We start from the raw sequence: 72,089 nt of genomic DNA on the forward strand, positions 1-72,089 counted from the left end.
ATTATTTCACTGGTATTATGACAAATTCTCACCACTGGTTTTAAATTCTATGTTGTATCATTTTTAATATGTTATTTTCTTTTTGTATAAATTTTACTGGGAAAAGAACAAGTAAGAATTAAAAACTCTACCTTTTATGTTGTGATGCATGCTTTATATATGTTTGCAACATCTTTGATAAATATCCTAAGTAGTTTTTTTCTTGCAGGAAGTATTTTTGGACTAGTTGGCTTTTTCTGTAGTTTTGGGGGATAGCCATGTTGGAGTCATAGACTGTGAGGCTAGTCAGATCACAAGGTATTAGAAATGAAAGGAGCCTCCAGCATTTTCTAGTTATGTTTCCTTATTTATAGGGGAGGAAACTGAGACCTATGAGTCCATAAGTTGGGTAATATTAAAATGGGTTTGTGACTTTCTAATCCAGATCTTCTCCTAACCTATGCTGTTGTTCTCTGAACCAAATGCAAGACCATACTTGGACATTCAAGCGCTACATCCCACTACCCAGTAAGAGCCAATAGGATAGACGTCTTTTACACTACATTTATTTTTATCAGTTGTTGTTTGCTGGTTTCTTTGCTTGGCAGTTGTGATGTGTGTGGGTCTTACTTGATTTCCAGGTTCTCGGTTGTAGCCATAGACCTTGGCATCTCCGCCCATGAGTATCATTCCCTCTTCCAGATCAGTGGTGCTGCCTGCTGAATAACTTTGTTTTTCAGGCAACCAAAGCTGTGCCCTAGATTTCACAGTCATATGGATGAGAATAAAAGAGATTTAGTTTACCAGGAAGATGCCACTGAAACTAAAATCAGTCCTACAGATGATCCTTCTGCCCTCATGACTGATTCCCAGAATATCAGACACACAGTAAGGGAGGAGACCCACTGGTTGTACACCATTTTCTTTCTGTGTAGGTGCCCACGCTTTGCTGTCCTACACTTGCTGCCTATGCTGTACTGAGGAGAAAGGACATTTTCTGCGTTAATTTATGAGTCAAAGGTGAGTTTTAAATGACGACACAGAAAGCTGTGATCTTGTTGCCAAAATATTGGGACATTTTGTATTTTGAGGCTCTATGGGGGAAATGAGATAAAATATTTGAAACGGGACTATTCAGGAAAATACACTGTACTTAGACACTGAGTGTACACGAAGTCCACTGATTTTCTCCATCATTCGTCACTCAAGTTCTGTTTTTAGGAGTTCCCAGTAAGCTTTAGAGGGTATCACTAGCTTAGTCTGTGACACAGATAAATATCTGAGAATGGTCTTTTTCTCTATATGAGATTAGGTGTCAGATGAAACTAGAGAGTCAAGGAGTTTGAAAGGTTGAGGAAATGGGCTATCACTTAAGCAGTTCCTTTGAGGGCAGTTTACTTAACTGCTTTATTAATGAAAATCCTGGCAATGGAGTCTATTGTGGACCTACAGTGTTTGACTCTTGATTCTGGACTAAGCCCTCAAAATAACGTAGGTTTCCAGAGCACTTTCCCGAAGGGGATAATGGACCTCATGCTTCTTAGTGTGATTTTCAACTTTCTATCTTTCCATTTCTCTATCCCATAATTGTCTCTCTTGATTTCTGAACATTCCTCCCTATACAGATCTGTACCTGACTCACTCTGTCTGGCTCTTCCTCAATCAAGAAACTGAAAGATTCCAACTTGGCCCTGCCCTCAGGCTTCTACCTTCTCAACTGATTGTTCCTCAGGTAACCCCAGCTTTGGAGAGAGGATGGAGTTTGCTACTCTGCCATATTGGAGTGAAGACTAGATGAGGCCTGGGTTCCTGAGGATATGAAGGGTGGCTTTCAGGGGAAAGACCTCGGTGAAATACCTGAAGGTGGTCTTCTTCATTGATTGTTGGATTAGGGTCTAGGATCGCAAGCTGACTGATCAGAGGGCTGTCCTTTCAGGTTTGGGGCCTGGATCCCTGATGGCTGCTCTCCAGTGCCTGGCAGCAGTCTTCCCAACTTTGGGGTCGTTGCAGCATCTGAAGTCTTGGTGCTTCTGTACCAAATAAGAGGAGGCTGTGACTGTATGAGGGAGAGAGATCCCATCCCTGCGGGCCCCTCCTTAAGGATTTATTTTGTTGTCAGACTTCACCAGGAATGGGCATCACCAGCTCTAGGAATTGCAATTCCCTGCTGATCTTATGTCCTATAAGAGAGTACCCTTAATGGGATTAGGAGATCTGTCTTATCAGAGCCTGTGTTTTCATCAGGAAATTCAGGTAAATTCCTCATGGTTGCCTCAGAGAGGAATACTGAAATAAAGTAAAATCATTGATCCAATATGGTTTTGACCAATCAAAAGTGCTCCTCATATGTAAAGGTTTATAATAATTATATTTAAAATTTATGCAAATATGAGATCTCCAGTCCATTATTCCTTTCATGGTTTCAGCAATGATCAATTTACACTATAGTGATATATATTTTTAAGAGGAATGCTTTTTTACTTCACTAGGGTCAGCTCTCTAGAATAGGATCAAATTGGGTTGAAACAGGGATCTAGGAAGTTCACCTTATCCATTTCCTGGTTCAGGTGGAACCGTATCTGAAACAGGTGAAAGTGATTTTTAAAAGTATTTCTGAAGTCCTCTGCAGAATATGCTGCTGCTCTCTCACCACCCAGTACTGTTTTTCAGTTTTCACTCTCATAAAGTGTTTCCTAGTGTCTAAATTCACTGGAGAAGGAAATGGCAACCCACTCCAGTGTTCTTGCCTGGAGAATCCCAGGGACGGGGGAGCCTGGTGGGCTGCCGTCTCTGGGGTTGCACAGAGTTGGACACAACTGAAGCTACTTAGCAGCAGTGTCTAAATTAAATCTCTGGTGGTATAGCCTGATCTTTTTTCTCCTAGTCTTTTTTTTGGATTGAAAATAAATGGATATCTCCCAATGTTGAGGCATTGGACTTTCAAGTTTTAAAAACTGTCTTTTTCCAAGTCCTTCTCTTTCTAAGTTCCTCATTTTACTCTTTGTGAGTGTGCGTGTGTGTGTGGCTTTTCTTTCTTATCATTCTTTCTGCGTCTCCTTTTTTCTCTTAAATTGAGTGAATAGAATCCCCCAAAATCTGTATTGTGAGGTGCAGACTGATCCTGAAATTCCAGAGATTTCTGGTGGGGCTGAGGATGAAGGAGGAAGCCCTGGCTCTGTAGTTTACCATTAATTGAGAGTGGTAGAGGACCGTCTCCTGAGAGATATGTTGGAAGTACAGTGTTCTGAAGACTCAAGGCTCAGAGATGGCAGTATTCCTAGTCACTACCCCCATATCCAGGTGGATTCTATCTCCCTTAGGGACTCTCAAAAGACGGTCACTTACCCAGTCTTGGATGCAGATGATGTGGGTGTCACGGAGCTCATCCCTGAGTAGGACACAGGAAGGAGTCATTCCATTGCAGGGGTCTGAAAGTATCTCCTTAGGAGCCTTGAGCCCTGCTCACATCCTTAGTTTGGAGTATGGCCAGTCAAAGTGGGAGATACCAGAACTTGTGGAGAAGTTAAAGAACTATAGGCCTGTCAGAGGTAGTTGCAGAACGTGACACTGGACATCTGGTCACTTACAAAGTATATATCGAATTGTGGCCACCAGATCCCTGCTTAACCAGCTCTGGGCATTTGGAGTTAGTCAGATTCCTCAGTCCCAGGGCACTGACCCTAGATTAGGTCCTTGTCTCCTTTTCTAGTATGGAAAATACAATGAGATGAGTTCTTCTCGTCTTATTCTGAATTCCCCCACCCACCCACCTTTTAGGAAGCAGAAAACAACAACAACAACGATCAAGATCCTAAATCCATGTTTTTTGCATTGGGTCATCAAGCAGGTATTCCAGGGCCTGTAGTGACCTATTTGGAAAACAGCCTTCCTTGAGTAAAGAACATCTTTCAGGCATAGATAAACTTAACCCTTTTGACCTGTTGACCCTTAGGGCTCGGCAGCCAAGAAAAGTTTTCCTTGTACCTCAAGATGGATTCTGGTTGGCCATATTTCCATATTTTTGGTCCTGTCTGCTGCCCTGCATGGGCCCGAGGAATGGAAACTGATATTCAGAATTCAGCAAAGATTCCTGGGTGGTAACTTATGGATACTTCCAGTACACCACTCACTGAATGCTATTAATCTTATGTGCACCTCCAAAGATAAGATCACCTCCAAACCATACAGAGACAGCATATGCTACAGAATGATAACAAAATAGCTTACATCACTGAGCAAGTCCTGTTTGGAGAACACTTCAAAAGACAAAACTGAGTAGTGATACTTTTGGGCTTCCCAGGTGTCACTAGTGGTAAAGAATCCACCAGCCAGTGCAGCAGACATAAGAGACATGGGTTTGATCTCTGGACCAGGAAGATCTCTTGGAGTAGGCAATGGCACCCCACTCAAGTATTCTTGCCTGGAGAATGTCATGAGCAGAGGAGCCTGGTGGGCTATAGTCCATGAGATCACAAAGAGTCAGACACGACTAACGAACTAAGCACAGCGATACATTTAACCCAAATTAGATGATCAGTTATAAATGTTCTTATGGACAAATAATAAAATAATATACGTTGAATTAAAAATGAAAAAAGTAGCTGATTTCCAATGTTGTGTCAGTTTCAGGTGTACAGCAAAGTGATTCAGTTATACGTATACACATATTCATTCTTTTCCAGATTCTTTCCCCATACGGGTTATTACAGAATGTTGAGTGGAGTTCCCTGTGCTATACAGTAAGTTCTTGTTGGTTATCTGTTTTATATTTAGTAGGGTGTGTTTGTGACATTAGAGGATATTTCAGTGAACTCATTTATATCCTTGGTATTCAAAATCTGATTCATGAACCACAGGTCCCAGCATCACATGACATGACAGCTTCTTAGAAACAAAGGAACTGAGTCTCAGGCCTACTGAATTAAGTACCGAGGTAATTTGTATACATTCAAATGTTTGAAAAGCCCTGATTTATAAGTTCCTTTTTGGAAAGGAAGGAACTCCAACTATGCCTAAACTTATGCTATAATTCTAGGCCCCTGGAGGAGGGCATGGCAACCCCCTCCAGTATTCTTGCCTGGAAAATCCCCATGGATAGAGGAGCCTGGTGCGCTGCAGTCATGGGGTTGCAAAGTGTTGGACATGACTGAGCAACTAGCACAGCTACTGCATGTTTTAATTTGAAACTTAAAATCTGCATATGATCATTTGAGTACTGTAATTTGACCCCCCTAAATAATCATTCCATTTTGGCTTCCCCACTCTTAAGTGCCTCCTAAACCCTAAACACAGAGCTGGGAAGCTTCCCTCCGATTGTTGTCTCTCCTCTCCTGACAAGTGCCATGTCTGACAGGGCTGAGAGTGTCCTCTGGCCCTCAACAGCCATTCCAAGGGAGAAAGGGATCCTGCTATCCCTGTCCAGATAACTGGACCAGAAAGAGGAGAGACTAGCAGAGCCCAGTCTCCAGCTTTCAGCCAAATAGAAGCTCCCACATTGAGACTTTGATATGAACTCGTTCTTATTCCCTCCCCTCACCCTTGGTTTACCCAAACCTTGAAATATTGCTTTTACCTCGAGTCCGAGCATCTTCTTGCAGCTGAAAAAAAATGAGAGAAATTCAGAGTGAGGGGCCACTCTCCTCTTCAGTGTACCAGCTAGACTTGGTAAGATTATAGGGATGTCTGTGTGAGACATGTGGGCTTCTTGGGAATGTAATGAAATTCCAAGTTTCCTGAAAGAGTGTGTGTTGTTTTTTTATACCTCACATCAAACACAATGCACTGCATATCGTATATTCAATAAATGTTTGCTGAATAATAAATAGGACAAACTCTGGCCTTATTAGGGGTGGGAGATACACAGTTCATTACCTACAGTCATAATGATTCATGCAATGACCTCTCCTCTTTTATTTTTTCTGGCTTTTCTGTGCTGTTTTCTGGCCTCTTTCATTCTCTTCAGGCTTCCCTAGTGGCTCAGATGGTAAAGAACGCACCTGCAATGCAGGAGACCTAGGTTTGATCCCTGGGTTGGGATGATGCCCTGGGGAATAGAATGGCAACCCACTTCAGTATTCTTGCCTGGAGAATCCCATGGACAGAGGGGCCTAGCAGGCTACAGTCCATGGGATCACAAAGAGTAGGACATGACTGAGTGACATTCACTTTTCTTTTCACTTTCACTCTTCTCATTCAAGAAAAGACTCTACACCTTGACATCGCCAGATGGTCAATAATGAAATCAGATTGATTATATTCTTTGCAGCTGAAGATGGAAAAGCTCTATACAGTCAGCAAACACAAGAACAGGAGCTGACTGTGGCTCAGATCATGAACTCCTTATTGCTAAATTCAGGCTTAAATTGAAGAAAGTAGGGAAGACCACTAGATCATTCAGGTGTGACCTGAATCAAATTCCTTATCATTATACAGTGGAAGTGACAGATAGATTCAAGGGATTAGATCTGATAGAGTCCCTGAAGAACTATGGATGGAGGTTCATGACATTGTACAGGAGGCAATGATCAAGACCACCCCCAAGAAAAAGAAATACAAAAAGGCAAAATGGTTGTCTGAGGAGGCCTTACAAATAGCTGAGAAAAGAAAAGAAGAGACGCTAAAGGCAAAGGAGAAAAGGAAAGATATAACCATTTGATTGAAGAGTTCCAAAGCATAGCAAGGAGAGAGAGATAAGAAAGGCTTCCTTAGTGATCAATGCAAAGAAATAGAGAAAAACAATAGAACGAGAAAGACTATAGATCTCTTCAAGAAAACTAGACATACCAAAGGAATATTTCATGCAAAGATGGGCTCAATAAAGGACAGAAATTGTATAGACCTAACAGAAGCAGAAGATATTAAGAAGAACTATACAAAAAAGATCTTCATGACCCGGATAACCATGATGGTGTGATCACTCACCTAGAGCCAGACATCCTGGAATGTGAAGTCAAGTGGACCTTAGGAGGCATCACTATGAACAAAGCTAGTGGAGGTGATGATATTCCAGTTGAGCTATTCCAAATTCTAAAAGATGATGCTGTGAAAGTGCTGCACTCAATGTGTCAGCCAATTTGGAAAACTCAACCGTGGCCACAGGACTGGAAAAGGTAAGTTTTCATTTCAGTCCCAAAGAAAGGCAATGCTAAAGAATGCTCAGACTACCGCACAATTGCACTCATCTCACACACTAGCAAAGTAATGCTCAAAATTCTCCGAGCCAGGCTTCAACAGTATGTGAACCATGAACTTCCAGATGTTCAAGTTGGATTTAGAAAAGGCAGAGGAACCAGAGATCAAATTGGCAACATCCATTGGATCATCGAACAACCAAGATAGTTCCAGAAAAACATCCATTTCTGCTTTATTGACTACATCAAAGCCTTTGACTGTGTGGATCACAACAAACTGGGAAATTCTTTAAGAGATGGGAAAACCAGACCACCTGACCTGACTCCTGAGATATCTGTATGCAGGTCAGGAAGCAACAGTTAGAACTGGACATGGAACAACAGATGTTCCAAATCGGTAAAGGATTACATCAAGGCTGTGTATTGTCACTCTGCTTATTTAACTTATATGCAGAGTATATCATGAGAAATGATGGGCTGGATGAAGCACAAGCTGGAATCAAGAGTACCAGGAAAAATACCAATAACCTCAGATATGCACATGGCACCACCCTTATGGCAGAAAGTGAAGAAGAACTAGAGCCTCTTGATGAAAGTGGAAGAGGAGAGTGAAAAAGTTGGCTTAAAACTCAACATTCAGAAAATGAAGATCATGGCATTCAGTCTCATCACTTCAAGCAAATAGATGGGGAAACAATGGAAATAGTGAAAAACTTTATTTTGGGGGGCTCCAAATCAGTGCAGATGGTGACTGCAGCCGTGAAATAAAGAGACCTGGCTCCTTGGAAGAAAAGCTATGATCAATCTAGACAGCATATTAAAAAGCAGAGACATTACTTTGCCAACAAAGGTCCATCTAGTCAAAGCTATGGTTTTTCTAGTAGTCATGTATGGATGTGAGAGTTGACTATGAAGAAAGCTGAGCATCAAAGAATTGATGCTTTTGAACTGTGGTTTGGATAAGACTCTTGCAAGTCCCTTGGACAGCAAGAAGATCCTACCAGTCCATCCTAAAGGAAGTCAGTCCTGAATATTCATTGGAAAGACCGATGCTAAAGCTGAAACTCTAATACTTTGGCCACCTGATGTGAAGAACTGACTCATTTGAAAAGACCCTGTTGCTGGGAAAGATTGAAGGCGGGAGGAGAAGCGGACAACAGAGGATGAGATGGTTGGATGCCATCATCAACTCAATGGACATGAGTTTGAGCAAGCTCAGGGAGATGGTGATGGACAGGGAAGGCTGGCATGCTAAAGTCTATGGGGTTGCAAAGAGTCGGACACGACTGAACCACTGAACTGAACTGACTCCTCACTGTGTACACGTTGGTTCTCTGAGATGAACCTTTAAGTATCTGTTATTTTAAAAACTCCATCTTACTCACCCCAGAGTAAATAGCTGCTGATGCTATGTACTTTGGGGCCCCTGAGCTCCTAGGAGCTGGCTAGATGGTGTTTCTACGTAACAGTACTCTGGGGCAAGGAAGTGCTTTCTAGTTCTGTCTCTCCCAGATATATTTTGCTTGACTTTGTTCTCTCAGTGTGCCTATATGTTTGAAAGTGTTTGTCAGATTGACATAACAGTCTGCACCAGCACAGGTGTTCCATCAGACTGTGTCTGATGAACCCCATGAAGAACCACTAGACCTAGAATAGAGCTTCAGCACAGAAGATGTCAGGTGGGACATTTAACTTTGCTTATGGGCCTTGTGAGGACGAAATCAACACATGTGAGTCCCACTTATGGACAGACCTCCTCCTCTCACTAACTCAAGTCCTGCTTGGAGGACACTTAGGAAGGACTCAGGGGACTAAAATTCTGGGTAACCTGGAGGTGCCCTGAGGCCGAGGAATGCTTTGTGAAAATACCAAGCTTTTGATCTCTTCTCCCTTTTACCTCCAGCCAGACAGAGGCAGAGGCTGCTGTAGTTTATTCCTAGAGCAAGTTCCAGACACAGTAGCAGGATACAATGGCATGGCTTCTTGGTCTATAGAAAAAGTCTTAGTTCAAAGGCTAAGAGTGATCCAGTTAGCGAAGTAGAGGAAATTTCTTTCAGATCCTTTTGGTCCAACCTTGGTAGGACTGAGACATATCAACACCTTGAGCATACAAATGTAGTAACTGAATGTCTGGGGTAGGCCAATAATATACTCCATTTTTGGACTATAGTTTTAGATATTTAATTAGTGTTTGTATAGAAAAAAATACTAGGACCTGCATGAAAGAGCAGAAGAGGAGGATTGTTGCAGAGCGAAGTTTAGCTCCGACTCTAATTTGAACTACCCTGCAATTAATAAGCATACGATCCTAGTAATTTACCATGTCATTTGGATCCTCCCAACTCAGTCACCTGTTTCACATAACTGCATAGTATTCTTGCTGAGAGTAGTTCTGATAGATAGGATTTTCTCTCTGTATTATCATATTTTCATAAGGGAATTGTTAGGCATCTTCTGGTCTTACTTACTAGACTGACAAATGAGTGCTAGTCTTTTAAGGGAGAAATCCCTAGATAAAGAAATGAAATTAAAAGCTTGATCAAAGTCAACAGCACAGAAGAGTATAGGAAAATCAGAAGCAAGAGAAGTGATATGGTCAGGGAATTTAGAGAATAGAAATTTAATCTCACCTCCTTTTGTATATCCCTAAAGGCCATTAGCACCTGACAGAAGACAAAAAATTATGGAAAAATTAATGTTACAGACTTTATTACAAAGGGATTTTATATATAGAATCTCTCAGTCATTATTAGGCTATCGAGTATGAATGCCAACAGACTATGGCTTCCTAGCTCAAAGAAATAAATCCCATTGAATTCCACTCTCATTCATATTTCTGGGCTACCATTTCTCACATGGTAGGTGGGTAAAATACAGGAAGTTATTGAAAGAAGGCCAAGTTGTGAAAGGAATGTCAATGAAAGCCACTATTGTACTTCATTTTATTGGTGTTTGTTCTGAAGCTAAACATAGCTGTGGAAATCAACACATTTGCATTTAGGTTATAACACACCAGTAGACCAAGACCATGTGTTGGTGAGAACATAGAGAAGCTCAAACTCTCATATATTGTTGGAAGAAGTACAGAAGTGTACGATTACTGTGGGAAAAGCTCTGGCAGATTCTAAAACTAAACGTACCTATATTCTTCATCCAGACATAGATGGATACAGTGACTATTGGTAGTCTGAGTTCTCATTGTGAGGAAAGGATGAGGACTTTAAGACAGATAGGTATATCTTATTCAGTTAAAATATAGAATTGTTTTTGTTGATATTCAGGAATTTTAACATGCTTTGTTGTTCATTCACTAAGTTATGTCCGACTCTTTGCAATTCCTTGGACTGCAGCACCCCAGGCTCCTCTGTCCTCTGGAGTCTCCTCGGATTCATGTGCTTTAAGTCAGTGATGCCATCTAACCATCTCATCCTCTACCATCCCCATATCCTTTTGTTGTCAGTCTTTCCCAGCATCACAGGCTTTCAGGTGAGTCAGCTCTTCGTATCAGGTTGCCAAAGTATTAAAGCTTCAGCGTCAGTCCTTCCAGTGAATATTCAGGGTTGATTTCCTTTAGGACTGACTAGTTTGATCTTGCAGTCCAGGGGACTCTCAGGAGTCTTCTCCAGCACCACAATTTGAAAGCATCAATTCTTTGGCACTCAAGTTTTCTTTATGGTCCAACTCTCACATCTGTATATGACTACTGAAAAAACCACAGTTTTGCCTATATGGACTTTTGTTGGCAAAGTGATGTCTTTGGTTTTTAATATGCTGTCTAGGTTTGTCATGGTTTTCCTTCCAAAGAGCAAGTGTCTTTTAGTTCCATGGCTGCAGTCACTGTCCACAGTGATTTTGGAGCCCAGGAAAATAAAATCTGTCACTGTTTCCACTTTTTCATCATCTATTTGCCATGAAGTGATGGGATCGTGTGCCATGATCTTACTAGTTTTTTGAATGTTGAGTTTTGAGTCAGCTTTTTCACTCTCTTCTTTTGCCCTCTCATAAAGAGGCTCTTCACTTTCTGCTGTTAAAGTGATATCATCTGCATATCTCAGGTTATTGATATTTCTCCTGGCAATCTTGATTCCAAGTTGTGATTTACCCAGCCTGACATTTTGCATGATACACTCTGCATAGAAAATTAAATAAGCAGTGTGACAATATAGAGCCTTTCCCAGTTTTGAACCAGTCTGTTGTTCCATGTCTGGTTCTAACTATTGCTTCTTGACTGGCATACAGGTTTTTTAGGAGACAGGTGAGGTGGTCTGGTACTCCCGTTTCTTTATCTGCATAGTTTGTTGCGATCCACACAGTCAAAGGCTTTAACATAGTCAATGAAGCAAATGTAGATGTTTTTCTGTAACTTGCTTGCTTTCTCTATGATCCAGCGAATGTTGGCAATTTGACCTCTGGTTCCTCTGCCTCTTTGAAATCCAGCTTGTATGTCTGGAAGTTCTCAGTTCATGTACTGCTAAACCTAGCTTGAAGGCTGTTGAGCATTACTTTGCTAACTTGTGAAATGAGCGCAATTGTATGGTAGCTTGAACATTCTTTGGCATTGCCCTTCTTTGGGATTGGAATAAAAACTGATCTTTTCCAGTCTTGTGGCCACTGCCGAGTTTTCCAAATTTGCTGACATTTTGAGTGCAGCACTTTAAGAGCATCATCTTTTAGTATTTTAAATAGCTCAGCTGGTATTCAATCACCTCCACTAGCCTTGTTGGTAGTAATGCTTCCTAAGGCCCACTTGACTTCACATGCCAGGATGTCTGGCTCTAGGTGAGTGACCACACCATTATGGTTATCTGGGTCATTAAGACCTTTTTTGTGCAATTCTTCTGTGTATTCTTGCCACCTCTTCTAATCTCTACCTCTGTTAGGTCCTTTATCATGCCATCCTTGCTTGAAGTGTTCCCTTGATATCTCCAGTTTTCTTGAAGAGACCTCTAGTCATTTCCATTCTATTGTTTTCCTCTATTTCTTTGCATTGTTAGTTTAAGAAGGCTTTCTTATCTCTCCTTGCTTTTTTCTGGAACTCTGCATTCAGTTGGGTATATCTTTCCCTTTCTCCCCTGCTTTTTGCTTCTTTTCTTTCCTCAAATATTAGTAAAGCCTCCTTAAACAACCACTTTGGTAAAAAGGTGAAATTCATTGTTTTGGGGTGAAATGTCCTATAGATATCAATTAGGTCTAACTGGTCTATTGTATCATTTAAAGTTTGTGTTTCTTTGATAATTTTCTGTTTAGTTGATCTATCCATAGGTGTGAGTAGGGTATTAAAGTCTCCAACTATTATTGTGTTGTTAATTTCCCCTTTCATACTTGTTAGCAATTGTCATATATATGGAATTTAGAAAGATGGTAATGATAACCCTGTATGTGAGACAGCAAAAGAGACACAGATGTATAGAACAGTCTTTTGGATTCTGTGGGAGAGGGAGAAGGTGGCATGATTTGGGAGAATGGCATTAAAACATGTATAATATATAAGAAATGAATTGCCAGTCTAAGTACGATGCAGGATACAGGATGCTTGGGGCTGGTGCACTGGGATGACCCAGAGGGATGGTTACAGGGAGGGAGGTGGGAGGGAGGTTCAGGATTGGGAACATGTGTACACCCGTGGTGGATTCATGTTGATGTACGGCAAAATTAATACAATATTGTAAAGTAATTAGCCTCCAATTAAAATAAATAAATTTAAATTAAAAAAACAACCACCACTTTGCTTTCTTGCATTTCTTTTTCTTTGAAATGGTTTTGGTCACTGTGTCCTGTATAATGTTACAAACCTCTGTCCATAGTTCTTCTGGCACTCCGTCTACCAGATCTAATCCCTTGAATCTATTTGTAATCTCCACTGTATAATCATAAGGGATTTGATATAGGTCATACCTGAATGGTCTAGTGGACTTTCCTACTTTCACATGCTTATAAGGGAGCATATAGAATCTGAATAGTCAGTGGGATGGGCTGTGCCAATTATCAGCTTATTGCTTCTCATCAACCCTATGTTCATTCTTTGTTTTATCAGTTCAATGCTCAGTTGTCGCCGATTTTTGCAACCCCATGGACTGCAGCATGCTAGGCTTCCCTGTCCATCACCAACTCCCAGAGTTTACTCAAACGCATGTCCATTGAGTTGGTGATGCCATCCAACCATATCATCTTCTGTCGTCCCCTTTTCCTCCTGCCTTCAGTCTTTCCCAGCATCAGGGTCTTTTCAAAAGAGTCAGTTCTTCACATCAGGTGGCCAAAATATTGGAGTTTCAGCTTTAGCATCAGTCCTTCCAATGAATAGTCAGGACTGATTTCTTTTAGGATGGACTGGTTGGATCTCCTTGCAGTCCAAGGGACTCTCAAGAGTAAGCTGTGGTACATATACACAATGGAGTATTACTCAGCCGTTAAAAAGAATTCATTTGAATCAGTTCTGATGAGATGGATGAAACTGGAGCCGATTATACAGAGTGAAGTAAGCCAGAAAGAAAAACACTAATACAGTATACTAACACATATATATGGAATTTAGAAAGATGGCAATGACAACCCTGTATGCAAGACAGCAAAAAAGACACAGATGTGTATAATGGACTTTTGGACTCAGAGGGAGAGGGAGAGGGTGGGATGATTTGGGAGAATGGCATTCTAACATGTATACTATCATGTAAGAATTGAATTGCCAGTCTATGTCTGATGCAGGATACAGCATGCTTGGGGCTGGTGCATGGGGATGACCCAGAGAGATGTTATGGGGAGGGAGGTGGGAGGGGGATTCAGGATTGGGAACTCATGTACACCCGTGGCAGATTCATGTCAATGTATGGCAAAACCAATACAGTATTGTAAAGTAAAAAAATAAAAAAATAAAATAAATAAAATTAACCACATGTTACCTTAAAATAAATAAAAATCAGGCGGTAAAAAAAAAATACTCTAAAGAAAATCAGTAACAAAGCAGTTTCAGTTCAGTCGCTCAGTCATGTCCGACTCTTTGCGACTCCATGAATCGCAGCACGCCAGGCCTCCCTGTCCATCACCAACTCCCGGAGTTCACTCAGACTCACGTCCATTGAGTCCATGATGCCATCCAGCCATCTCATCCTCGGTCGTCCCCTTCTCCTCCTGCCCCCAATCCCTCCCAGCATCAGAGTCTTTTCCAATGAGTCATCTCTTCACATGAGGTGGCCAAAGTACTGGAGTTTCAGCTTTAGCATCATTTCTTCCAAAGAAATCCCAGGGGGTTCATGTTTGGGAACGCATGTAAGAATTAAAGATTTTAAAATTAAAAAAATAAAAAACTAAAAAAAAAAAAAAGAGTCTTCTCCAACACCACAGTTCAAAAGCATCAATTCTTTGCCACTCAGCTTTCTTTATAGTCCAACTCTCATATCCATACATGACTACTGGAAAAATCATATCTTTGACTAGATGGACCTTTGTTGGCAAAATAATGTCTCTGTTTTTTAATATGCTGTCTAGTTTGGTCATAACTTTTCTTCCAAGGAGTAAGCATCTTTTAATGTCATGTCTGCAGTCACCATCTGCAGTTTTATATTCATCTCATATATTTATATAAATCTCTTATATATTTATATATGTTTTATATTCTTTTATTATGTTGTAAGTATCCAATTATGTACTGGTTCCCCATAGAATGGTTTTCTGACCATTATATAATCAACTCTTTAGTAATACAGTAATTATAAGAACATTAGTTATTCTTGTACAACATTTTAATTGTTTTTTTCTTTCTGTAAAACTTACCAGAAAAGTCATTGAAAGAGAATAAAAAAGTTGATTATGTTACATAGTGTTGTTCAGTGGGGCCTTGCAGGAGAGAGGCTGTGGAGACTTTCACTTACTTTTTTTTTAATTTAAAGAATTTATAGTCTTTGATTTAAAGTCTTTTTCTGCTTAGCTTCTTGTGAATAATTACTATTATAGGTTCAGAAGTGATCACTTTTCCTCTAATTCTCATCTCTATATCACAGTTTAAATGTGTATGCAACTAGAATGTCAAAATTGGGAAGCTGAAATAGCTGATAATTTTGGAAAGGTCTCAGAAACTCCAAGTGAATATCTGTGTTCTGTGAAAGTTTATAGCAGTTTGCTTTGGTTATTAATGAGCATAGTTAGCTTCTACACTAATAGACCATTTAAATATAAAGTGAAATCTTGTGTTTTTATATTTGAGAATTGTTACCTTGGTTGTCATTTTCCTATTTCTGGGAAAGCAAGGAAATTTCACCAAAGTGAAAAAGACATCCCTTTTTATAGAATTAAAATAATTTTCTCTCACATTCTCTAAATACAAGTCAATTTTAAAGCAATTTCAAAATGCAGGGCTTAGTCCTGTGGATTCTGAGAGTAACTGCTCATGGCATTGCCTCAGAAGACTGAAGGCAACAAATTCCCATTGGTGACTTAACGAACATGTATTTCTCTTTCAACTCAAAAAGTTTTCAGAACCCAAAACACTCTCTTGATAGATTCAACAGTTTCATTCATTACCAAACATATGATTAATCTGTCTTCTATAAAAGAAGATTTTTTTCCAACTTGTTCTCTTTAAAACAATTCTAATGATTTGATCTAATTTCCTTGAAATGATGTTAAAACACTATGTTTTTATAACCACAGAAAGGGCAGTTCTTCACATCCAAGTACAAACTCATATTCTTTTCTTTTCTTTTCAACATCTCAGACCTCTCCAATAATGGGTCTGAATCTCTCAAATATATTAAGTTAAAGGACAGGAAAGCTCCGTGAATATGTTGCTGCTGCTGCCCATTATTCTGATTTAAATTATTGTCAGTAAATTTGGTGGTCTGTAGAACATTTTGAAGCATTTAAAAAATCATGTTAGTAATCTCTGATGCCGCAGAGTGAATCTGGCATTTATTCTTCTTCAGAATCTTTATTAAAAACTCTAAAGAAGACACAGATGTATAGACAAACTTTTGGACTCTGTGGGAGAGGGAGAGGGTGGGATGATTTGGGAGAATGGCACTGAAACATGTATACTATCATGTAAGAAATGAATCACCAGTCTAGGTTCAATACAGGATACAGGATGCTTGGGGCTGGTGCACTGGGATAACCCAGAGAGATGATATGGGGAGGGTGGTGGGAGGGGGATTCAGGATTGGGAACTCATGTACACCCGTGGCAGATTCATGTCAATGTATGGCAAAACCAATACAGTATTGTAAAGTAAAAAAATAAATAAATAAATAAATAAAATTCACCACATGTTACCTTAAAATAAATAAAAATCAGGCGGTTAAAAAAAAAAATACTCTAAAGAAAATCAGTAACAAAGCAGTTTCAGTTCAGTCGCTCAGTCGTGTCCGACTCTGCGACTCCATGAATCGCAGCACGCCAGGCCTCCCTGTCCATCACCAACTCCCGGAGTTCACTCAGACTCACATCCATTGAGTCCGTGATGCCATCCAGCCATCTCATCCTTGGTCGTCCCCTTCTCCTCCTGCCCCCAATCCCTCCCAGCATCAGAGTCTTTTCCAATGAGTCATCTCTTCACATGAGGTGGCCAAAGTACTGGAGTTTCAGCTTTAGCATCATTTCTTCCAAAGAAATCTCAGGGCTTATCTCCTTCAGAATGGCCTGGTTGGATTTCCTTGCAGTCCAAGGGACTCTCAAGAGTCTTCTCCAACACCACAGTTCAAAAGCATCAATTCTTTGGCGCTCAGCCTTCTTCACAGTCCAACTCTCACATCCACACATGACCACTGGAAAAACCATAGCCTTGACTCGACGGACCTCAGTTGGCAAAGTGATGTCTCTGCTTTTGAACATACTATCTAGATTGGTCATAACTTTTCTTCCAAGGAGTAAGCGTCCTTTAATTTCATGGCTGCAGTCACCATCTGCAGTGACTTTGGAGCCCCCCAAAATAAAGTCTGACACTGTTTCCACTGTTTCCCCATCTATTTCCCATGAAGTGCTGGGACTGGATGCCATGATCTTCGTTTTCTGAACGTTGAGCTTTAAGCCAACTTTTTCACTCTCCACTTTCACTTTCATCAAGAGGCTTTTTAGTTCCTCTTCACTTTCTGCTATAGGGTGGTGTCATCTGCATATCTGAGGTTATTGCTATAAATAATCAAAACAGAATGATGTCCCACCTATTGAAATTATGTTTAAATTATATATGAGTGACTTAAGCAAATTCTATGTCTTTTAATGCCTTTATATAGACCTTTTTGCCATAGTCGATGGAAGGAAAGAATCCTCTTCTGTGCTAATGACACGATCATAATCATGTTACAACAGGAACTCCAGAAACAATTGGCATGTTTCCCTCAGAAACAACAGCTCACTAGTAATTATGCAGAAATTGGTCATTTTATGAAGTTAACTTTTCATTCAAATGAATGAAATTAAACGTGTCTACTCAGATATGCAGACGACACCACCCTTATGGCAGAAAGTGAAGAGGAGCTAAAAAGCCTCTTGATGAAAGTGAAAGAGGAGAGTGAAAAAGTTGGCTTAAAGCTCAACTTTCAGAAAACGAAGATCATGGCATCAGGTCCCATTACTTCATAGGAAATAGATGGGGGAACAGTAGAAACAGTGTCAGTATTTTTTGGGGCTCCAAAATCACTGCAGATGGTGACTGCAGCCGTGAAATTAAAGGACGCTTACTCCTTGGAAGAAAAGTTATGACCAATCTAGATAGTATGTTCAAAAGCAGAGACATTACTTTGCCAACTGAGGTCCATCGAGTCAAGGCTATGGTTTTTCCAGTGGTCATATGTGGATGTGAGAGTTGGACTGTGAAGAAGGCTGAGCGCCAAAGAATTGATGCTTTTGAACTGTGGTGTTGGAGAAGACTCTTGAGAGTCCCTTGGACTGCAAGGAAATCCAACCAGTCCATTCTGCAGGAGATCAACCCGCCCATTCTGAAGGAGATCAACCCTGGGATTTCTTTGGAAGAAATGATGCTAAAGCTGAAACTCCAGTACTTTGGCCACCTCATGTGAAGAGATGACTCATTGGAAAAGACTCTGATGCTGGGAGGGATTGGGGGCAGGAGGAGAAGGGGACAACCGAGGATGAGATGGCTGGATGGCATCATGGACTCGATGGACGTGAGTCTGAGTGAACTCCGGGAGTTGGTGATGGACAGGGAGGCCTGGCATGCTGCGATTCATGGGGTCACAAAGAGTTGGACATGACTGGGCGACTGATCTGAACTGAACTGAACTCTTTAGGTTGACGTATTTATTTTTGAAGGTTAATTTTTAAGGTACCTCATTCTGGAAGGGCCAAATCTTTATTTTTAATGACATAGGAATCAAGGGCTATCGGTAGACAATTTGTCATATCATCTGAGTGGCTCTGGAGGTAAAATATTTCTTTCCAATAAGAAATGGAGTTAGGATCTTTAATTTTCATATCAAAATGGTAAATTGTCTTCCTCTCATCTGAGAGTTAAAATATATGGGTTTTTCAGTACTTGCCCTAAGGTACTTGCTAGTGGATGAGATTTAAATTATTAATTGTACAGTGTTTATACAATGCTGGTAGAGAAAACATAGTTGAAAGGGCTTATCTAATGGAGAAGTGGATGTTGAGAATGGGCACTGAGATGCACAGACGCAAGGAGTGTCTGAGGATTTGGGACTAGATGAATAGTAGAACAAGATGGGAGGGCGATAGGAATTCCTTACCATCAATCAGCAAATTACGCATGGAGGAAGAAGGAAATGTGCTCCTTTCTTAAGCTCCCTTCCCTTCTCTCATCTCTCACTATGCTGTCAAAGAGGACCCCTCTGTACTCACCTGATCCCACAGGGTTTCAGTGATTGTTAATTCTACCGCCTGTTGAAATAAGATACACATATTGGGAACATTACCTTAACTCTCCCAGAATCTGAACTGACACATCATGAAACAATATGAGGAATTTTTGGAGTTGAGATGGACACTCGAAGGCATGCCATTTGTCAGGCAGCCCTAAGTCTCCTTCAGCCCCACTGAGTCATTTTTCAGCCCATATCCCTTGTCATCTCTTAATCTAGCCAGTTGGGTAACAGATATAAGCAGACTCCTATGCTGACTCACCTTATTAATACCCGCATATATAGCCTGTCTGCTTTTGAAGTCATCTAGTGTAGCTGTGGCATTGAAGATGTTACTTAGTCTTGGTGCACAATGACCCACCACTTTGTCAAGAGCATTCTGAGCTACAGCGCCCAAGTCTTCCAAGATATGGTTCTTGTTAGACAGTTTTCCCGCCCCCTGGCCACATCCTTTTCACCTCTGCTTTCCCTAGGAACCTTGATTCCCAACCAGTGAAGCTGCTTAGTCATATCAGACTCTTTGTGATCCCATGGACTGTAGCCTACCAGGCTCCTCCATCCATGGAATTTTCCAAGCAAGAGTACTGGAGTGGGTTGCCATTTTCTTCTCCAGGGGATCTTCCCAACCCAGGGATAGAACCCAGGTCTCCCTCACTGCAGGCAGACGCTTTACCATCTGAGCTACCAGGCAAGCCCAAAGGAACCAGTATATTTGGAAGTCTCACCCACCTTTGGTCTCATTGTGTCTTCAAAGGATTTTCTGGAAAGAAAGGGTGATAAAAATCTGATGAGTCACTAGATAGGTGACATAAACAAAGTGTCAGAATAGGAGGTTACAGCCCTCATATCTACAGCATAAATGTCAATTTTGACAACCATCCATGGATGGAAATACCTTTTGGGAAATCAGGAGTCCAGGGGAGAGCTTCCAAAACCTCTTTCAAGAAAAAGAAATCCATGAATAGATGCATTGCAGAAGGTAAGAAAGACAGTTTCACTCCCTCCTCCCCCACCAACCAAGACACTCCTCCCCAAAGGCAGCATAGCTTAGTACCAGTAGGGACCCTCTCAACCTGTGATTTCTCCTATGAGGGAAGTGAGAGTAGAATTAGCTCTCTGATTTCCCAGGCTTATAAGACATTGACTAGAAGGCCCACTTCTGTCTCATCCTACCCAGATGGCTAAGGTGATTGGCACAGCTGAATAGTACTGGGGGAGTTGGGAACAGAAGAAAGGGGTGGGCACTCATGGCATTCACTGCATGGATCTCCAGAACCAGCTGCAGCTCACCTATTAGATCTAGGTGAACTCCACCAAGAGGGTTATCCAGAACACTATGGGACTTCTCACCTGTCGGTGACTTCCCTCAGCTGACTGACAAATGCTCCTAGTATTTCACATAACCTTGAGATGGTAACATGTTAGCCTCTGCAGATAGCAAGTGAAAGCCTCTTCACACAGTATGTAGATATCAGCAGCTGGCACAACTATGTGAGAATGAGAGAAGGAACATTTGAAAGAATCTTGAATACTCTGGGGAAAGTAAACAGGAGGCTCTCAGTACCCAGACTGACTTTTTGGGATTAAGAGAAAGCCTCTCCTCAAGAGGTAACAAGAAAACAGAGGTGAGTGCACCCATAGGAAAGACCTGAAAGACTCTCAAAATCTTTAGCTGGGCTAAAGTGAAGATGTTTCACTTTTGAAGCCAGTCAGTAAAGACTGGAAGAGGACTGCTTCTTCAAATAAAGAGACAGCAGTGCAAGAATTCAAGGAACATGAAGAATTAAGGAAACATAACACCACCAAAAGGACAAAAAGATCCAGTGATGGATCTCAAAGGAATGGAGATCAATTGCAATTCTAAACAGTTATATTAAAGAATCTTTAAGCCACAAGAGAAGATGACCAGTGAATGGAAATCAAGAAAACAGCAAAATGAGAAGTTCAACAAAGAAATGAAAACTATAAAAAAAGAACAAGGCAGAAACTCTTGGGACTGAAGAATACCATGGCTGTGATGAAAAATTCAATAGAGGGCTTCAACAGCAGACTTGACCAAGAAGAAAAGAGAATGATTGAATTTGAAGACAAATAATTTGAAATTCAGAAAAATAAAAAGAAAAGAACTGAGAAGAGTAAAGAATGCCTATATGACTATGGGACAGTATCAAATGACATAATATGGGCATTTTGAAAGCCACAGAAGGAACAGGGAAAGTGAAAATAGTAGAAAGCTTATTTAATGAAATAATGACAGAAAAATTCCCAAATCTGGTAGGGAAGTTAACATCTAGATCCATGATGCTCAAAAATTCCAAGGAGGCTGAACATCAAGAAATCTTCATTGAGACTTTATAATCAAATTGTCTAAGGTCAAAGACAAATAGAATTTGGAAAGCAGCAAGGAAAAGTGAATTACCACATAGAAGGGAAGTCCCAAAAAAGTACTTCTCCGCAGACACCTTGTATACCAGGAGGGAGTAAGATGATACAAGCTAAGTATCAAAAACAAACAAACTTGCTAACCAAGAATGCTTTACCTGGCAAAGCTACTCTTCACAAATGAAGTGGAGATAAAGACTTTCCCAGACAAACAAAAGCTTGATCATGACTAGACTTCACATGCAACAAACCCTAAAGGAAGTTCTTCAAGTTGAAAGGATATTAAACAGCAGGAGGAAAACATAAGTATAAATCTCATTGGAAGTGGAATATATATAGTCAAATTTGAAGACTTAAATACTGTAAGGGTGGTGCTTAAATCACTTGTAATGGGTGGTGCTTAAATCACTTGTAATGCTAGTGTGAAAGGTATAAGTATTAAAAGTAGCTATAGCTATCAATACAATAATTTTTTAATGGATACTTATTATGAAGAGGTCTAAATAGTGATATCAATAACATAAAATGTGAAGGGAAATGAAAAAATGTACAGTTTTTGTATGCAGTTGCTGTTACCAGCTTAAAAAGACATACTGTAGGATATGTCTCATGGTAATGTAAACCTCTAGAAGATACACAAAAGATGGGGAACATGTGTACACCCATGGTGGATTCATGTTGGTGTATGGCAAAACCAATACAATATTGTAAAGTAATTAGCCTCCAATTAAAATAAATAAATGTATATTTTTAAAAAAAGGAATCAGAGCAAATTGTTGCAGAATTTCAATAAATCACAAAACAAGATAGCAAGAAGGGAAGGAAGAAACAAAGGAATAGAATACAACAACATGGTAATAATGGTAATTACTGATAGTTACATATTAATAATTATTTAAACATAAATGGATTAAATTCTCCAGTCAAACAGATGAGTTAAGTGGATTAAAACAATCCAGCTATATGCTATCACACACGCACAGAGGCTGAAAGTAAAGGGATGAGAAAAGATATTTCAGGCAAATGGTGCGCAAACGACAGCAGGACTAGCTATATTTATATCAGACAAAACAGATTTTTAGTCGAAAACTGTACACTTTGTCATATGAGACAAAGGTCATTATGTAATAGTTCATCAAGATGATATTACAGTTGTAAATATATATGCATCCAATTTTGAAGCGCCTAAATATATATATAGCAAATATAAGCAGAACTGAAGGGAAAAACTGACAAAAATAATAAAAGCAGACCTCAATACCCCACTTTCAATAATGAACAGATCATACAGCAGAGTTATGAAGGAAATAACAAACATGGCATTATAGACAAAATGGATCTATACAAAACACTGCATCCAATAATGACAAAATACACATTCTTCTCAAGCACACACAGAACATTCTCCAGGCAAGGTCATATGCTGGGCCACAAATCAAGCTTAACAAACTTAATATTGATAACATATCATGTATTTTTTCCTACCACAATGATATTAAATTGGAAATCAAGAGGAAAGTCTGTCTCTCTCTCTCTTTTTTTTTTTTTAGGTTACTTCTATATCCTGGCCATTGTAAATATTGCTGCATATGATCCAGCAATCTCACTCTTGAGGAAATTCTTAAAATTCAACAACATGTGGAAATTAAACAGCACTCAAACAACAAATATGTCGAATAAAAAGAAAGACTTAAATAAAAATATAAAAAGATATCACACCTAATACCAAAGAGACTACTATGAAAAACTATACACCAAAAAATTAGATATCTTAGAAGGAATGGATAAATTCCTAGAAATATACAACCTACTCGGGCTTCTCTGGTGGCTCAGCAGTAAAGAATCTGTCTGCAGTGCAGACGCTACAGTCCATGACATTCTCCAGACCAGAATACTGGAGTGGGTAGCCATTCCCCTCTCCAGGGGATCGCCCCAACCCAGGGATCTAACCCAGGTCTCCCACATTGCAGGCGGATTCTTTACCAGCTGAGCCACCAGGGAAGCCCAAAATCAACAGCATGAAGGATAAAAATCATATAATATTCTAAATAGATGCAGAAAAATAATTTGATAAAATTCAATATCCATTCAAGGTAAAACTCTTAACGATTAGTTATGGAAGAAATTCACCTCACTATAAAAAAGGCTGTATATGACAAACCTATAACCAACATCATACTTAATGGTAAAAAGCTAAAAGCTTTTCCTACAAGGTTAGGGAAAGACAGGGAATCTCACTCTCACCTTCTTATTCAACAGGATATTGGGAATCCTAACCAGAGAAATTAGGCAACAAAAAGGATTAAAAAGCATCCATGAGTTTGAGGAAACTCAGGGAGATAGTCACGGACAGAGAGGCCTGGCGTGCTGCAGTTTGTGGGGTGGCAAAGAGTGGGATATGACTTAGCAACTGAACAGGAACAACAACAATGGGCTTTCCCAAATAGAACTCTCAGTGACTCCATATCTACCGACTATTTTCTCCTCATAGTTCTGTAGTGGAACTACATAACTATTCCTCATATTCTTAGAACCTGTTTCTATCTTCCTCCAAGTGTCAGGCTTTGCAGTTCCTCAGTAGCTCTCAGGCTTGAGGCTCCGTTAATCGTTATGAGCACCTTAATAAGATATGCCACCTAGAAATCTTAGAAGATACTTTTAACTTTTTCTTCCTGAATTCCTTTAAACTCATTTCTTTTTCTTTTTGGTCTTTAATGTCTTTACTACACAAAATCCTGTGATTTTTTGATTCCTGCATTCTTAGTTTTGATGATGAGAAACATCTCAATACATTTGGAAATAGTGGTACTATGCATTTCATTACTCCCAGACCTTGGTAACTAAGCACTGATCTATTTCTTCTCAGTGTACTTGTACCATTTTCAGAATGTCCTATAAATATAATCATACATTAGGTAGATTTTTTAAAAATTGGAGTATAACTTCTTTACAATATTGTGTCAGTTTTTGCTTGCAGATTCTGGCCCTTCTCTGTACCCTAGGACAAGGAAAGCAAAGTTTTGGACATCTGGCCTTGATTTACATTGTAGAGGACATAAGAACATCTTAGAGAAAGTTGGTCTTGGGATAAATAAATGCCCCTTGGTAGTATACACAACTAACTCCTCCTACAGGAATTTCAGACTGATGCCCACCTTCTAATTAGAATGAGAATGACTTGCTTTGTTCCTTCCATTAAGGAGAGAAGAAAGGACATGTGAAAGTCCCAACTTTCCCCAACCAGGAAATAGGTGCAGCCATGGCAGGGATGGGAGACAGAGGATCTCGATTCTTCTCCCATAGAGAATATCCAATCTAAGGACCTTTGAAGGTCATCATTAGCCCCGTTTACCTTTTCTGCTGCCTGGAGTTCCTTCCTCCCTCTTGTTCTTGATCTTGGAAGGCATGCTGTGCCATTAGTCTGAATGGAAACCAAATGCTCTGGAGCTGAAGATGGAGAGAGCTCCACGTCCTGAAGAAGAGTAAATGAATAGGGGAAGAGGGCAGGTAAATGATGAGAGGAGACTTCCCTGTTGGAGAACTACCATGACAGATGTCTCAGTAGTTCAGGAAGCACCTGTATTTTGAATGGGTCAGTGTGTTTGTGTGAATGTGTGTGTATGTGTATGTACACATATGTGTAAAGATAAGGGTGTGAGGGAAGAAGTGTTTGCCCCAGGTAAAGAAATTCCAGTGAGAAGGTGGGTAGAGAAAAGAGAAACTCAGTGAAAAAATAATAGCTGGCTGGGATTGGGGTAGGGAGTGGACCAGTGGCTGCTTGAGGTAACAGTGGCTCTAAGACAAGGTTAGGAAGTAGTAATATAATAAATTCAAGAATGGACAATTTCCATCCCATCCTCCATCCTAGTCAGACAGCTAAGAGTAGCACCACAGGCTGGAGGTCTGTGAGCTCCAGACTTCAAGCGTTTTGTAGGCAAGAGGGAAACCCCACAGCTGATACTGTCAAAAACACATGGGGCTGAGAGATCAAATCAGTGACTCAGACTTAAATCCTTCTTTGAGAAGTTGCTTCCCAGAACCCCTCCTCCCATCCTTCCTATCTCCAAACCTGAGTCAGGAACTAATAAGAAAATTATGTCCAGAAACTTACCCAACTGGGCACCCCAAATAGCTCTTCTCCCCACCCCTAACCTCCTAGAATTTCTCCTCCTTGAGCCGCATCTCACAACAGCTTCCTATCATCTCACCTATCAACCTAGCCCTTTTCAACTCTTCTGTGACCTCAGCTGTGACGTCATAGATCTGAGACAACTGAGTCTCTCCTCCCACCCTCAACCCAGGCTTCATTTAATACAAATGATACAATAGTGAGATAATACTGAGAAATTTTAATTTCTGGGAATTTTTGTTACATCATTGACCTCCACCCATTGCCTTAGACATTCTGTATTCCTGAGAGATGATAGGAATGAGCCCAGAAGAATCCATGTTTTATTTTGAATTTCAAAATAGGGTCTAAAGAGTTAGGTCTTTTGATTTCGGAGGTAGGTCCTGGTGACTCACATGTAAAGAAATAGCCTGCAATGCAGGAGACCTGGCTTTGATCCCTGGGTCAAAGAGAGCCTGTGAAGTAGGACAAGGCAACCTATTCCAGTATTCTTCCCTGGAGAATGCCATGGACAGAGAAACCTGGTGGGCTTCAGTCCATAGGGTTGCAAAGAGTTGGACACAACTGAGCACAGCGCCTGGAGAGAAATGGTTTTGTTTTGAATTCCAAAAGTCTTTGACTTGAAAGAGCAGCAAAGATTGGTGAATTGTTGTGGCTGTAAAGTTTTAGAAGGGATGAAAACAATCCTCTGCAGAAAAAGGTTTTAATCTATAGATATTAAAAATAGGTGTAATAGTGCTAAAAAGAAGGCAGGAAATGAGTATTAGAGAAAAGTTAGATGTAGACATGCAGCTCTGAGAGGAACCTGTTACTATTTGGTGATAGTATATGTAAATTGGGGCTTCCCAGGTGGCACTGTGGTAGAGAATCTGCCTGGCAGTGCAGGAGAGGCAAGAGACATGGGTTCGATCTGTGGGTTGGGAAGATCCCCTGGAGTAGGAAATGACAATCCACTCTAGTATTTTTGCCTGGAAAATTCCATGGACAGAGGAACCTGGTGGGTTACAGTCCATGGGGTCACAAAGAGGCAGATACAACTGAACATGCATACACACACATCTGAAATCTCCCAATATATATAGAAATCTGAGAACAGAAGGGGCCAAGGACGTACTTCCTCCCTGCAACTGGAGCCCTAGGAAGAACAGACTCAGAGAGGGTGCTGCGCCAACAGGAGGAGATTGTGACAAGATGGGACTTGTGGTGTGGTGTGCATTTAGGCAGACAGGGACTAGCATGGTAACTTCCAGTTCCTCACAGCCTTCCCAGGTTATCCATCGGGCAGAAAAGATCCAGACTATCCCTCAGGCAGAAATTACAGAGTGGAGGAGGAGAGGTCTCACATATGAAGAGGACTCACAGTGTATGAGCCCTGCAAAAGATCATTGTAGATTCATGGATGAAGGCATGGACATTGCTTGCCCCTACCTGTCTTCAGCAGTATTTAGGGAAGATCTATGATACTACCCACCCCTAGCTTTGAAGAGATTTTAGAGCTTTCAGTGCTACTAATGAGACACACCAAGATCACCATAGGCTCTCCCTGAATACCACCTTCTTACTATTATGAACTCTTAAAAGATTGGTCACCAGAAGCTCTGATTAGAGATTACTCTCTCCCTCCCTCTCAGAGGCCACTGGGGCCATTCCCATCATGACCTGCCTCCCTGTTTGCATCAGTTTTCACAAGAAGTCTGAGCTCCTCCCTCCATGACTCCACACACAGGAACTTTTAGTCTTTCATGGCCAGACACATGCCACAGCCTAACTCAAGTTCCTAGTTCTCTCTAAACACTCCAAATCTTCTACCACCTAAAACTGAATTCTTGATTCTGCCCACCTTGAAAACCTGTTCTTCTGCACCACATTTTATGGTGCCACCATTCATCCAGTTGCTTAATTAAAAAACCTTGGAACCATCAAGACACCTCTTTTTCTGTCTCACTTCAGAAAATCCCATTGGCTGTATCTTGAATCTGGTCATTTCTCGTCCAGGTCAAGCCATATCATTTCTCTTTCAGACTATTGCTGAAGCCTTTTAATTTGTCCATTATTTTCCTGCAGCAGCCAAAATGATCATCTTTAAAGGCACACAGATCATATAACTTTCTTCTCAAAACCCTGTATTCCCTTTGCGTCACACTTTGAACAAAATACGCAGAGCTTCCTAGTCAGGCCTACCCGTTAGACATCATTTCCTGCACACTGCTATCTTGCTCATTCTGCTCCAGTCACACTGGCTTCCTTGCTTGTCCTCAAGTGTGCCCAGCATGCATCTGGCTCATGGTTTCCATTCTTGCTGTCTCTTCTTCCCAGAACATTCTTCTCCCAAACATGGGTTTGGTGACCTTGGTTACTTTGGGTCTCTGTGCAAATGATGTTTTCTCAGAGAGGTCTTTCTGTGTCTCCTATCTAAGGCAGCAGTTGCTGCCACTGACTAGCCCTTTATTTTGATTTACATTTGTTTTAATCATCACTTGCCATATTAATATAAATTCCTCTTAGTTTTGTTTGTCTGCATGTCTCATCTCATAGAACATAAGCACCATGAAAGCTTTTGTCTTATTCAATATTGATTATATCTACCATGCTAAGAACCATGTCTGGAATATAGAAACAACTCACATGTATGTTGAATGATTAACCAATCAACAGTACAGAGACTTCTCCCAAAGAAATGGATAGAAACCATTGGTAAGGATACAAGGGGTATCCCACAGAGGAGAGGAACCCTTCTTCTGCCATGATATGGTCACCAAGAGTGAGAAGGAGAAAAGTAACTAAGTTGACAGTGCTTAATACGCGTGATCTCTCTCATACACACATACAAAGATTAAACTCAGATTAAATTAAAAAGTTTAGTTCTCAAAAGAAATTTATTGAACTATAATTGACACACAATAAACAGCACATATTTGGCAAATTTGGGCATATTTGTAAACCCATGAAATCATTATTAAAAGCCACCTGTGATGACCTAGAGGGGTTGGATAGGGATGGAGGGTGGGAAGGTGGGAGGGAGGCTTCAGAGGGAGAGGATATATGTATACTTATGACTGATTCACATTGTTGTACTCCAGGAACCAATGCAACATTGTAAAGCAATTATCCTCCAATTAAAAATAAATTAAAAGAAAAGCCAGGTAGTGAACATGTCCATGACTCAAAAAGTTTCCTTATGCCCCTTTGTAATGCTTATTCATGCTCCTGTCTGTCATCTTCACCTTTTCCATCCTCAAGCAACCATTGATATGCTTTCTCTCATTATAGTATGGACTTTCTAGAACTTTATGTAAATAAAATTATACAACATGCACTTTTTTTGCATGAACTCTTATTCAGTATTTTATTTTGAACTTCATTCAACATTATTATTTCAGTAGTTCATTCTTTATTATTCAGCCATAAAAAAGAAAGAAGTTTTGCCTCTTGTGGTCACATGGATGACCCTTCAGAGCATTATGCTAAAGGAAATTAAGTCAAACAGGGAAAGATACTGTGTGATTTCACTTAATATATGGAATCTAAAATTCTAAAATCAAAGTTACAGAGTAGAACGGTGGTTGTCAGGGGTTGGGGGTGAGGGGCTGCAGTCACACTGGTCAAAAGATACAAACTTCTAGTTACAAGATAAATTCTGGAGATCTAATGTACAGCATGATGGCTATAGTCAACAGTACTGTATTGTATACTTAAAAATTGCTCAAAGAATCTTGCATGTTGCCACCAGACACACAAAAAAGGTGGCTATGTAAGGTGAAAGATATGTTACCTAGGTTGTGTGTATATGTAAAAATGTGCGTATATATATATATATATATATAAATAATCCTCATGTTATACACCTTACATGTGCACAGTGTTATATGTGAATTTTATTTCAAGCTGGCAAAATATTTCATTTATTTTAATTGCTAATTAGTATTCCATTGTATGATGTATTAGTTTCTTAGGGCAGCTGTAATAAGTTGTCACAAACTTGGTGGCATAAAACAACAGAAATTTTCTCAAAGTTCTGGAACCCAGAAGTCTGAAGTCAAGGTGTTGGCAAAGTTCCTTCCTTCTGGAGGCGCAATGGGAAAATGAGTTCCGTACTTTTCTTTTAGTTTCTAGCAGCTTCCAGAAACCGCTGGAGTTCCTTAGCTTCTAGGTGCATCACTCCAACCTCTGCCTTCATCTTCACATGACTCTCTCCTCTGATATGTCTGGCTCTCCCCTTCTCTCCTAAGGACAATTGTCATTGCATTTAAAGCCCACCCTAATCTAACATAAGCTAATCTTGAGATACTTAACATAATTATGTTTGCAAAGACCCTTTTTCACATTTACACGTTTTGAGTGGACTTATCTCTTGGTGGGGGGCAGGCACCATTCAACCCCACAAAGAGGTAGTTAAAATTTGCTAAGAATAAGATTTTGGTGAATGAATAGTATGCAGTTCCTGAAGAAAAGGGTAGATGAAAACCAGCTTACAGAGGAATTAGGGTTTAAGAAAAGAATTGCTGGGTAGGAAATGTCAGTATACTTGGACATGCTTTGGAAAAGCACAGCAGTAGAAATAAGATGAAAGATATGAAAAACTCTAATAAGTGCTTGGAATCTGTTTAAAAACCTAATTAAACCTAATTAGAGATTTACATGTTTTGGTGAAGACTAGAAGTATATGAGTATGTTTGTCCATGCTGAGCCATCTCAGTCTGTTTTCTGAAATAAAAAGAGCAGTTATCACGAGGATAGAGATCTTTTCTAAGCTTTCTAAATTATGTGTTTTTTAATTGAAGGATAAATGCTTTACAGAATTTGTGTTGGTTTCTGCCAAACATTCACATGAATCAACCATAGGTTTACATATATCCCCTCCCTCTTGAACCTCGCTCCCCATCCCACCCATCTAGGTTGTTACAGAGTCCCAGAGTCATACAGCAAATTCCCTTTTTCTATCTATTTTACATATGGTATAAAATTTAAAAAGCAACTGAGGTACACTTGTGGAAAGGGTATCAGGGATAAAACGATAATGACTAGAGATCAGGAAGTTGATGTTAACATTAGTTCATTATTTTTTAAAATGTTTATTAAGTACCTCATGTGTTTTGAGCACTAGGTTGGAAACTGGGAGTGAATAACTGGAGGAGAATGGTCCCAGTCCTTGAGTAGCTGTTCTGTTGTTATTTAGTCACTAAGTTGTGTCTGACTCTTCGACCTCATAAACCAGACTCCTCTGTCCATGGGATTTCCCCAGGCAATAATACTGGAGTGGGTTACCACTTCTGTCTCTAGGGGATCTTCTCGTCCCAGGGATTGAATCTGCATCTCCTGCTTTGGCAGGCAGATTCTTTACCACTGAGGCCCCTGGGAAGGCTCTTGCTGTTCTGCAGTGAAGCAGTAATGCTTGGATGAACCATGCAGTAAATGACAAAGTTAATCAGGGATGAAGGTCATCAAAGCAGTGACGGTTACAATGGCAAAACAGGAGAAGGTGAATGTGAACAATTATGAGAAAGAGAAGCCTATTCCGACCAAACACCCCCCACCCAAATAAAATGCCATATACACTTAATTATTTGAGTTATATGTTTTACATGTTTATGGTTCAGGGTCTTGACAGTTTTAATTCCTCTGTGTATATCAGTCAACAGATATTTTCTAAATCCAGAATATTCTCCCAGCTAGCTTCTGAACGATTGCAATGAGTGTGGCTCAAGGCAATTTGTGTATGTAATTGGCAATGGCAGGTCAGGCTGAGGCTCCTTAGGAAAGCCTCAGGAGCATTCCCTCTTTTTTTTTTTTTTTTTTAATTTTGGTACTTTTGCTGAGAGGAAGCTGAAAACAAAGTGGGCATCTGGCCAATTTCTTCAGAAGTCTCTCGATGAGGGAGGCTACATTCTCACCCTCAAGCTGTAATTCCTGGGTTCAGATGCTGGGAAGCTGTTTCCATAGATTTCCCTCAGCAGCTTCCTGTGATATGTGAGATATAAGCTGTTTCCACAGACTTCTCTCAGCAGCTTCCCTCAGCAGAAGCTGCCAGAGCCTGCAGGGACAACAAGAGCAGTTGTAGTGACAACAGCTGGGACACCTGGCAGTCTCTCTCCCCAGTCATCTCTTCCTATGGTTAATAATGCTCAGTGGGATCAGAGTCACTTCTTCCCAGGACAATATATCAGTGTCATTTTGGATGCAGAGAATGCCAAACAAAACGGAGCTAAAATCAGAGCAAGCAGTGGGCTGGAGAGACATGAGTCTTCTGGGCCTTGAGGCAGACTTACCCATCCCACTAGAGTGAGATTTAGATGAGCCAAGGGCCCCCCAAAGAAAGATTGCCCCTGGCTGAGGCTCTGGAGGCTCAACTTTCTCCACATCAGTAGTTTTCAAAGAGTAGTCTTCAGACCAGATGCATTGGTACTGCCGAGGAAGTTGTTAGAAAGTCAAGTTCTTGGGCTCTGCCCCAGGACCTACTGAATTAGAAACTCTGGGGGTGGGGTTCAGCAATTGCTTTTAACATGTGACTCAGATGCTCGCAAAAGTTTGGTAGCCACCGCTGTACTGATTACTTCTATAGGATTGCCAGACACACGGAGAAAGTGAGCTATCAGCTATAACGTTCAGGCAAAAATGCTTTTTTGACATTCATTTGGCATTGAGACAAATGCTTATTCCTTTGAGCTCTAGGATGGGACTGTGATGAGCACCTCTCACCCTCAACAACTCCCAAGTTGATCAGATACTAACTCCATGATCTTTGGAATGTCCACTGTGTGCTGAGAACATTTACAGAGAGACCATGTGAATGAGAAAACTAAACATTAACCATAAGTTGTGATTTAAGAACTACAAAATGTCCAGAAACCACTAAGAATGGAATGATTTTATCAATAAGATCATATCTAAATACACAGAATTACATTAAAGATTTATTGCATAATGGTCCTCATAATGATGATAATATACTTTCCTTGATTTTGAGATGCACATTCTTCATATTTTAGTATTTCTGAAATTAAGACACATCTTATAATTAATAAATGTGTTTAATGTGGTTAGTTCTGCTTGATAATATATATATTTTTAAATCTAGCAATTAATAGCTCAGCTGGTGAAGAATCTGCCTGCAATGCCCGAGGACCCTGGTTTGATCCCTGGGTTGGGAGAATCCCTGGGAAAAGGGAAAGGCTACCCGCTCCAGTATTCTGGCCTGGAGAATTCCATGGACTATATAGTCCATGGGGTCGCAAAGAGTCGGACGTGACTGAACTACTTTCACTTTTTTGTTTACTTGCGTGCATTTTAATTTGCTTTAGTTGTGTCTGACTCTTTGTGACCATGTGGACTTTAGCCTGCCAGACTCCTCTGTCCGTGGGATTCTCCAGGCCAGAATACTGTAGTGGGTTGCCATGCCCTTTTCCAGGGGTTCTTCCTGACCCAGCGATTGAACCCCCGTCTCTTATGTCTCCTGCATTGGCAGGCGGGTTCCTTGCTACTAGTGCCACCTGGGAATCCCTTACTGTTTACAGTGAATGGCAATTTAAAGGGATATATAGTAACACTAATGGGCTAGACAATGTGCTTGATGCACAACTCATTTAATCCTCACAACCAGTCTATGATAGGTTATAATCATCACATCCATTTTCTAGGCAAGAAAACAGCAGAAAGAGACATAGCATGCCCAAGGTCACAAGGCAGGTGAGGAGCTGAGTAGGTATTCTAGTTCAACTGTGTTTAACTTCAAAGTCCATGGTCTTCATCTAAACATTATATGTTCTCTCTGTTTACCTTTTGCCTGGACGATTTTTTCTTTTACTACTTTTCCTAAGACTTGCTTATCTAGATAAAGCAGAGTCAAATAGTATCTTTCCTTAGCGATTATCCTGAGCATCTGATAGAAGTGGTATTTTTCCCTCCTTATAACTCCCACAACAGTCTTGTCACACTGTTAGGATATAAATTATTGTATTCTATTATAGCTGTTAATATTAAGTTTATACCTTGTTACAGTGTGTCTGGACAACAGTCTTTGTTGACTGAACTGCTTAAGTAAATGTGTTTCTCCTACTTGGTTGAGATAAGCAGAAAGCTTTACAGAACTTGTTGAGTATAACTCCTGACATAGTATTAACCAAGAGCTTTCAGTTCAGTTCAGTTGCTCAGTCATGTCGACTCTTTGCGACCCCATGGACTGCAACATGCCAGGCTTCCCTGTCCATCATCAACTCCCGGAGTTTGCTCAAACTCATGCCCATCGAGTCAGTAATGCCATCCAACCATCTCATCCTCTGTCATCCCCTTCTCCTCCTCCCTTCAACCCTTCCCACCATCAGGGTCTTTTCCAATGAGTCAGTTCTTCACATCAGGTAGGCAAATTATTGGAGCTTCAGCTTCAGCATCAGTTCTTCCAATGAATATTCATGACTGATTTCCTTTAGGATTGACTGGTTAGATCTCCTTGCAGTCCAAAGGACTCTCAAGAGTCTTCTCCAACACCTCAGTTCAAACTCAGAGCTTTACATGCTTTATAAATGTCTTGAGAAGAAATAAGATAACGTAAGACTTAAAATAGCACGTGACCCATTGTGAAGATGCAATGCTGCCGCTGCTGCTGAGTCACTTCAGTCGTGTCCGACTCTGTGCAGCCCCATAGACGGCAGCCCACCAGGCTCCCCTGTCCCTGGGATTCTCCAGGCAAGAACACTGGAGTGGGTTGCCATTTCCTTCTCCAATGCATGAAAGTGAAAAGTGAACGTGAAGTCGCTCAGTTGTGTCTGACCCTCAGCGACCCCATGGACTGCAGCGTTCCAGGCTCCTCCGTCCATGGGATTTTCCAGGCAAGAGTACTGGAGTGGGGTGCCATTGCCTTCTCCGAAAGATGCAATAGTGTTAGTTATTTTTGTTATTATCATTATGCAAAAAATTACTAAACTGAGTTGCAAAATTGCACTAAGCAGTTACTATGATTGTTAAGTATTCTATACATAGGAAAAGTGAGTAGTAGAAAGGCAAGCAGCTTATTCACATAGACCAGAAATGACATATTTTAAACCTGAGAAAAAGAACCAGGCTTTTCTTTCGTGCATGCATGTGTGTGTTTTCATGCTTTTTATGAAAGAGTATTGCCTGTAATCTGCACACAATTTCGTGGCTGTTCTTTTCTTTCTGTATAATTGTGCGCTGGATGTTCATGTGCTTCTGCTGCTGCTCAACTCCAGATTTTCTTCCTTATTTTTAACTAAAGTATAGTTGATTTATAATGTTAGTTTCAGGTGTACAGCATAGTAATTTGATAGTTTTATAAATTATATTCCATCTAAAGTTACTATAAAAAATTGGCTATATTCCATATGCTGTGCATTACACCCTTGTATCTTATTTGTTTAATATGTAATAGTTTGTGCTTCTTGATACTTTTGATACTGAATTGATGCTTTTGAGCTGTGGTGTTGGAGAAGACTCTTGAGAGTCTCTTGGACTGCAAGAAGATCAAACCAGTCAATCCTAAAGGAAATCAGTCCTGAATATTCATTGGAAGGACTGATGCTGAAGCTGAAGCTCCCATACTTTGGCTACTGGATGTGAAGAACTGACTCATTTGAAAAGACCCTGATGCTGGGAAAGATTGAAGGCAGGAGAAGGGGATGACAGAGGATGTGATGGTTGTATGGTATCACCGACTCGATGGACATGCGTTTGAGCAAGCTCTGGGAGTTGGTGATGGACAGGGAAGCCTGGCATGCTGCAGTCCATGGGGTCGAAAAGTGTTGGACACGACAGAGCGACTGAACTGAACTGTTTGTGCTTCTTAATCCCCTTCCATATTGCCCCTCCCCTCACTCCTCTCCCCACTGATATCTAGTTTGTTCTTTGTATCTGTGAGTCTGTTTCTGTTGTTATAGTCATTCATTTTTTCTTTCTTTCTTTTTTTTTTAGATTTCACATATAAGTAAAAGCATGCAGTGTTTGTCTGTCTCTCTAATTTGCTTCACTAAGCTTAGTACCCTCCAGGTTTATTCATATGTCAAATGGCAAATTTCATGCCTTTTTATGACTGAGTAGTATTCTAGTGTGTGTGTGTGTGTGTGTGTGTGTGTGTGTCTCACTACCACATTTTCTTTATCCATTCATTGGTTGATGAACACTTTGATTGCTTCCACATTTTGCTATTGTAAATAATGCTGCTGTGAACATTAGGGTGTAAGTATCTTTTCAAATTAATGTTTTCATTTTTTTGGGGTGTATACCCGGGAGTAGAATTTCTGGATCATGTGGTAGTTTTTACTTTAATTTAAATGTTATTAGGAACCTTCATGCTTTTTTTCCATAGTAACTCTATCAATTTCCATCCCCACCAGCAGTAAACGAGGATTCCCTTTTCTCCACATCCTTGCCAGAATTTATTATTTGTTGTCTTTTTGATGACAGCAATTCTGACAGGTGTGAGGTGATACCTCATTTTGGTTTTGATTTGCATTTCCCTGAAGGATAGCATGTTGAGCATTGTTTCATGTGCCTCTTAGCAATATGTATGTCTTCTTGGAAAAAATGTCTATTCAGATCTTCTGACTATTTTTTAATTGGGTTTTCTTTTTTGATTTTGAGTTGTATGAACTCTTTATATATTTCAGATATTAACCTCTTATCAAACATATCATTTGCAAATATTTTCTCCCATTCAGTGGGTTGTTTTCTCATTTTGTTGATGGTTTCCTTTGATGTGCAAAAGCTTTTGATTTAATTAGGCCCATTTATTCCATTTGTTTGTACTTTTTTTTTGGTTTAGCTTCCCTGAGGAGACAGACTCTAATAATGCTGCTAGTTTTTATGTAAAAGAGTGTACTGCATGTATTCTCTCTAGAATTTTTATGATCTTTGGTATTACATTTAGGACTTAAGCTATTTTTAGTTTTTTAGTTTTGTTTTTTTTTCCAAACTTACTTATTTTTAATTGAAGGAAAATCACTTCACTATATTGTGTTGGCCTCTGTCATGCATCAATGCATGGATGCTGAAGTGGTTTGCCATTCCCTTCTCCAGTGGGCGACATTTTGTCAGAACTCTCCACTGTGACCTGTCTGTCTTGGGTGGCCCTACATGGCATGGCTCACGGTTTCATTAAGTTACACAAAGCTGTGATCCATGTGGACATTTTGGTTAATTTTCTGTGATTGTGGTTTTCATTCTGTCTGCCCTTTGATGCATGAGGATAAGAGGTTTGCGCAAGCTTCCTGATGGGAAGGACTGGCTGTGGGGAGAACTGGGTCTTGCTCTGGAGAGCAGGACCAAGCTCAGTCAATCTTTAATCCAGTTTTCTGTCAGTCTTTAATCCAGTTTTCTGTTGATGGGTGGGGATGTGTTCCCTTTGGCCTCAGGCCAAATGATAGGGGGTAATGGCAGTAGTGGTGACCTCCTCCAAAAGAACTTATGCCAGCATGCTGCACCTCCCAGGATTGCTGTCAGTGCCCTTGACCCTGCAGCAGGCCACTGTTGACCCATGCCTCCACCAGAGACTCTCAAACACTCACCGGCAAGTCTGACTCAGTCTCTTGTGGGGTTGCTCATTTCTCCTGGGTCCTGGTGTGTGCAAGGTTTTCTTTATGCCTGCCAAGGGTCTCTGTTTCCCCAGTCCTGTGGAAGTTCTGTAGTTAAATCTTGCTGACTTTCAAAGTCAGACTCATTGACTGTGCTAAAAGCTTTGTGTGGATCACAGCAAACTGTGGAAAATTCTTAAAGTGAAGGGAATACCAGACCACCTTAACTGCCTCCTGAGAAACCTATATGCAGGTCAAGAAACAACAGTTAGAACAGGACATGGAATAATGGACTGGTTCCAAATTGAGAAAGAAGTACGTCAAGGCTGTATATTGTCACCCTGCTTATTTAACTTCTGTGCAGAGTATAACTTGCTAAATGTTGGGCTGGATGAAGCACTAGTTGGAATCAAGATTACGGGAGAAATAGCAATAACTTCAGATATGCAGATGACATCACCCTAATGGCAGGAAGTGAAGAGAAGCAAAAGAGCCTCTTCATGAAAGTGAAAGAGGAGAGTGAAAAAGCTGGCTTCAAGCTCAGCATTCAGAATATTAAGATCATGGCATTGGTCCCATCATTTCATGGCAAATAGATGGGCAAAAATGGAAACAGTGACAGACTTTATTTTCTTGGGCTCCAAAATCATTGTAGATGGTGACTGCAGCCATGAAATTAAAAGATGCTTTCTGCTTGGAAGAAAAACTATGACAAACCTAGTGTGTGTGTGTGTGTGTGTGTGTGTGTGTGTGTGTGTGTGTGTGTGTGTTAAGTCCCTTCAGTCAACTTTTTAAGACCCTATGGACTGTAGCCCACCCAGGGCTTCTCTGTCTGTGGAATTCTCCAGGCAAGAATACTGGAGTGGATTGCAAGGCCCTTCTCCTGGGGTCCTCCTGACCCAGTGATCGAACCAGTGTCTCTTTCATCTCCTGTATTAGCAGGCAAGTTGTTTACTACTTGCACCACCTGGGAAACCCGTGATAAACCTAGGCAGTGTATTCAAAAGCAGAGACATTGGTTTGCCTACAAAGGTCCATATGTGTGTGTTAGTCGCTCAGTCGTGTCCGACTCTTTGCGACCCCATGGACTATAGCCTGCCAGGCTCATCTGTCCATGGGATTTTCCAGGAAAGAATACTGGAGTGGGTTGCCATTTCCTTCTCCAGGGGATCTTCCCAATCCAGGGATTGAACTCATGTCTTTTGCATCTCCTGCATTGGCAGGTGGATTCTTTACCACTGAACCACCTTGGAAGCTCTATAGAAAGGTCTGTATAGTCAGAGCTACGGTTTTTCTACTCTTCATGTATGGATGTGAGAGGTGGACCATAAAGAAGGCTGAGTGCTTAAGAATTGATGCTTTCGAACTGTGGTGCTGGAGAACACTCTTGAGAGTCCCTTGGACAGTCAGTCCTAAAGGAAATAAACCCTGAATACTTATTGGAAGGACTGATGCTGAAGCTAAGGCTCCAATATTTTGGCCACCTGATGTGAAGATCTGACTTACTGGAAAAGACCCTGATGTTGGGAAAGATTGAGGGCGGGAGAAGAAGGGAACGACAGAGGATAAGATGGTTGAATGGCATCATTGACTCAATGGACATGAGTTTGAGGAAACTGCAGGAGATAGTGAAGGACAGGGAAGCCTGGCATGCTGCAGTTCATGGGGTCTCAGTTGGACACGACCGAGTGACTGAACACCTGCCATATGTCAACATAAGTCAGTCATAGGTATATATGTGTTTACTTTTTATGTGGTATGAGAAAATGTTCTAATTTCATACTCTTGGATGTAGCTGTCCAATTTTCCTAACACCACTTACTGAAGAAGCTTGTCTTTTCCCTATTGTATATTTTGGCCTCATTTGTTGTAAATTAACTGACCACATGTATATGTGTTTATTTCTAGGCTCTATATTCTGTTCCATAGATCCATATATCTTTTTGCCAAGGTTGTACTTTTTTTTAAAAATTAATATAGCTTTGTGATATAGTCTGTATTCGGGGAACCTGGTACCTTCAGCTTTATTCATTTTTCTCCAGAAGTTGCTATCGAGGTCTGTTGTGATTCCACACAAATTTCAGGATTATTTGTTCTAGTTCTGTGAAAATTGTCATGAGTGTTTTGATAGGGCTTGCATGAATTCCGAAGATTGCTTTGAGTACTGTGGGCATTTTAACAATACTAATTCTCTCAGTTCATGAATGTGGAGTATCCTTCCATTTGTTTGTATCATGTTTATTTTCCTTCATCAGTATCTTCTAGCTTTCAGAGTATAGGTCTTTTCCTTCCTTGATTTAGTGTATCCCTTGGTTAAGTTTAATTCTGGTTTAAAAATTAAATTTTATGTATTTATTTATTAGCTGTGCTTGGCCTTTGTGGAAATGAACAGGCTCTTTGTTGCTGTGTATGGGCTTTCTCTAGTTGTAGAGTGCAGGGTCTACTCTCTAGTTGCAGTATGTGGGTTTCTCATTTCAGTGGCTTCCCTTGTGGGGAGGATGTGCTCTAGGGCATCTGGTCTTGGGTAGTTGTGGCATGCAGACTCAGTAGTTGTGACTCACAGGCTCCAGAGTGCAGGCTCGGAAGTTGTGGTGCACGGCCATACTTGCCCTTTGGCGTGTGGGATCTTCCCAGACCAGGGACTGAACCTGTGTCCACTGCATTAACAGGTGAATTCTAACCACTGTACCACCAGGAAATTCCCTATTTCATTCTTTTGGATGCAATTGTAAATGGGATTGTTTTCTTGTTTCTCTTTGTTTCTGATAGTTCATTATTACTATATAGAAAAGTAACAGACTTCTGTATATTAGTCTTACATCCTGCAACTTTACTGAATTCATTTGTTAGTTCTAATAGTTTTGGGGTGAAGACGTTAGAGTTTTATATATGTATATATATATATATATGTATACTCTATTTTTTGGTGTAAATTGTGACACTTTTGCTTCTTCCCTTCAAATCTGAATGCCTTTTGTTTCTTTTTCTTATCTGGTTGCTGTAGCTAGAACTTCTAACGCTATGTTACATAGAAACAGAGTGAGCATCCTCGATCCTTCTTTTAGAGGAAAAGCTTTCAGTTTTTCACCATGAGTAGTCTGTTAGCTGTGGGTTTGTCATAAGTGGCTTTTATTTTGTTGAAATATGTTCCCAATATACTTTTTCTTGAGAGTTTTTTAAATCATGAATGAGTGTTGGATTTTGTCAAATGCCTTTTTTGTATCTATTGACATGACCATCTGATTTCTATCTTTGTTTTTTTAATGTGGTGTATCGTATTGATTGATTTGTGGATGAATCATCCTTCCATCCTTGGAATGAATCCCACTTGATCATGATATAATCCTTTTTACATATTGTTGAATTGGGTTTGGTAATATTTTATTGAGGATTGTTGCATCTATAGTCATTAGGTGTATTGGCCTGTAGTATTCTTTTTATGTAGTCTTTATGTGCTTTTCGTATCAGTGTTATGGTGGCCTAATAAAATGAATTTGGAAGTGTTCCTCCTCTTCAGTTTTTTGGAGTAGTTTGAGAAGAATAGGTATTAACTTCTTCACATGTTAGGTACAGTTGTCCCGTGAAGGTGTCTGGTCCTGGTTCTTTGTCTGTTATAAGTTTTTTGATTAGTGATTCAATTTCAGTACCAGTGATTGTTCTGTTCACATTATTTATTCCTGATTCAGTCTTGGAAGATTGTGTGTTTCTAATAATTTATCCATTTCTTGAGGTTGTCCAATTTGCTGACATATAGCTGTTCATAGATTCTCTTATGATTATTGTGATATCAGTTGTTATTTCTCCTCTTTTATATGTTATTTTGTTTATTTTGGTCCTCTCTCTTTCTTAATGAGCCTAAATAAAGCCTTATTAATTTCTATCTTTTCGAAAAACCAGCTCTTGGTTTCATTGATCTTTTCTGTTATTTTGGGGTCTCTATTTTATTTATTGCCTTTCTGATCTTTAATATTTCCTTCCTTCTTCTGATTTTGGGCTTTATTTGTTATTTTTTTTCTAATTCCGTTAGATGTTCAGGTAGGTTGTTTATTTGAAATTTTTCTTGTTTTCTTGAGGTATACCTGTATCACTATAAACTTCCCTCTTAAAACTTCTTTTGCTGCATTCCATAAATTTGGGAAAGTTGTGCTTTTTATTTTCATTTGCCTTAAAGTATTTTCTGGTATTTTCTTTGATTTATTCATTGACCAATCAGTTTTTTACTAATACGTTGTTTGGTCTTCACATGTTTGTGTTTGTTTCCCATTTTTCTTCATGCATTTGAGTTATAGTAGCATACACTGTGGTAGGAAAAGATGCTTGATATATTTTATATCCTCTTAAATTTGATGGGACTTGTTTCATGGTCTAGTATGTGCTCTATCTTGGAGAACATTCAATATGTAATTGAAAAGAATGTGTGTTATGTTGGTTTTTATTATAATGTCATATAAATATTTAAGTGCACCTGGCCTAATAAATCATTTAATTTCAGTGTTTCCATATTGCTTTTCTGTCTGAATGATCTGTCCATTGATGTAAGTGGGATGTTAAAGTCTCTCAGTATTAGTACAGTATTGTCAATTTCCCCTTTTATATCTATTAATACTTAGTTTATATATTCAGGTGCTCTAATATTAGGTGCATATATGTTTATGAATATTGTTAATGTATCCTCTTTTTGTATTCATCTCTTTATTATTATATGTCTTCCTTTGTATCATGTTATAGACTTTGTGTTAAAGTCTACTTTGTCTGATGAGTATTGCTACCCCAGTTTTCTTGTTGTTTCCATTTGCATGGAGTATCTTTTTCCATCCCCTCACTTTCTGTTGTGTCTTTAGCTCTAAAGTGAGTCTCTTGTAAGAAGTACGTAGATGGGTATTTTTTAAAATCTAGTTATCCACCCTGTGTCTTTCAGTTGGGGTATTTAGTTCATTGATACTTAAAGTGATTGTTAGTTGATATGTGCTTCTTGCCATTTTGCTTGTTTTCTGCTTGTTTTTGTAATTCCTAACTGTTTCTTTTTTCTTCTTTTAATTTCTTCCCTTATGATTTGATGGTTTTTTTAATGATATGCTTATCCTCCTCTCTCTTTAGTTTGTTTGTACCTATTGTATTAACAGGTTTTTGAGTTGTGGTTACCATGGGGTTCATATATGTTTATCTATCTGTATCTACTTGTTTTAAACCGATAGTTATTTAAATTCAGACACATTCTAATGGCTCTATGTTTTTTACTCCTCTTACCACATTTTGTGTTTTTGATGTCATTTTTTACATCTTCATATCCCTCAACTGTGTGTTGTAGATATAGTTAATTCGACAATTTTTATCTTTGAACTTTTGTACCAACTTATTTAAGTGATCCATAACCTTTAGTATATATTTGCTTTTACCTGTAGAATTTGTCTCTTCCTATAATTTCTTATTTCTTGCAGGCTTTGGGTTTTCACTTAAAGAAGACCCTCCCTTTAACTCTTCTTTTAAGGTCCATTTAGTATTGACAAACTCTTAGGTTTTTCTTGTCTAACTAGCTCTTCCTTCAGTTTTGAATCTTGACCTTGTGGGTAGAGTAGCCTAAGTTGCAGATTTTTTCCTTCAACACTTTAAATATATCACATCACTCTCTCTGTCCTGCAAAGTTTCTGCAGAAAAATTTAACTTTATGAAGATTCCCAGGTATGTGACTTTTTATTTTTTTCTTGTTCCCTATAGAATCTTATCTTCATCTTTTAACTTTTTACCATTTTAATTATGATGTCTTGTTGTGAGTCTCTTTGGGTTTATCTTGTTTTGGACTCTCTGTGATTCCTCTACCTGGATATTTATTTCTTCCTTTAGGTTCAGTGAATACTCAGCCATAATTTCATCAAATACATTTTCTACCTCTTTATCCCTTTTCCTTTGGGACCCATGTAATGTGAATGTTAGTTCACTTGACGTTGTCCCAGAGTTTCCTTCAACTATTCTCAATTTTTAAAAGTTTGTTTTTCTTTTTCCTGTTCTGATCCAGTGAATTTCATTATTCTGTCTTCCAGATTGCTATGTGTTCTATATTACTTAATCTGATATTAATCCCCTTTAGTTTTTTTTCTAATTTCAAGTATTTACTTCTTTAGCTCTCATTGGTTCCTTTTATATTTTTCATTTCTTTTTTAAAATTCTCACTGTGTTCATCTATTCTTTTACCCAGTTCAGTTAGAATTCTTTTTTACCATATTGCTCTGAACTTTTGTAAATTATTTATCTACTTCATTAGGTTTGTTCTGGAGCAGGCACCCTGAGGTCACTGGGTTTCTCCTGGGTGGAATGGCAGGCACCTATGTTTGGGACGTGGTCAGTACCTGAGGGCTTGGGACTGAGTTATTTCTCTGCTGGTTTCACTTTCTCCCCCACTCTGGTGTGCACACCTTGGGTAGAGGGTAGGTAGAGGCTGGAGGGGAAGATGGGACACTACAAGCTAGCCCTGCCCCCAGGCGAACACAAGGACATGGGCTCCAGTGATGGTGGTCCCCACAGGGAAGCTAGATTTGCTCCCTTCAGATTGTGTGCAGGGATGCAAGAGCTGGTGATGGCTGCCTCTGCCTTGGTCAGAGGCAGGGTCGTGGTCTGGACTGGCTCTGTTCCCTCCGAGTGTGCACACTCTAGTTGACAGTAGCGGGCTCCCCTTTAGTGGGGAGCAGTGCCCAAGCAAAAGTGGCTGAAGCAGTATCCCAGTGTGGGCTGGGTGCATGCTGGGATGGTCTTGGTTAGATCCCCAGGCAGATTTCAGTCTGTTGCCTTCATGATGTGACCGGAAGTAAGCAGATCTGTGTGTGTGTTCTTCAAGAGCAGAGCCTTGGTTTTTTACAGGCTTCTGGTAAACCCCACTGGTTCTCAATCCAGCCAAGGGGCTCATCTTCCTGTGTGTTGGACATCAGGGCTGAGGTGCCTAATATGTAAGCTCGAAGCTCTCGCTTCTCAGGAAGGATTCCCTAGCATGTGATACCCCTCTCTTCTTTTTGTCCCCCATTGTACATGTGGGTCCTGACCAGGTCACTTTCTTTTCTTCTTGCCAGACTACATGTGAACATTTCTTCACAACTTGTTTGTAGAAGAGCCATTTCGCTAATTCCCAAGTTGATTTTAGCTAAAGTTGCTCTATATGTAGTTGTTTTGATTTGCTCATGAGAGGAGATGAGCCCAGTCCTTCTTCTACTCCACCATCTTGATCCCCTGCCAACTCAAATATTTTCTTCAGTTTCTCTGTCCCCATACCTGGGAATCCTGAAAGAAAAACCTGGATAACTATCTGTCCAAAATTTCTATTTTTCGCATGTCTCTCTCAGATCTGTAACAACATTCTCTTTACCCCAGTAATTGCTTCTGTGACATTTGTTGTCAAAACCATGGTTTGAAAACTAAACTCCCAGTAATCAGAGCCCAGGTCTCCTATACTGCAGTCTGATTCTTTACCATCTGAGCCACCAGGGAAGTTCAGTCAGAACTTGCCATTCTGGAATTTTACCATGAGGAGGAAGTGGTGTCGTAGCCATTAGATCCAAACCAGCTGGCATATTTACTGTTAAGTGCCTGTGTGCTTAATCATAGTTCACTCTTTGTGACTCCATGACTGCAGCCTGCTTGGCTCCTCTGTCCACGGAATTTTCCAAGCAAGAATACTGAAGTGGGTTGCCATTCCTGCTCCAGAGGATCTTCCCCAGTCAGGAATCAAACCCATGTCTCTTACATCTCCTGCATTGGCTGGCAGATTCTTCACCACTGTGCCACCTGGGAATTCCATTTACTCTATTCCTCCCCAGGTTTATAACCTTGAGCTTCATATAATTCATTTACAAAGAAAAAAAATGTAAATCTCTTTTACAATGGTTACTCAAACACTATTTTTAAAATGTGATATTTGGAATTAATGTTAAGAAGGAATAATGTAAATGATTAAAAGGCAGTATTTTTCCCTTATTCTGGCTTTGTATGTTTTCTCAAGAGTGCAAAAAGGAATTTGATAAAGTTCAGCACTTATTCATTACAAAGGTCTTTGCAAACTGGGAATGGTAGAGATCATTGTTAATATAATAGAGTAATTACAAAGCTTACAGTAAACTTTTGCTTCAGTTCAGTTCAGTTGCTCAATGGTGTCCGACTCTTTGGACCCCATGAATCACAGCATGCCAGGCCTCCCTAACCATCACCAACTCCCAGAGTTCACTCAGATTCACGTTCATCAGGTCAGAGATGCCATCCAGCCATCTCATCCTCTGTCGTCCCCTTCTCCTCCTGCCCCCAATCCCTCCCAGCATCAAAATCTTTTCCAATGAGTCAACTCTTTGCATGAGGTGGCCAAAGTACTGGAGTTTCAGCTTTAGCATCATCCCTTCCAAAGAACACCCAGGGCTGATCTCCTTCAGAATGGATTGGTTGGATCTCCTTGCAGTCCAAGGGACTCTCAAGAGTCTTCTCCAACACCACAGTTCAAAAGCATCAATTCTTCGGCATTCAACTTTCTTCACAGTCCAACTCTCACATCCATACATGACCACTGGAAAAACCATAGCCTTGACTAGATGGACCTTTGTTGCCAAAGTAATGTCTCTGCTTTGGAATATGCTATCTAGGTTGGTCATAACTTTTCTTCCAAGGAGTAAGCATCTTTTAATTTCATGGCTGCAATCACCATCTGCAGTGATTTTGGAGCCCCCCAAAATAAAGTCTGACACTGTTTCCACTGTTTCCCCATCTATTTCCCATGAAGTGATGGGACTGGATGCCATGAATTTCATTTTCTGAATGTTGAGCTTTAAGCCAACTTTTTCACTCTCCTCTTTCACTTTCATCAAGAGGCTTTTTAACTCCTCTTCACTTTCTGCCATAAGGGTGGTGTCATCTGCATATCTGAGGTGATTGATATTTCTCCTGGCAATCTTGATTCCAGCTTGTGCTTCTTCCAACCCAGCGTTTCTCATGGTGTACTCTGCATATAAGTTAAATAAGCAGGGTGACAATATGCAGCCTTGACGTACTCCTTTTCCTATTTGGAACCAGTCTATTGTTCCATGTCCAGTTCTAAGAGTTGCTTCCTGACCTGCATACAGATTTCTCAAGGGGCAGATCAGGTGGTCTGATATTCTCATCTCTTTCAGAATTTTCCACAGTTTATTGTGATCTACACAGTCCAAGGCTTTGGCATAGTCAATAAAGCAGAAATAGATGTTTTTCTGGAATTCTCTTGCTTTTTCCATGATCCAGCAGATGTTGGCAATTTGATCTCTGTTTCCTCTGCCTTTTCTAAAACCAGCTTGAACATCAGGAAGTTCACGGTTCACATATTGCTGAAGCCTGGCTTGGAGAATCTTATGTATTAGGTACCTCAAAATACAATGAAGTAATCAAGTTCTTAATCTATAGCAAAAAGAAAAGATGAGTAGAAAGGTAAGTGTATTAGTGAGAATTCTAGCATACTAAGGATATTCAAATTAGGAAGAAATGAAATATGCCATATGGGAGTGGAGACCATTGCTTGCCTCTTTTATTATTTTGCATTTTCACTTAAAATTCTCATTTTATTTATTAATAGATACCCAACAGTAGGGGATACTTTGGTATTATCTAAACCATTCATGAAATTCCAGTCACATTTCCTAGATAATCAGCTTCTCAGTCTTCCTGGCAGCTAAGAGTATTCCTGTGATATGGTATTAACCAGTGAGTCTAAGGGGCACCCTCTGACAGAATATTCTTTGTCCTTCTCTCTGGTTTGACCAGTATGTATAAAATGTGATGCTAGGAGCTACAGAAGATGCAGTGAGACTATGAGGGGTAGGGAAAAATATCATTGTCACGTTGAAGCAATAACTACTTGTTGTGGAAATACTGAGTAAAACCCAAATTTCATTACCCCCTCCATTCCCAGACTTCTCAAGTGATAAGAAACTTTTAAGTTTTTGCTTATTTTCATCCAGTGCATCCTAACTGCTATGTAATGCAAAGATAAAGGAAGAAACCAATCTTGGAAAAAATAAACTAAAATATTCAAATTCTTTGCATATGCCTCTTTTGACATAAGTATGTAATAAGAACCTAAATTTCTTTTTAAAAATGTAGGGATCAAAGAAAAATGACAAAAAATGAAATTAAGGAAAAAGGCATGCAGAAGAATAAAGTATTATAAAGTATGTAAATTAGTAATAGCTAATAGTAATAATAGAGTAGGAATGGACTAAAATTATCAGAGACTTCCACTTTAGGTAACTACTAACTAGATAACTTGGACCAGTACACATTTTTAAAAGGTTTACAAAGCTGAACAGCATAATTTTAAGATCTTCTCTGAAGATATTTGAAGGCTCAGGAGACAGTGAAAAATTATGGCACTGTCGTCCCGAAGAAGAATACCCAGAGAAGCAAGCTTTGCATTTTGGGGGTGTGTTTTCCCTGTAAGGGCATCTTAAAGAGGTGGATGAAAATGTAAAAAGTTATTTTGACAGTTTCCTAAAGTTAGTCGGGGAAATGGAATTCAGGGACCACCAAGCGGTGGGTTGGACCTTGAAGGGCAACACCCTGAAGTTAAGGTGGATGGTAAGCAGGCTAGTTTTGTACGGGCTGGAGCCCAGCTTCATTTCAGTCCCAAAATTACAGGACAGTTATCCAGAATCTCTGATGTGGCTGTCTGACAGAAGCAAGTAAAAATATTCTCTGGAGAAAGAAATATAATTCAGAGCTGTAAGTTATTTTCAAATTTTTCATAATATACCAGTGGAAACAGATCCAGATACACAACTTTAGAATAAAACATTTATGAAGATTAAAGACAAGATTGAGAATTTTGTATATTATTCCTGGAAACTATTAAAAAAGTCTAAGTGAAAATGCTGGAAATGAAAAAGTCAATGGTTGTATGAGATCTTAATGGATAAGTTTAAAGGAAATTAGACAGTGTTGAGGAGTACCCTAATAATTTATAGGACAGGTAAGAAGAAAATATATACAGTAAGGCACAGAAAGAATAAAGAAAAACGTATGAGATAAATAATGCATAGAAAAGAAGGATAATACACATTTACATGGAGTTCTAAAGAAGAGAATTAGGCAATACCTAAGAAAATAGGGTTCCCCAGTGCCTCAGTGGATAAAGAATCCACCTGCTCTACAGGAGACCCAGGAGATGTGGGTTCAATCCCTGGTCCAGGAAGATCCCCTGGAGAAGGAAACGGCAACCTACTCCAGTATTCTTGCCTGGAGAATCCCATGGAAAGAAGAGCCTAGTGGGCTACAGTCCAAAGAGTCGCCAAGAGTCAGACGCGACTGAGTGACTGAGAGGGAGAAGAAAATAGGGCAATATGTAAGGTAATGAATGAAAATATTCCAAACGAAAAATATATCAACTCTATATCCTAGGAATCCTACAAGTAAATCCCAAGTATGATAAAAGAAAGTCACACTTCGACCCATCATAATAAAATTACTGAAAATCAAAAAGAGAAAATATTGAAAGTGGCAAGAAGGAAAGACAAGTCTAAAATATTAGACTAACAAGAAGACAGAAAACAATGAGGTAATATCTTCAAAGTACTGGGTTAAAAAATAATAATAATTAGACCTTCCCTCATTAGGATTCTATGCCCAGTAGAACATCCCTTAGAATGAAGGTGAAATAAATACACCATGAGAAGACTTGTACAAAAGGGAAAATTAAAAGGAGTTTTTCAAGGAGAAAAAAAATGTTCACAGATGGAAGTTCAAGTTTTCCTTCTGGCCTGTCTTCTGAGTCACTGATATTTCTTCATCTTTGTCTAATTTTTATTAAACTTGTCCACTGAAATCTAGTTTCAGCTATTGAGCTTTCAAGTGGAAAAAAATTAGCAAAAAGGAGTCAAACATAGGTAAATTTTAATTACCATTGATCACATACTAATAATGCCATATATAATAATTATGTCTTTAATGTGTATCATGATAAATACATGATGACATTAGCAAAATTATTCAAAGGTAAACTCCGAGTCTCTCATCTCTAATGGTAATTCCCAGAGGGATCATCAAGTAACACTTTTTAGCTAATGAGTCCACAGTATGCTTCAGACTGAGCTTCCCAGCAATCAGGATGGACCTAGTGCCTCCTGGGCTTTTAGGTTACACCTTGTCATCTCATTGGTCACCTGAACACAAAAGCCCTTCTGAATGGTAGACCTGAGCATCCCTTGTTAGGATGATGCTCTTAGCAGTATGTCAGTGGTAACAGAGATATGGAAGGAAACGGTTGTGCTGTGCAGTTATGCTACAGGAAGTATGAAAGAGGTGCTTTATTACTTGTTAGGAATTTGAAGTTCTCAAATTTGAAGTTTTCTCTGTCATTTTAAGAGTCATTTAAGGGATAAGAGCAAAATGCTATTAGAGTTTAGAAGAGTTTTCTGACATCTTTATTTGCAGGAGCTTTTAAGGGCTGAGCTTATACATCTCTTTTTATGCCCAGAACGTCTAATAGAAAAATTAATGTCAATTTACATGATGGAACAATTGTGGTGCGTTTTCTCTCCTGTGAATTTCCCCTGAGCTCAGAGGCAGGCCAACCAGCTCAGAAAAACAGGCTGTAATATGCACCAGGAACAGAGAAACTTGGTAATGTTTTCCGTTTTCGGATGCTTCTTCTTGCTCTTCCGTTCACTGTGTAGGAGCTGTTTCCCCTCAGTTCTGGCCGCCTCTCCCCATCCCCTTGTCAGGCCCCTCCTTTCTCCTGCAGGTCCCTCATTTTGCCTTTGTTCCCCTGGGCTGAAGTAGTGCCCCCATCCCCGAGTCTCTCCAATCTGGTACTAATTTCTGTAACATAGAATGTTGGTTTGTTCCTCATAATTACTTCTTGTCCTCCTTTTTGGAGCGATAAACACTCAGGTTGGAGGTGAAAAAGGAGGATCTAATGATTCTTCATCACCTCAGGTGTCTTCAGTACCACACTTCAGGTAGTAAATTAGGTCCTGACAACATTCCAAGGTGATTATTTTTAGCTTTCATTTCACATATGAGACAATTACAACAAGAGTTTCTGTAAATCTTACGATACTCCTTGTTTCTGGTGCTGAAAGCCCACGTTATACCAGAAACCTGAAAGTTTGGGGAGGTAAATGCCTAGGGGCTGTCAGTGAGAGGTGAGAGGGGATCAGGAAAATAATAGATTTCAGGCACCTCATGACTCAAAAATAACCCTCTCCAAGCACTCCAAATGTATAGGGTCCAGGAACTAATTCTATCTTTAATTACAGGTATTCCCAGTAATTATATACTGGGAGGTATATACTGGTAGGTATGTGCAAGTTCAAGGCACAAAACTTTATATTGGGGCAAATGTCTCCAGTTGGCAGTACTTTTCTCTATTGTCCTTTCCTTATTGGTTTCATGCAAGTGCCGGATGTCTCAGTCCCTTATTTGTGCCTAAGCAGATCTGATCCCTACAGGCAGTAAAGCCCTAGATTATTCTCTTTCTGATTTTCCTCTGTTTACTTACTCATCCATTCATTTGTGCATTTACTTTAATTGTTAAGTCTCTTGCATTGGAGACAGATTCTATACCATCTGAGCCACAGAGAAGACCATTTTTTTAAAATCGTTCAATTCTGTTTTATTTAGTTTACTTTGAAACAGATCAAAAATACATTGCTAGAGTCTTTTTATTCTCAAGAGGGCATGTATTAGTGGTCTTTATCCATTAGCCTGTATAAGCAGGCTATTTTGTCTACAGCTGGAATTTAGCTTGGCTGTGGTAAATGATGAGTTTCTTTTTAAAAATTTATTAATTTTAATTGGAGGATAATTTCTTTACAATATTGTGGTGGTCTTGCCATACATTGACATGCATCACCCATGGGTGCACATGTGTCCCCCTGTCCTGAAAGCCCCCTGCCCACCTCCCGCCCCACTCTGGGTTGTCCCAGAGCACTGGCTTTGCATGTCCTGCTTCATGCATCGAATTTGCACTGGGCACCTGTTTTACATATGGTAATTAACATGTTTCAATGCTATTCTCCTAAATCATCCCAACCTTGCCTTCTCCTACATAGTCCAAAAGTTCTTTATATCTGTGTCTCTTTTGCTGCCTTGCATATAGTATCATTGTTACTGTCTTTCTAAATTCCATGTATATGTGTTAATATACTGTATTGGTGTTTCTCATTCTGACTTACTTCACTGTGTATAATAGACTCCAGTTTCATCCACCTCATTAGAACTGACTCAAATGTGTTCTTTTTTATAGCTGAGTAATATTCCATTGTGTATATGTACCACAACTTCATTATCCCTTCGTCTGCTGATGGACATCTAGGTTGCTTCCATGTCCTAGCTATTGTAAACAGTGCTGCGATGAACATTGGGGTACATGTGTCTCTTTTGATTCTGGTTTCCTCAGTGTGTATGCCCAGCAGTGGGATTGCTGGGTCATAAGGCAGTTCTATTTCCAGTTTTTAAAGGAATCTCCACACCATTCTCCATAGTGGCTGTACAAGTTTGCATTCCCACTAGCAGTGTAAGAGGGTTCCCTTTTCTCCACACCCCCTCCAGCATTTACTGTTTGTAGACTTTTTGATGACAGCTATTTTGACCAGTGTGAGATGATACCTCATTGTGGTTTTGAGGAAGCCCATTTGTAAGAACATTTTTGAGCAACTTCTTTGGGCCAATGCTGGGTACTTTTGTATGTCTCATTCTAAAATGAACTCTTCTCAGACTGTCTTTCTTTGGAAGCGATCTAGTCAGCTAACTGCATCTAATTGTGATAACAAATGAAAACTTATAGTGGTACCATTCTCAGAGCTATTTACATTCTCAATTTGGAATCTGAAGCATCAATTCTGAATAAATGAAGCATCAAGGACAGTGAATTTGTAGCACCAGGTAAACAAAATAAGTGATTTTATTTACTTCTGTGACCAGAAGTAACTAACTCACTACACCTCTATCTGTGAAGAAGTATGGCCCCTGATAGAGCAGTTTCTAGGTTTGTCTTTCATAAAAATGCTGTATGCAAGATTTTTACTCTTTGGCTTTTATTTATAGGAGAATAAGTTTACCCAAAGTTTAAGGAATTTCTATTGCTAGTAAGTAGGACTCAATTTAGAGATGAGTAAAATGGAGGGCACCAAAATGGAAGGGACCTTCCTTTTTGCTGCCCTCCAAAATATAATGGGTGGTTCTCTGTATTTCATGACTTGATTTTCCAATGTCTTCTGCCAATGATGCAATGTTTTCAAGATGAATCCAGATTGCTATAGCTAGAGCTACAGTAGTGAGTAAAAGAAAAAAAAACAAGTGTTAATATTGTAAAATTATTATAATCCCCACATGAGAGGAAGGTTTGAGGTTTTATAAATAGTGAAAAATAAAAGCCTTTTTTTTTTTAAATGGCAGATTCCTTTTTAAAACCAAATCTACTTACTTCATGCATGTTTGGTGCAGTAAACCCTCTCCTGCCTTTGGCCATGCTCTGCTTCTGCTCTGAGACCCAGCTGCTCTCCAAGACACCATTTCTGCAATTTTCTCTTATTCTTCCTGTAATTTCTCCCTCTTTACTAGTTTATTATCAACAGTTCACAAACATCTTCAAGTAACTTTAATAATAAAACAACAGCAAGTAAACTCCTAAGACATTAAAGAAAGAACAATAAAAATGGAGAGGGAGTTGATCTAGGGTTGGGATCCCACAACCCAAGTGGATCTAGGACTGGCTTCCCTGGTGGCTCAGAGGGTAAAGCGTCTGCCTGCAATGTGGGAGACCCGGGTTTGATTCCTGAGTCGGGAAGATCCCCTGGAGAAGGAAATGGCAACCCACTCCAGTACTCTTGCCTGGATAATCCTGTGGATGGAGAAGCCTGTAGGCTACAGTCTATGGGGTCGAAAAGAGTTTGACATGACTGAGAAACTTCACTTTTCACATTTTGGGATCCCACAGAAAAAAATTATTACAGGTTTTGGTAAACTTAGAGACTTGAGGAAGTTTATCATTTCAGAACTTACATTTTTGATTAGGCATAAAGCTTTGTGAATGGAGAGGGTTAAAACACTTGGATATTTGTTAGACATCAGAAAAGATTTAACCTGATTTTTTTCTTGCATTCCCAAGAAAATATTTAAGGCAATGAGAAACCACAGTGTTGTCTCTGAGTTTATTCTCCTCGGGCTGTCTGCTGACCCCCAAATCCAAGCTCTGCTCTTTGTGCTGTTCTTTGTTATTTACATCCTGACCCTGATGGGGAACCTGCTGCTGCTGCTGGTGATCAGGGTGGATTCCCAGCTTCACATCCCCATGTACTTTTTCCTGGGACAGCTGTCCTTTCTGGATCTCTGCCACTCTTCTGTGACTGTACCCAAGCTATTGGAGAACCTCCTGTCTGAGAAGAAAACCGTCTCAGTAGAGTGCTGCATGGCTCAGGTCTTCTTTGTGTTTGCCACTGGAGGCACAGAATCCTGCCTACTTGCTGTCATGGCCTATGACCGCTATGTTGCCATCACTTCTCCTCTGCTCTATGGCCGGGTGATGAGCAGACAGCTGTGTATGGGGCTGGTGGGGGGCTCATGGGGCTTGGCTTTTCTGGATGCTCTCATCAATATCCTTGTAGCTCTCAACTTAGACTTCTGTGAGGCTCAAAATATCCACCACTTCAGCTGTGAGCTGCCCTCTCTTTACCCTTTGTCTTGCTCCGATGTGTCTGCAAGCTTTACTGCCCTGCTCTGCTCCAGCCTCCTGCATTTCTTTGGAAATTTCTTCTTGATATTTTTCTCCTATGTTCACATTTTGATCACCATCCTGAGCATCACCTCCACCAAAGGCAGAAGTAAGGCCTTCTCCACCTGTTCCTCCCACCTCACTGCAGTGGTCTTCTTTTACAGCTCAGGTTTACTCCGCTATCTCATGCCAAATTCAGGATCCATTCAGGAGCTGATCTTCTCCTTGCAGTATAGTGTGGTCACTCCCATGCTGAATCCTCTCATCTACAGCCTGAAGAACAAGGAGGTGAAGGCAGCTGTGAGAAGAATGCTGAGAAGATGTTTCTAGTGTTTCAAACCACAGATAAGAAAAAATCAAAATGATGAGGAACTTGGGTAGAATTGCAATAAATAATGCCTGGATATTTAGGAGAATTCTCTGATATAAGGATCTGCAAGAGGCCGTACATTTTTTCTTGAAAATACTTCAGAAAAGGTGAAAGTGTTTTATGGAATGATACCAGTTTCATCCTAGAAACTGGAAGAGGAAGGTAGCTAAATGAACCTTTAATCTCACAATTCTTCTTACAAAAATATTTAATTTATTACACACAGTTTGGTAGATATTGTTATTATCTGCTTAGGCATTCTTTACCATTTTTCCAGTAACTAAACTCCAACTAAAGTCTCATAGAGACTGTTAACCACAGTGTCCCCAAATCTTCCCCATCTCTTTTCATTACCTGCTCATCCTTTTTGACACAGTGGCTGGTACAGGAATGAGCGCATGGTCAATGCCAGATCACTCACCCTCTTAAGATATTTGAAACTGTTTATTTTATTGAATCTACATGTTCCAATAGAGATTACAAGTAACACATTTGTTTATCCTGCTTCAAACCATTTACCTCATGCCCAACCATCTCCAGCTTTGTGGCAGCCCCATGACAAAAGATTTCTTGGTTCATACACGAGTGTGCACGTTCAGTCGCTTCAGTCATGTCCATCTCTTTGCGACCCTATGGACTGTGGCCTGCCAGGCTCCTGTGTCAATGGGACTCTCCAGGCAAGAGTGGGTGGGTTGAGTGCGTGGGTGGAGTGAGTGGGTGGGTGGAGTGGGTTGCTGTGCCCTCCTCCAGGGAATCTTCCTGACCCAGGGATTGATCCTGCAGCTCCTGAGTCTCCCGCGTTGCAGGCGATTCTTTGCCACTGAGCCACCGAGGGAGCCCTGGCTTGTACACACTGCTGGACGAATAGCTCTGCCCCTGAGCCCTAGTAATGCTGCAGAAAAGGCAGGATGAAAGGAAGTCTGTGGCAGAGCAAGTGCTGTATAGGGCCTGTGACAAACCCCAAGAAGAAACCAAGACAATTTCAGCAAAAGCCCTTTGGATCATGAACACAATTAGAATGCTAGTGAGAAGAAGACTTAGGAGAGGCATATGGATTAAAATTATCATGTCAAAAGTCAATTATTGCTTCTTTCTGAAATTGCTGTTTAGTTTTTTGATTATTTACAAACTATCAGTTATAATCCTCCCATTCACATTGTACTCCCCAGGAGCAGAGAATACAAACTCAAGAGACAGCAGTGACATCTTCTGGCATCTTCACTACTTTTTCGAGACTATTAAAATAGTTTCAGACGTATTTGTTGCACAGTAAATATGTTGGAATGTTCAAGTCATTAGCAGAGAAACAGAATATATCTAGGATGAATTCTCACCAGAGGGACCCCACTGCCAAAGTGGTTTGAAATAATTCTATGAGTAGAATAGCCTATTGTATGAGTGCCAGTCTCTTCCTTCCTGGAGAGTCTAGTTCTGGTCTACAGACTCACAAAAAGTGTGACTCTGGCTGCAAAGTGCTGATTATACACAGGTTCAACAACATTTTCACTCACCAAGGTTGATCTGCTGTTGGCATTGGTGAAAATTATTTTACTAAAGGTCACACACAAATTTTGTTAGATACATTATCAGATACCTTCCACTGTTTCTATTGTGAATGAACAGTTCACTTCCTTGGTTATTTCTAATGTATAGGAATGATGTGGTATTTGTATATAAATCTTGTACCTTGTTGAACTTGTATCTCAGTAAACTATCTTCCTAATTCTAATGGCTCATTTCTACATATTATTGGATTTTTTAATTACATTTCAATTATTTTGTCATACATAAGGAAAAGCAATTTTTTTTCCATGCAGTTTTTATATATTTCATTTTTAAAGTTAGTGTAGTAGAGGTCTGCTACAAACATCTTTCTATTGGGATCAGTAAGAAAGCTTCTAATATTTCAGCATTTAGTTCAGTTCAGTCCCTTAGTCATGCCCGACTCTTTGTGACCCCATGAATCGCAGCACACCAGGCCTCCCTGTCCATCACTATCTCCCAGAGTTCACTCAGACTTATGTCCATCAAGTCAGTGATGCCATCCAGCCATCTCATCCTCGGTCGTCCCCTTCTCCTCCTGCCCCCAATCCCTCCCAGCATCAGAGTCTTTTCCAATGAGTCCACTCTTCGCATGAGGTGGCCAAGGTACTGGAGTTTCAGCTTTAGCATCATTCCTTCCAAAGAACACCCAGGGCTGATCTCCTTCAGAATGGACTGGTTGGATCTCGTTGCAGTCCAAGAGACTCTCAAGAGTCTTCTCCAACACCACAGTTCAAAAGCATCAATTCTTCGGTGCTCAGCTTTCTTCACAGTGCAACTCTCGTATCCATACATGACCACTGGAAAAACTATAGCCTTGACTAGATGGATCTTAGTTGGCAAAGTAATGTCTCTGCTTTTGAATATGCTATCTAGGTTGGTCATAACTTTTCTTCCAAGGAGTTAGCATCTTTTAATTTCATGGCTGCAGTCACCATCTGCAGTGATTTTGGAGCCCCCCAAAATAAAGTCAGCCACTGTTTCTACTGTTTCCCCATCTATTTCCCATGAAGTGATGGAACCAGATGCCATGATCTTCGTTTTCTGAATGTTGAGCTTTAAGCCAACTTTTTCACTCTCCTCTTTCAGTTTCATCAAGAGGCTTTTTAGTTCCTCTTCACTTTCTGCCATAAGGGTGGTGTCATCTGCATATCTGAGGTGACTGATATTTCTCTTGGCAATCTTGATTCCAGCTTGCCCAGCACTTCTCATGATGTACTCTGCATAGAAGTTAAATAAGCAGGGTGACAATATACAGCCTTGACGTACCCCTTTTCCTATTTGGAACCAGTCTGTTGTTCCATTTCAGCATTAAGAATGATTATTCTGTTTCTGATCAATACCTTTAACTTATTATAAGATGTCTCTTTTAACAGTATTTTGCTAAGAATTGCTCTCAGGTTATATCAAGTGCTTTTTCTATTGAGGACCAGGACGTTTTCTCTTTTGTTTACGAATATGTTTTATCTGTTACATAATAAGCTTGCAATAAATACATGTCAAATAAAAAAGTAAATTTATTGAAATCATCTTATGGCTTTTACTGTTTAGGTTTTTAATAATAAATTGTATTGCTAGGTGTTGTGGTGTTGAAGAATTGTTACATTCCTGAAATCACCCTACTTAGGTAGAGTAGCAAAATTTAAATTAACTTTTGCCACTGCTTGGCTTAGCAATTTCCTATTGACATTCATAAGTGAGATAGTGTAAGTTTTTTGTTGCAGTCATGTGGTCTGTTTTTTTCAACAACATTATTGAGATATTTCACACATCACAAAGTTCAAAGTGGACAATTCAGTGATTTCTAGCATATTCATGGAATTGTGCAACCATTACTATATAACCCAACCTCAAAATGTTTTCATCACCCTAAAATAAACCCAATACCCATGGCTGTCACTCTCCATTCCTAACCCCCAACCCTGCCCCTAGGCAGTCACTAATCTACTTTTTGTCTTTATAGATTTGCCTGTTTTAGACATTTGAATTTGTCATCTTTTTATTTTCTTAAAATATTTGCATAAAAAGGCTTATCATTCCCTTGAAGATTTTATAAAACTCATCTTAAAAAATTTAAAGATTTCTTGTCTTTTTGTTGTTGTGGAGGAAAAATTTTGATTACCAGTTTGTTTCTTTAAATAATTAGTCATGTATTTTTTTATTTATTCATGAATCAATTTTAGTAATTTTTAATCTTTGTCTGTTATTCATTTAATGTTTTTAACTTTATTGGTATTTTGCTGCTAACTATAACAATTTTCAAATGTTTTGCAGCATTCATTTAATTTAGAAATAAATTTCTTTACAACAAAATTGAAAGAATTTTATGATCAACATCTATATAATTACAGGCTTCCCTGATAGCTCAGTTGGTAAAGAATCTGCCTGCAGTGCAGGCGACCCTGGTTCAATTTCTGGGTTGGGAAAATCTGCTGGAGAAGGGATAGGCTACCCTCTTCAGCATTCTTGTGTTTCCCTTGTGGCTCAGCTGGTAAAGAATCTGCCTGCAATGTGGGAGACATGGGTTTGATCCCTGGATTGGGAAGATCCCTTGGAGAAGGAAAAGGCTACCCACTCCAGTATTCTGGCCTAGAGAATTCCATGGACTGTATAGTCCATGGGGTCACAAAGAGTTGGACACAACTGAGTGACTTTTACTCACTTTCACTATATAAGCACACCTGAATTTTACTGTTAACTTTTTAGTATACATACATGTCTATCTATAGATCCATCAATCCATTAATGCATTTCAAAAAAAGACACCAGTATACTTCACCCTAAATGCTTTAGCATGCATATCATTAACTAGAGTTCAGAATTTGACTATACCTTCTCTTTTTCTTTTGAGGTAATTCTATGTGCTGAAATAGTAAGTGTCATTCGGTGAATTTTGATAAAGTCAAACTGCTGTGTAATCCAAATCCCTGTTCAAACAGAGTATTACCAAACCCCTAGCAAACTACCTCATGTTCCTTTCCAGTCATTCTTGTCCCCACTTTTCTTCTTCTTAACCACTCTTCTGCTTTGTAAAACACTGCATAAATGGAATCAAATGGTATGCAACATTTTGTGTCAAGATCATTTCATTCAGCGTGTTTTTGAGATCCATGCATGTTGTTCATGTATCAGTAATTTATTTTCTTTTTATTGCTGAGTAATATATTAATATACCATTGTATGAATGCATTCCACTTGCTTATCCATTCTGTTGGGTTGTTTCCAGTTTGGGACTATTAGTAATAAAGCTACTATAAACATTCTTGTAAAAACTCTTTTGCACAAATATTTTTATTTATCCTGGGGATATTTAGTATTGGAATTATTGGGTCATAGTAGGCATAAGTTTTATAAGAAATTGTCACATTTTTTCCAAAAGGGTTATATCATTTGACGGATCCACCAACAGTGTTTGAGCGTTCTGTTTGCTCCACATCTCACCAACATTTCGTGTAGTCAGCCTTTCTAATTTAAGCTTTTTTTGGGTTGTTTTCTGGTGAAATATCCACATGATTTGGGGGCTTTCCTGGTGGTGCTGGTGGTAAACAACCTGTGTGCCAATACAGGTAGATGTAAGACACGTGGGTTTTGTCCCTGGGTTGGGAAGATCCCCTGGAAGAGGGCATGGCAACCCACTCCAGTATTCTTGCCTAGAGAATCCCATGGACAGAGGAGCCTGGCAGGCTATGGTCCATAGGGTTGCAAAGAGTAGGACATGGCTGAAGCGACTTAGTATGCATACATCCATGTGATTTTAGTTGGCATTTCCCTGATAGTTAATGATGTTGAATGTTTTAAATATTTAGTAGGCATTAATGTATTTTCTTATATGAAGTGTTTGATCAAACTTTTTGCTCATTTTAAGTTATATTTTTTAATAAGTAGAAGGAGTTTTTTAAAATTGATTTTAATTTTTTAATATAAATTTATTTATTTTAATTGGAGGTTAATTACTTTACAATATATGAAACGAATCGCCAGTCCAGGTTTGATGCATGATATTGGATGCTTAGGGCTGGTGCAGTGAGACGACCCAGAGGGATGGTACGGGGAGGGAGGAGGGAAGGGGGTTCAGGATGGGGAACATGTGTATACCTTTGGCGGATTCATGTTGGTGTATGGCAAAACCAATACGATATTGTAAAGTAGTAGGAGTTTTTAATGGGCTTCCCAGGTGGCTCAGGGGTAAAGAATGAGCCTCCAAAGCAGAAGACCCAGGTTTGATACCTGGGTTGGGAAGATGCCCTGAAGGAGGCAATGACAATATTCTTGCCTGGGAAATCCCATGGACAGAGGCTGGTGGACTAAGTCCATAGGGTCACAAAAAGTCAGACATGACTTAGTGACTAAACAACCACCAATGCCAGGAGTTTTTAATATATCTTGGGGACTAGTCCTTGTCATATCTGTATTTTATCTTTTCTCCCAGTCTTTGGGTTTTTAAAAATTATTTTTATTGTCTTTTAAAAAATTTGTTTATTTTAATTGAAGGATAATTACAATATTGTGATGATTTTTGCGATATATCAGTATGAATCGACCACACTGTCCCCTCCATCCTGAACCCCCTCCCTACCGTCTCCACAACCTATCCCTCTGGTTGTCACAGAGCACCGGCTTTGGGTGCCCTGCTTCCTACATCAAACTCACACTGATTATCTATTTTATATATGGTAATACATATGTTTCCATGCCATTCTCTCAAATCATCCCACCCTCTCCTTCTCCTGGTCCCATCACTTCATGGCAAATAGATGGGGAAACAATGAAAACAGTGACAGACTTTATTTTCTTAGGCTTCCAAATCACTGCAGATGGTGATTGCAGCCATGAAATTAAAAGATGTTTGCTCCTTGGAAGAAAAGTAGTATAAGACCTGGTGACTTCCTGTGGAGTTAAACTCTGATGCAGGCCTGACAAAGCTGTGGACAATCCAGAGGAAGCCCTGGAGTGAGTCTAGACCGCCACGGTCCAGCCCCGGTGGATCCAGGGTAATTCGAAGGTGGGGACGGAATTGATGTCCTGGAAAAAACTTATTTAATCACAGATATAGAGGGAGATTAGAAACAGATAGTGTTGTAGGAGAATTAGTGGAGAAAAGAGGCTGAATAACTGGTTTACATGGAATACCAATCACCACCTACGTAGGCCACAGGCGTCTTTCCATTCTCCCAAAGGAGAGGAGGCACTGAGGCCTCCCCGGTCTGATCTCAGAAGCCCAGGCAGAATTAGCAGGCTTGGTGAGTACCCACATTTCAGATGGGAATTCAGCCAGGAAAACGGGGAGCGAGAAAGAAACAACACGGGGGAATCAGTCTTTCCAGAAACTGATCCGATTTCTTTATTTTTCAGGTTTGTTTATATACCTTTTTGTTATACATAGGGATGAATACAGAGTCATGCGGGGATCAGCAGACCTGACCCTTGTCACAATCAGGTGCTTCATATAAAATTATACAAAGGTCTTATGAGTTTCATCATCTTCTGGCTATGAGGTCTGCTGACATTTTATGGCCCTTTCTGATACTGGTCAGTTAACCAGAAAACTTATTTTTCCAGGGGTGATTTTTTCTTAACTCAGGCGCCACCCTCCAAATAAAGTTGTATTCCTATAGGGTGAGGGTGTAGTGAGTTACAATCAAGAAAGGAATTTACTTAACCTAAGGTTTAACATGATTAACTTTAAAGGTAAATACTTATTTCTCCTATATGCTAGTTATATTCATTATAAGGGCAGGAATATGGAGATTTAGCAGCAGTTATTGGCTCAACAAATGTAAACCCTTCACCAATGTTTCCCTTAAGATCTATTTAGTCTTAAGATAGTGATAAATTTACATTTTTGCATAGCAAGGACACAGTGATTTATAGTGATTTATAACAAAGTACAGTGATCTATAACAAAAGAGAAAATTCATTAACTCAAAAAGTCTAGTATTGCTAACATCAAAAACTACTATACTTCCTTTTCTATATTCCAAATACATTGATTAATATATTTCTAGGTGCCTAAGGATACGGAGGCCTGATGGCAATCATTGACTCATCAATGAAAAAAGCCCTATGCTAATACTCCAAACTCTCTGTGCTGTTTATGATTGAGAGGTTGTCACACAAGCTAGTCTGTCAGCAGAGAGGTTTGACCTGAGACATCCTTGTCACACCCAGGGCAGGGAGTTAGCAGTGATTATTGGCAGGACAAATGAAAAAACCTTTCACCAATATAATTCCTAATCAACCCACTAGTACTATACTAATGATCTTCTAACTTCTCAAAAGAGTCTGTATTTAGAAAGTTTTAAAACATCTTGTGCCTCTCAAGGTTGGGAGGCTGTAAACAATCACATGTGGCCTGACGAACCTGATCAGGCAGGCCAGAGAACCTTCAGAGTTCGTAAGTTGAAACACTCTTGTCACGCCCAGGAATTTTTATTAACTGGACCTGCAAGTTAACTCCTTCTCTGAGAGAAATGGTTATGGGGGAGAGCTCCCCATAAAGTACTCTGGAAGCTGTCTGCTAACTGCACACCCTGCGTCTGGGCAACGTGCATTGGTGCTACCACTTCAGTCATGTCTGACTCCTTGCAACCCCATGACTATAGCCTGCCAGGCTCCTCGGTCTGGGAAATTTTTCCAGGCAAGAATACTGGAGTGGGTTGCCATTGCCCTCCTCCAGGGGATTTCCCTGACCAGGGATTGAACCTTGCATTAGCAGGCAGGTTCTTTACCACTAGCACCACCTGGGCAGCAGGTCTTACTAAAGCAGAATCTTGGCAGTTTCTCTCTGTGTCTGCCACAACCTACAAAAACAAGGCTAGTGGGACTTAACAGTTGTTGCTGCTATGATTAGTCTCTAGACTGTAACTTCTATTCCTTGCTCCCTTCCCTGAGACCCGTTAGAGCTTCCTTTCAACATCTGCTCACATTCTGCTAGGTGAGCCAGGACTTCATTGCTGAGGCATATGAGACTTAAATTTCTGTCCTTTATAGGATGTGGCACCTGTAACTACATGCCAAGATATATCCCGGATGATCACCTGAGTGCCACACATTTTCTCCATTATTTCTATTATGTAGGAACAGCCCTACCTCACAATGGTCGTTGGTGACCATTCCTGCCATTGCTTCCTGCATCTCGGACATTTCACCTCGGGTTAGTTCCCCACTACTCTATGCACACTTTTTAGATAAGACTTTTAGTGAGAAGCTATTGGTTTTAGGTTCTCTGTTGTTTTGTTTGTCAGAAATTGCTTTTATTTAATGCCTACTTGAAAGACAGTTGCCCTGAGTATAGAATTCTACATACATAGTTTCTCTCGGCTCGCTATCTTCTGGCTTTCTTCTGGTTGTCATGAAGACAAGCCCAATTTCATTGTAATCCCCAGGTGGATAATTGATCACTTATAGCTGCTTTTCTATGCTCCATACATTTGATATTCATGGTAGTTTCACTATCATGTGGCTAGATTTATATTCATTTTTTTATTAATCTGCTTTGTATTTATTGGAATTCCTGAAAGATATTTTACAGTATTACTTCTTCATCATCTGTGAACCCACTCCAGTGTTCTTGCCGGGAGAATCCCAGGGAAAGGGGAGCCTGGTGGGCTGCCGCCTATGGGGTTGTACAGAATCGGACACGACTGAAGCGACTTAGCAGCAGCAGCAGCAGCAGCAGCAGCAGCAGCAGCAGCAGCAGCATCTGTGAACTTCTGCAACTCTGATTAAACATGTATTATATCTTCTATCATTCTCATCTTCTTTCTAGTATTTTTAATCTATTGTTTCTTAGAACTGCAAACTGATTAACTTCTTTGATTTAATAATACAATTTATCAGTTCTCTCTAAAACTGTATTTAGTCACTTGTTTAATTCATCCTTGAAATTTTGGATTTCAATTATATGTGTGTGTTTACGACATTTCTACAATTTCTGTTTGTTTGTTTTTTTCTCAAATGACTTCATTGAGCTCATTAAGTCTTATTCCTCGATATAAGTTTACATTGCAAACTTCCCTTATTTCTAAAAATGTATTTAAATAAGCTATTTTATTTTTGGTAACTAATAATCCCAGTATCAAATATCTGGCATTTCTGATTCTTGATTTTGATCTCATTTCTCATTCATGGTGAGATTTTTCTCTGTGTTTGATTTTCTTTTTAGTATCTGTGGTTCATTTTTCTTAGAAATTTTATCAGTGGGAATACTTTGAAACTTGAAATTGTATCCTTCAAGTAAAATTTCACCCATCTCTATCACTTGTCCCAGAGCACAGCCAACCTGGAACTTTAAAATCAAATTCCTCACTTGATATGTTCAGAATCACATAAAGAAGCTGGAATTTAGAAATCCTCTTTGATGTTATGACCGTAAAATTTCCCTTTCCACTCAGAACCAATAGTCCCAGTTTATACATTAATCTAAATTAAAATCCCCACCAAGGATAGGCTGTAGGTTAAGGCTAATCTGTAAAGTGGAGCGTCAGGAGTTCAACAGAAACCCTTGGGGTAAGGTCAGATTTGGCACTCACATCATTATGTTCTGGCTTTCGTTTGGCATTTGACTTTGCAAAATCCTTTTCTTTTTCCACGTTCCATAAATGTATTTAAAATGGTAATTTAGAAAAATACTATGTCCACTGATTTAACTTTTCCAGTTTCAACAGTCATTGAGGGTGTCCAGGCTGCTATATGCAAGAAAAAGTGATCCCTCAAATTTCCTTATTTACTATTACTAATTTTCATGAAAATGTTTTCATCCACATATAGACTGGGCACATTCTTTTAAATAAGTGTATAATATATGAATATATAGTAATTCTACTCTGCTTCTGGTATTTTTGCTAAGTCGCTTCAATCGTATCCGACTCTGTGCAACCCCATAGACAGCAGCCCACCAGGCTCCCTCGTCCCTGGGATTCTCCAGGCAAGAACACTGGAGTGGGTTGCCATTTCCTTCTCCAATGCATGAAAGAAAAAAGTGAAAGTGAAGTCGCTCAGTCGTGTCTGACCCTCAGTGACCCCATGGACTGCAGCCCCCCAGGCTCCAGGTTGTTTTTAATTATTATTATTACAAACAGGAATGTGCATTGACCTTTCACCTCTGTGAACGTGGCTAAGTGTTGCTTTAGGACTGATTTCTAGAAATGAAATTTCACGGTCAGAGATTAAATCTCACACAGTTAAATTTTTAACAAAATTTTTGAGGCAAGTTTATATACAATAGCTATACATAATGTAAAGTATACAGTTTGATAAGCTTTAACATATATATACACCTATGACCAGCACAGTGAGTATAATGGACAAGTTGTCATCCCTAAATACTTCCTTATGTTGCTCTGTGATCCCTCCCTTTCAACTCTGTCTATCATCCTAGTAGTCTACTAATTCTGTTATTTCTGCAGTAGTTTCCATTTATTGATTTTTCCACTCACTATGGATTCTTTTCTGCTTATTTACATGCCTGGGAATTTTTTATTGTAACCATGTAATATGAATTTTACCCTGTTAGAAGCTTGAAATCTTTTTGAATTCCTGAAAGTATTCTTGAGCTTTATTTGCAGAGCAGTTAGGTTACTTTCAGGTTTTGTTTTAAAGCTTCATTAGCCAAGATGGTAGCAGTCTTTAGTCATGCTTAATTTTCCCTAGTATTGAGGCAGTACTTTGCTGAACACTCTGAGGAAGAAATCACAAGGCCCACATGAAGGCAATTTCCAGACAGAGATATATGAGCACAGAGGAGCATAAAGAGGAAAAAACAAAGCAAACAAGAAAGAACCCAATTCAAATTAGTCTGTGAGCCATAATTTCAAAACATGAGGAAAGACAGACCAAAAAAATTCAGTAATCTCAAGAGGAATAACTGAATGAAAATTCACATTATGACCTATAAACAAAAATATTTTAAATAGATGTAGTTAAAGATATTCAGAAGGGTTAAATGAAGGCATAATTTCCATTTACAACAAACAGGTAATATGGCAGGGGGAAAAAACAAGATCACAGAGATATAAAAATATTGCATTAGTATTTTGGAGAAAAATGGCCACTAAAATGAAAATGTTACCATATGAAATAAACCCTAGACTTTATTTAATTATTAGAATATCTCCATGTTGTTGAAGATGGACAGTCACACTGAGAAACTCATACATAGTGAAGCACACAGACACAAAATATTAAAGATATAAATGAGCTACTAAGAGGCTCCAACATTCTAATAGAAGGACTTAAGGGGGTCAAGGAAATAAAACATGAAAATATAAAGTCTGAAGACATAATTGTAACAAATTCGGCATAGTTTAAGAAAATATGACTAATAAGAACAAACTAGTGGTTACTCCTGGGAAGAGGGAAAGAAGGAGGGTCAAGACAGGGAATTAGGAAGTACAAACTACTACATATAAAATGAATGAATACACACTGTACAAGTGTGTATTGTACAGCACAGAGAATATAATTAATTAATATATTAATTAATATAATATAATATTATAAATTGAGTATAACCTTTAAAAATTGTGAATCACTATGTGTGGCCTTCCCAGGCAGCTCAGTGGTAGGGAATCTGCCTTCCAAGCAGGAGATGCAGGTTCAATCCCATGTTCAGGAAGATTCCCTGGAGAAGGAAATGGCAACCCCCTCCAGTATTATTGCCTGGAGAATCCCATGGACAGAGAAGCCTGGTGGGCTGCAGTCCATAGGGTCTCAGAGTTGGACATGACTAAGTGACTAACATTTTCATGTTGTACACTTGAAATTTATATTGTAAACCAGCTGTACTTCAATTAAAAAAAATGGCTTGTCAAGTACTTCAAGGAAAGACAAATTCAGATTAGACAATGAAATGATAGATTAATGAAGAGAAGACTTCCAATTTCATCTTAGAGATGTTGATAACTGGAAGGAGCACCACTGTTATCACTGTAACAATAAAATTGCTATACATACTGCAGATTAGCACTGCAGTTCTTGAACCCATAAGCAACTTCAGGTTCCAGGGCAAATGGCTAATTTGAAATCTAGAGAGAGACAGGCAACAGCATGGCTCCAGGATCTAAGCTTACCTAGAATAGATTTCACTAAAAGCCATAGAAGCTGGTATGAAGAATAAACACATTTTTAAGAATTCCTTAAGACTGAGTATAGACTAGTGTGAGGATATAAGATGGGGCCCCTGAGACCACAGATACTAGAGGTTGACACTTTCTTGCAGGCTTTTCCTTGGAGAAATGTGTGAAGAAACAGAATATCCTAACAGAGCCTCCCTGTGGTGCTGGATGGAGTAGGCAAAAGCAGCCTTTAGCGAAACTCCGCTTAATCCCATCTCTTCTATTCCCCTTATGGAACAAAAGCCCTAATCTGCATGGACTATATAATCAGAACCTTTAGCTTGAAGGTGCTGATAAAATTTCTTCACACCTTGGAAAGAGGAAAAAGGGTGGGGGAGGAGGAGGAGTACTACCCATGGGGAAAGGGCAGGAATTTGTGCTAGACAGAAAAAACATACACTGCCTACAGAGATACACATATAAGAATTACAGCAGAATTCCCATTAAAACCATGCAAACAAAAAGACAATGGAATGAAATCTTTAATGTGCTGCAGAAAGAAATGGTCAATTGAGAGTTATCAACTCAGAAAAAATACCCTTCAAAATGAAAGAATAAATAAAGGCTCTCTTGGCAAGCAAAACATTAATTTATTGCCAGAAGACCTACTTTACAAAAAAGTTAAATGAGGCTTCTCAGGTATATGGGCTTCCCTGGTGGCTCAGAGGTTAAAGCGTCTGCCTGCAATGCGGGAGACCTGGGTTCGATCCCTGGGTTGGGAAGATCCCCTGGAGAAGGAAATGGCAACCCACTCCAGTATTCTTGCCTGGAGAATCCCATGGATGGAGGAGCCTGGTGGGCTATAGTCCACGGGGTCGCAAAGAGTCGGACACGATTGAGCGACTTCACTTTCACTTTCACTTTATCACATATATAGAATATGATATAGGCTAAGACTTTGTGTGTGTGCATGCTAAGTTATTTCTGTTGTGTCCAACTTTTTGTGACCCTATGGACTGTAGTGCACAAGGCTCCTCTGTCCATGGGATTCTCCAGGCAAGAAAACTGGAGTGGGTTGTCATGCCCTCCTCCAGGGGATCTTTCCAACCCAGGGATTGAACCTACATCTTTTATGTCTCCAGCAAAATTTAACTATTTACAGAACAGCTGTCAATGAAAAGTGCTGGGGACCTACCAGAAAAGATCTTTGACAACTGAAGACATAAAGAAGGAAACCATGATGAGACAGATAGAATAGGGGGACTTATGATATAGTCAAGTACCATATCCCTGAGTGGGTGACCCACGAAAGGGAGAATGACTACATGAACAGGTTCTCGCCAAGGATTGAGGGATCTGAACTCCACTTTAGGCTTGCCAACCTGTGGGTCCTGTGCCAGGAAGATAAACTCCCAGAACATTTGGCTTTGAAGGGCAATGGGGCTTGCTTGGGGAGTCCCAGAGGGCTGTGTGAAATAGAAACTCTACTCTTAAAGGAAACATGCAAAATATCACATGTTCTGGTACCCAGAGCAGAAGCAATAATTTGAAAGGAGCCTGGGTCAGACCTACCTGCTGATCTTGGAGAATCTTCTGGAAAGACAGGCATCATTGGTTTTGGGAACTCCTTCTACCATTGTGGACACTGCTGCTGACAAGTGCCATTTTGGAATCCTCTCTCTAGCTTGTTAGCCTCAGGACCCAGCCCTACCCCTGTCTAATGGCCTGTAGGCAACAGTACTGGTATATCTTGGATGAAGAAACTGACTGGGCAGGGACACAGCCCCATCCTCATAACATTGTACCACAGGAGGTGGTGACCAAAACCGTCCTAAAGAAAAAGAAACACAAGAAGGCAAACTGGTTGTCTGAGGAGGCTTTATAAACACCTGAGAAAAGAAGAGAAGTGAAAGGCAAGGAAGAAAGGGAGAAATATATCCAACTGAATGCAGAGGTCCAGAGAATAGCACAGGGAAGTAAGAAAGTCTTCTTAAGTGAACAGTGCAAAGAAATAGAGAAAAAAGAATAGGAAAGACTAGAGATCTCTTTGAGAAAATTGGAGATATCAAGGGAACATTTCATACAAAGATGGGCATGATAAAGGACAGAAGCTATAAGGACTTAATAGAAGCACAAGATACTAAGAAGAGGTGACAAGAATACACAAAAGAATACGAAAAAGGTCTTCATGACCTGGATAATCACAATGGTGTGGTCACTCACCTAGAGCCAAGCATCCTGGAGTGTGAAGTCAAGTGAGCCTTAAGAATCATTACTCCAAACAAAGTTAGTGGAAGTGATGGAATTCCAGCTGAGCTATTTCAAATCCTAAAAGATGATGCTGTGAAAGTGCTGCACTCAATATGCCAGCAAACTTGGAAAACCCAGAAGTGGCCACAGGACTGGAAAAGGTCAGTTTTCATTCCAATCCCAAAGAAGGTCAGTGCCAAAGAATGTTCTAAATACTGTACAGTTGCACTCATTTCACATGCTGGCAAGGTAATGCTCAAAATCCTTCAAGCTAGGCTTCAACAGTATGTGAATTGAGAACTTCCTGATATACAAACTGGGTTTAGAAAAGGCAAACCCATAAATCAAGTTGCCAACTGGATCATAGAGAAACCAAGAGAATTCCAAGGATTCCAGAGAAACATCTACTTCTGCTTCAGTGACTATGCTAAAGCCTTTGACTGTGTGGATCACAAAGAACTGTGGAAATTTCTTAAAGAGATGGGAATACCAGACCATCTTATCTGTCTCTTGAGAGACCTGTATGCAGGTCAAGAAAAAACAGTTAGAACCAGACATGGAACAATGGACTTGTTCCCAACTGGGAAAGGAGTACATCAAGGCTGTATATTGTCACCCTGCTTATTTAACTTCTATGTAGAGTACATCGTGAGAAGTGCCAGGCTGGATGAATCTCAAGCTAGACTCAAGATTGCTGGAAGAAATATCAACAACTTCAAATATGCAGATGATACCACCCTAATGGCAGAAAGTAAAGAGGAAATAAAGAATTTCTTGATAAAGGTAAAAGAGAAGAGTGAAAAAACTTGGCTTAAACAACACTCACAAAACTAACATCATGGCATCTGGTCCCATCATTTCATGGCAAATATATGGGGAAAAAGTGGAAACAGTGACAGATTTCCTTTTCTTGACCTCCAAAATCACTATGGACAGTAACCAGAGTCAAGAAATTAAAAACACTAGTTCCTTGGAAGGACAGCTATGACAAACCTAAACAGCATATTAAAAACAGAGACATTACTTTGCCGACAAAGGTCCATGTAGTCAAAGCTATGGTTTTTTTCCAGTAGTCATGTATGGATATGAGAGTTGGACTGTAAAGAAAGCTGAGCACAGTAAAAAAGGCTGACCTCTCTAGGAGGTCTTGAACACGGGTCTCCTGCACTGCAGGCAGATTCTTTACTTCTGAGCTACCAGGAAACCCCCTTAAATCTAAGCATTCAAAAAAGTAAAATCATGGCCTCTGGTCCCATCACTTCATGGAAAATAAATGGGAAACAATGGAAACAGTGACAGGTTTTCATTTCTTGGGCTCACAAATCGCTGCGGACCATAACCATAGTCAAGAAATTAAAAGACGTTTGTTCCTTGGAAGGAAAGTTAGGTTGACAAACCTAGACAGCGTGTTAAAAAGCAGAGATATTCTTTTGCCAACAAAGATCTGTATAGTCAAAGCTATGATTTTTCCAGTAGTTATGTATGGATGTGAGAGTTGGACCATTTAAGAGGGCTGAGCACCGGAGAATTGATGCTTTTGAACTGTGGTGTTGGAAAAGACTCTTGAGAGTCTCTTGGACTGCAAGGAGACCAAACCAGTCAATCCTAAAGGAAATCAACCCTGAATATTCATCGGAAGGACTGATGCTGAAGCTGAAGCTTCAGTACTTTGGCCACCTGATGTGAAGAGCTAACTCATTAGAAAAGACCCTGATGCTGGGAAAGATCAAAGACGGGAGGAGAAGGGGACAACAGAGGATGAGATGGTTGGATGGCATCACCAACTTGATGGACATGAGTTTGAGCAAGCTCCAGGAGATGGTGAAGGACAGGGAAGCCTGCTGGGGGTCGCAAAGAGTCAGACATGACTGAGCGACTGAACAACAACAACTCCTTTTCCCGCTGAGTCCAAAGGCCTATTCTTTATGTCTGTGTCTCCTTTGCTGTCCCGCATGTATGATCATTGGTACCATCTTTCAAGATTCCATGTGTATATGTGAATATATGGTATTTGTCTTTCTCTTTCTGACTTACTTCACTCTGTATAATAGGCTCTATGTTCATCCAGCTCATGAGAACTGACTAGAATGTGTTCATTTTTGTAGCTGAGTCACATTCCATTGTGTATATGTACCGCAACTTCCTTATCCATTCATCTGCTGATGGACATTTAGGTTGCTTCCATGTCCTAGCTATTGCAGATACGAGGCTGCAATGAACATTGGGGTACGTGCGTCTTTTTTCAGTTCTGGTTTCCTCAGGGTATATGCCCAGTAGTGGGATTGCTAGTTTGTATGGTGGTTTTATTCATAGTTTTTAAAGGAATCTCTATACTGTTCTCCATAGTGGCTGTATGAGTTTGCATTCCTACCAACAGTGTAAGAGGGTTCCCTTTCCTGCACACCTTCTCCAGTATTTATTGTTTGTATACTTTTTGATGATGATTATTCTGACCAGTGTGAGATGATACCTCATTATGGCTTTGATTTGCATTTCTCTAAAAATGACTGATGTTGAATGTCTTTTCATGTGTTTATTAGCCAGCTGTATGTCTTCTTTGAATATTTGTCTGTTTAGGCGTTCTGCCCACTCTTTGATTGGGTTGTTTATTTTTTGTTATTAAGCTGCATGAGCTGCTTGTATGTTTTGGAGATTAATTCTTTGTCATTTGCTTCCTTTGCTATTATTTTCTCCTATTCTGAGGGCTGTCTTTCACCTTGCTCACAGTTTTCTTCATTGTGCAAAAGCTTTTAAGTTTAATTAGGTTCCACTTGTTTATTTTTGTTTTTGTTTCCATTACTTTGGGAGGTGGGTCATAGAGGATCTTGCTGTGATTTATATCATTGAGTTTTCTGCCTATGTTTTCCTGTTAAGAGTTTTATAGTTTCTGGTCTTACATTTAGGTCTTTAATCCATTCTGAATTTATTTTTGTGTATGGCGTTAGAAAGTGTTCTAATTTCATTCTTTTACATGTAGTTGACCAGTTTTCCCAGCACCACTTGTTGCTAATACTATCTTCTCCACTGTATACTTTTGCCTCTGTTGTCAAAGAGAAGATGTCCATAGGTGCGTGGATTTGTCTCTGGTCTTTTGGTTTTGTTCCATTGATCTGTATTTCTGTTTTCATGCCAGCACCATACTATCTTGATGCCTTTAGCTTTGTAGTATAGTCTGAAGTCAGGAAGGTTGATTCCTCCAGT

The 72,089-nt window shown here is 39.8% G+C and overlaps 2 protein-coding genes across 2 annotated transcripts; one reads left to right on the forward strand and one right to left on the reverse strand.

Annotated features, from left to right (window-relative positions):
- On the reverse strand, positions 526-25,581 carry C5H12orf54 (chromosome 5 C12orf54 homolog). Its single transcript, XM_005680023.3, has 9 exons — positions 25,431-25,581; positions 24,672-24,791; positions 19,667-19,697; positions 18,918-18,956; positions 9,740-9,772; positions 5,552-5,576; positions 3,325-3,367; positions 1,837-2,006; positions 526-736 (listed from the first exon to the last, which is right to left on the reverse strand). The coding sequence occupies exons 2-8, from the start codon at positions 24,734-24,736 to the stop codon at positions 1,868-1,870; spliced, it is 375 nt and encodes a 124-aa protein (XP_005680080.2). The 5' UTR covers positions 24,737-24,791; positions 25,431-25,581; the 3' UTR covers positions 526-736; positions 1,837-1,867.
- Positions 53,085-54,002, forward strand: LOC102174001 (olfactory receptor 8S1-like). The gene has a single exon (XM_005680130.2). The coding sequence runs from the start codon at positions 53,085-53,087 to the stop codon at positions 54,000-54,002; it is 918 nt and encodes a 305-aa protein (XP_005680187.2).

Source organism: Capra hircus, chromosome 5 (assembly GCF_001704415.2).
Source record: "Capra hircus breed San Clemente chromosome 5, ASM170441v1, whole genome shotgun sequence".
NCBI lineage: Eukaryota > Metazoa > Chordata > Mammalia > Artiodactyla > Bovidae > Capra > Capra hircus.

Bases quoted from the DNA above. Each gene is read 5' to 3' on its own strand.
- C5H12orf54 (XM_005680023.3), bottom strand. From the start codon at position 24,736: ATGGCACAGCATGCCTTCCAAGATCAAGAACAAGAGGGAGGAAGGAAC. The intron at 18,957-19,666 runs GTGGGTGAGACT...TTATTTCAACAG, and splicing joins AAGACACAATGAGACCAAAG to GCGGTAGAATTAACAATCAC. The intron at 2,007-3,324 runs GTAAGTGACCGT...TTGGTACAGAAG, and splicing joins TCATCTGCATCCAAGACTGG to CACCAAGACTTCAGATGCTG.
- LOC102174001 (XM_005680130.2), top strand. From the start codon at position 53,085: ATGAGAAACCACAGTGTTGTCTCTGAGTTTATTCTCCTCGGGCTGTCT.